General features: G+C 40.9%; 1 protein-coding gene across 3 annotated transcripts; it reads right to left on the bottom strand.

Annotated features, from left to right (window-relative positions):
* Positions 1-17,160: 17,160 nt before the first annotated feature.
* PGM2 (phosphoglucomutase 2) lies at positions 17,161-50,800 on the bottom strand. 3 transcript variants are annotated; one of them, XM_082838728.1, is made up of 16 exons: positions 50,700-50,754; positions 49,835-49,883; positions 46,537-46,704; positions 41,735-41,841; positions 41,335-41,430; positions 37,469-37,553; positions 35,288-35,371; positions 34,974-35,167; positions 32,339-32,528; positions 30,797-30,894; positions 29,162-29,342; positions 28,978-29,071; positions 27,367-27,496; positions 26,230-26,419; positions 22,644-22,777; positions 17,161-19,855 (listed from the first exon to the last, which is right to left on the bottom strand). In XM_082838728.1, exons 3-16 carry the CDS (start codon positions 46,621-46,623, stop codon positions 19,753-19,755), a joined length of 1,773 nt encoding a protein of 590 aa, XP_082694854.1. In that variant the 5' UTR covers positions 46,624-46,704; positions 49,835-49,883; positions 50,700-50,754; the 3' UTR covers positions 17,161-19,752. The 3 variants fall into 3 exon arrangements, with proteins under 3 accessions (XP_082694854.1, XP_082694852.1, XP_082694853.1); XM_082838726.1 differs by lacking the exon at positions 49,835-49,883 and having other exon boundaries at positions 50,700-50,800; XM_082838727.1 differs by lacking the exons at positions 41,335-41,430; positions 49,835-49,883 and having other exon boundaries at positions 50,700-50,800.
* Positions 50,801-72,089: the final 21,289 nt, after the last annotated feature.

Below are 72,089 nucleotides of genomic sequence, written 5' to 3'. Positions count from 1 at the left end.
AAGCCGGGCAATTGTTAGATAGCACGCCACCTTTTGTTATACCTACATTTGTCTAAACTCTCTGAGGATCTCTTTGTAAATTGTCAGAGTTACGGATCTCAGGGATTTTACCCAGACTGGTAAGATGACTGAACTTCCAACACGGCAAGACCCTCACTTTATTTGATCCCAAATGCCATTATGACCTTGCTGGTACTTAATGTGTAATCTCATTTAGAAAATGCAGTAGGCGGCTAACTGGTCTCCCTGCTGCTGCCCTTGCCACCCTACAGTCTATTCTCAATACAGCAGCCAAGTGAATCTGTGAAAATATTAGTTGGGCCATGTCACTGCTCTGCTTAGAATCCTCCCATGGCTTCCCAGATTTCCCAGAGTAAAAACCAAAGCCCTTATGATGGTTTATGGAGTTTATGGGACCTTCCCCTTTCCCCATCCCCACACCACTTCCTCTGACTTTATGGTCTGCTACCAGTCTTGGCTCACTCTGCTCTAGCCATATTGGCTTTGCTGCTGCTACTCAGACCTGTCAGGGACACTCCTGCCACAGGGCCTTTGCACTCACTCTTCCCTCTGCTGGTCATGCTCTCCCCTTAGATATTCACATTGCCCCACCCACCCACCCCACCCCTACTTACTGCACCTTCTTTAGTCTTTGTTTAAATACTACCTTCTCTCTGAGGCCTTCTCTGACCAACCTTTTGAAAATGGAAACACACACACAGACACACACACACACTTAGACTTCTCATCCCCCTTTCCAGTTTTATATTGCTCCAGAGCATTTATCACCCTCTGAGATACTGTATTAGTCACTTGCATTTCTTATTTGTCATCTGTTTCCACCCTGCTCCCCCTCTATGAGGGCAGAAGATTTTTCCTGTTTTATTCACAGCTGTATCTCCAGTGCATAGAGGCCAGCATGTAGTGGGCATTGAATAAATATGTGCAGAACGAATGAAAATAACTTGGAACACATGACATTTGTGAATTCACTGAATGTCTATGTAATACTTCCCCTAGGTTAGAAACATTTTAGGTTTCCCTCTGTTTACCCCTTGCACCCTCATCAAGTTTCTCAACTGTCCTAGGAGATATGTCAGTCCTTCCCCCAAAGTGAGCTATTGTTAAAGCATGTGACTCCTTGTTTATCCATCAACAGAGGATCAGATTTTCCAATATACTGTACAAGGATTGCAAAATCTTGGAACAACTGAGAACTCATCCACGCTCAATGTTTGTCAAAAATTTCCTTAAGGAGAAGATCATTTTGGAAAACTTCCTGAAAGCTATACAGTCCAACTGGCCCTCTAGCATCTGTATCCTCTAAAATCAGTTCCTGTATCAGATCAACCCAAGTGAAGAGCAGTTTGCCTAGACTGTATCCAGAAAAATTTCTTTTATCGAATTGTACTTTGACGTGATCCCATTTGCCAATATTGGGGGGATACATTTTATAAAAAGGCTCTTTTCAGTCTGAGATATTGTTTAATACCTTACACAATGTCCTTTCAAGGAGAATCCAGGAAGTAGTTTCTCACGGTGCTCCACCAGGAATAACTGTTCTTGCCTTGAGCAAATAGTTGTATTTCCATCCCTGGACTGACTAACGGGCTCAAGGGGTTCATTGCTTGGCAAGTATCCAGGTCATTTTTGTATGAAGTCACAAGTACTCGTTCTAAGCCCTTGCCAGCTTGTGCCAATTTTCATCCATCCAAGACAAAATATGAATAACAATGTATAATTTCATAAGACTAAACTGGGCTATCCTGTATTCTGAGATCACATCCTTCCTGCTTTGTAGCTATTAACAAAAGAAAGTCTTTCTTTTATGAAATGATGGTGAGTGTCAATGCGTAGAAGCTTCTGTTCGCTTGTCTTAGTTTTGTTTTTTAGTGTCTTTACCTGGCAAAAGAACATGATAGCATGTTTTGTCAGTTCCCAGTTTGGGGGGAAATTTTACTGGCTTGTAAAATCCAAAGTCTTGGGAGCACTGGTTTTCTACCTTACTCCTAGCTTCATTCAACTTCATCTACATTCTCTTCCTTTAGTCCTATTTTCTTATTTATTTATTGTTAAACTTTTTGTTGCCTCGCACGCATTTAAGCCCCCTGCAATCATTTCTGGGATCTAGCAGACATGAATGAATGTATGAGTGAACGAATGAACAAAAGGCCAGGCAAAGGACATATCAACTTGCTTGGTACAGCCTCCAGCTCCACGCTGTACCAGATGCTCTCATTCAACATCCCCTGCCATGGTATCTGCAAGTGTGCAGTGTGTAGTGCTATGTAATTGACATCTCACGTTACTTAACCTTCTTGGAGGCCCTCAAAGGTAAGTGTTATTTTCCCCCCTTTCCCTCATTACATACATGAAGAGATTTAGGCTTAGAGCATTTGAATTCTCCTAAGGCAGAAAACTTGTGGGGGAGAAATTGGAATTTTAACCTAGATATTCTGCCTCCAAGCCTAATTCTTTTCCTCTATAACATATTCCTGGCTTTTAAAAGAACCGTTTTTCAGGGTGGTAGTGTACAGAGTTGTTGTTGTTTTAAGAAGACATAAAGAGAATCTGGTTATTTCCCTGGCTTGCAGAATAAACTTCCTGTTGCAAGGTGTTCTATGGGAGCTTCTGCTGGGCTCCTCTGACCTCCCCCGCTTTAGCTTGGGGGAATGTCCAGTGAACTGAATCCAGGTTCCCCTTATCAGTGCATACTGAAGAAATGCGCTGCAGGGTAGTCTCCTTTTGATCACTTTTTCTATTGCCTAGTACTTCTTATTGTGCAACAACATTATAGTGGGAGTTTGCTTCACTACTTTAGTCATTTCCTTCAATAGTAAAGCCGAGCTAGAGACATTCGGCCCTCTTCTCATTTTCCTGTTGCTAAATATAAAATGTAAGATGAAGTTCTCCTATTATTCAAAGGAAAGGAAATTGAGTCCTTAAATTTGAAGCTTAGAGAAAAAATTAAGATGGAGTTAGAATTTACCAAGATTCCCAGATTAGCAGGTATGTACCACAGAAGGCTTAGAAGAGTCAACCAGCAGAGAGATTTGTTGATTAGTGATTCTTTGTATGGACTTGGACGAGACACGGAAGTGATGTAAAGAAATGTGAGACATCGTCCCTGTCTTCAGGACTTCAAGCTTTTCTAACTCAGGGTCAACACACTTTTCTTAAAGGCCTATTTAGTAAGGCTTTTAGCCTTTGCAGGCCATTCCGTCTCTGTTCCAACTTTCAGCTTTGCCATTATAGTGCAAAAGTAGCCATAACAAGTAAGCAAATGAATATTGTTGTGTCCTAGTGAATATGGACACTACCATCGAAATTTCATGAATTTTTGCATATCAGGAACTATTAGTCTTAAAAAAATGTTTTTCAATCACTTAAAAATGTAAGAATTACTACATCAAACTAAAAATTTCCTGCACAACAAAGGAAACCATCAACAAATCGAAAAGGCAACCTATGGAATGGGGAAAACATTTGCAAACCACGTATCAGATAAGGGGTCAATATGTGCTTCATTATCAACATATTAAATAACAAAATCTGGCCACGGGTCTAATAACTACCATGATTTTGTGGTGATGAGGATATATGGTAGTCTGAGATACCTGTGGCAGCTGAAATGTGACACGAACATAGGTGATTTCTATTGATGACAAAGTTGCAGGGCCTGATGATACTTCTGTGGTTTGTTGCCTGTATTCATAACTGAAGGAATTTCTAAATGTTGGTTAGAACTGCTAGAAGTAACTTAAAAAGTGTTTTTATTTTCCATCCAAGTTCACTGACTCTTTGCATTCTATGCACAGAATCGTTGGAGAAACTTTGATCTCAGGTTAGGAGCTCCCAGGAAGTCAAGGAGAATGTGGGGAAATTGGGCAGTTAGAAGGTCCTTGTCTTTGAGAGCAACAATTTTAATAGAGCTGAGAAGACAGCGGAACTGAAGGGCATTGATTCGGCATGTTGGTTTGCAAAATGGCTCCCAAACGCAAGGGCAAAAAGAGACTGAAGAAAGAGGCAAGATGGGCTAGTTAAATGGCTGTTGCCTTAAGTCACTCATTTTTGGGGTGTTTTCTTATGCAGCAAAAGCTAACTAATACAGGTGGGTAATGTATTTTCCAATTCTATGTTTCCTGGCAATTTTCCCGTATTCCATGAGTTCTCCAAGATTAACACACTGTGTGTCAGGATAACATCTACAACTATTCTTAGTACCCAGAGAGATTCTTTCGAGTTGTATTTTCTAAGTGTCAGGTTACCCATCCTGGGCTTCAAAAATCCAGTTACATGTGGCATGCTACAAGATCACACTTGGATATCAACATCACCTACCAATTATCACAAGTCATTTCTTCCTATAACCAGTGACAAGACTCCACAAATCTGTGTTAAAAATTTCCCTTTGACATTCCATAACCACAGAAGCTCCTTAGGTTTGAATGCTCTTTTGAAGAAAGACCCCATTCCTGTCACACTGACCAGCCTCAGGTGGCCATGGATCACTGCCTAGGCTTTGTAAACTTAGGCAAATTACTTACCTGACTTCTGTTGGTTCTCAGTGTCTCCAACCATGAGATGGGTATAAAAGTAACCATAATTACCTTACAGTGTTGTCAATAGAATTAATGAGTTAGTAAAGGTAAAATACTTAAAATGTGGCATGTAGTAGAGATGCCGTTATTGCTATATTTCAGTGTTGCAATTTGTCTCCTTTTCCTTCTTCTCTGGATCTTAACAGCTTTCTCCCCTATTCCATCTCTTGGCAGGGAGAACAGGAAACTAACCTAATAGGTTATTTCAAATAACTCCCATCTTTTTGGAAACTAAGACTCCAGGAATTCAGCACTTATGCTTCTTCAGAAGCAGTGTAATGATTGCTGTAAAGAAAAAGTCTGAGACATTTTTCTCTTTTAAATGGTCAAGGCTTTACCAGCAAGGACAGGAAAGCTTCTTCAAAGCCAGTAACATTTTTCAAGTTAAAATTTAACACCTTGGAAGTCTTTCAAAATTCCTTCAAGCCCTGTTCTTCCAAAATGAGATTTTTCTGGGAACTAGTGGGGCGTGCAGGAAAGCAGTCAGCGCTGGGCCAGTTCTGGAAGCATGTAGACTGTGCAGGTGTGGAGGAGGCTTACAATTCCCATGGACATTAGTGCTAGGTAAAACAGAACAAAATGTTTTAAAATGGACAGTTGAACTCCAAAGAAAAGAAAATTTCCTAAGTGTTAAAAAAAAGTTTTCCTCGGTAAATTGAGAAGAGCAGAAAGTAGCTGCTGGAACCCCCATGGCCTCAGGAAGGTATGAGACCAAGTGTGGGTCTCAAGGACTGGGGTTTAACATCTCTCTCTCTCTGTCTCTCTGTCTCTCTCTGTCTCTCTCTCTCTCTCACACTCTCTCTCTCTCTCTCTCACACACACACACACACACACACACACACACACACACACACCATGCGTGGGCACCTGGAAATATGGCCCCAGGCTGACAGGAGGCAGGGAGTTGGAACTGACTCACTTGTCTTTGTTTTTTTATTTTTTCTCCCCTACAATTTCTATCGGATTCTTTTTTCAAGTCTCTTGTTCTTATTTATGGTGTCCTATCTTAATTCCTTAGTGTCCAAGACACCTGAAAAGGACTGTGCCTCTGTGAGAAGGGAACTAGAAAAAAATGTACTTGCTGGTCCAGGATCTGGGAAGCTTGTAGTTTGTTTGAGACACTGGATGGGGATAGGGGGTGGGCTGGGGGTCAGAGGTGGGGAGAGTGAGTTCATGATCAGAAATCAGAACTCCAAACCTGTGTCACATGAGTGTATGAAGTGTGGATTTATGCTTACAAGTTGGTGTAGGATTCAAAGCTAATAAAAGTAACATAAAAATTCATCACCAGAACTTCCCTAGTGGTCCAGTGGCTACGACTCCATACTGCCAATGCAGGAGACCCAGGCTAGATCCCTGGTCAGGGAGCTAGATCCCACATGCTGCAACTAAGAGTTCACATGCAGCAGCTAAGAATTTGTATGCTGCAACTGAAGATCCCACATGCTGCAGTGAAGATTGAAGATCCTGCCTGCATGCTACAACTAAGACCCGACACAGGCAAAACAAAAAGCAAAACAAAAAAAACTCATTACCAACTTTGTTAGAAGAGTTACAAATATCTTCTCCCAGATTGTGGATTGTCTTTTAATTCTATTTATAATGGCTTTTATTATACAAATGTGGTCAACTCTTTTGCTTTATGGTTTGGGCTTTTGGTGTCTCTTTTAAGAAATCCTTCTCTACCATGATATCATAGAGAAAACCTCCTACAATTAATTTCTTCTAAAATTCTTTTTTAAGTCTGCAACAGAAAGTTTTTAAAAGTTGTTTTTTTTGTGTGTGGTATGCGGGCCTCTCACTGTTGTGGCCTCTCCCGTTGCGGAGCACAGGCTCTGGACGCGCAGGCTCAGCGGCCATGGCTCACGGGCCCAGCCGCTCCGCGGCATGTGGGATCTTCCCGGACCGGGGCACGAACCCGTGTCCCCTGCATCGGCAGGTGGACTCTCAACCACTTGCGCCACCAGGGAAGCCCAGTATTTTTTAAATTGAAGTATAGTTGATTTACAATGCTGTGAATTTCTTCTAAAAATTCCAAAGTGCTGTTCACATTTAGCTCTTGAATCCAACTGCAGTTTACTTTTCCGTATGGTTTTGGATATGGTTTGAGGCAGGGATCTAAGTTTAGTTTTTCCATCTAGACAGCTAATTGTTCCAGAATTTTTTACTCAGTAGTTCTTTCCTTACAGACGTATGATGCCATGTTGGCCATATACCAATTTCTTCTATATACATTTGCTTATTTGTTATTTCCTTCCACTGGTTTATTTGTTCATCTCTCTGCCAAATTTATTTACAGTATCTTTATAATGAATCCTAATAAATCCTAATAAGAGCATAATTTCCCTCTTCTTATTGTTATAAACTGTGAAGAGTCTGAGAATTTATCTATTTGCAAGCTAAGAAGTTAGCCTGTCACTGATTCACGGATACAAGTAGAAGACATGAGAGGCTGGTGAGTCAGAGGCAAAGGACTTTATTGCTCACAGCACAGTGCTCACAGCACAGCTGGCAGCATAAGCTTTACGTTCACCTCAGTTGCCCTTGTCGCCAAGTTGCACGTGTGACATGGAAGAGCTGAGATGAAGGCTGCACATGTCACCATGAGGAACCTGAACTTAGGAAATCCCAAACTGTAAAGACAGATGCTAGCAAACCTGCCTGTCCTTTTCCCCAGAGGGAGACACTTCTTAAATATCCTGGACATCAGACAAATCTTCCCCCTGCCCTGGAGGGAGACGCCATCTCTGTCTTCCAAAGCTGTTTGCTGTATAAACATCTTTGAAAACATAGTCCAGAAAAAAATGTCAGTGTGTCTGCTCGGGAGACGTGCAGAAATGCAAGAGACCAATAGAGAGTTGTCTCCCAACATTACTTCTTCGGTATTATTTTGTTTACTGTGGCTCTTTGTAATAGGGAAGAAAAAAATCTGACTTCATATAAGGTCTGTTTCTTTTACTTTAACCTTTGTACTCTACTGCTTTTGCAACAGGTTAAGAATGTTGTCTATAGCCTGAAATATACAGAATAGCCCATTCTCAAGGCTCTGACCTTTAAAAGTATAACACTTTTCCATTCATATAGAGATAAAAAGTTGCAGAACAGAGAATAACTTTTGTCTTGTTGGAGGTTTACAGGAACATCCTGACCTGACCTATCCATGTGGACAGCTGAAAGAACAAAGGATCCCAACACTGAAAAGCTGTGCAACAACCAACCACATCCTTTTAGTAAAAGAAGCCTGAATTCTAACTTGGGTAAGATGGTTCTTTGGGACACTTAGTCCACCATTTCCTTGGTCTGCTGTCTTTCCGAATAAAGTAGCCATTCCTTGCCCCAACAACTCATCTCTTGTTGCCTGTTTTGTGGTGAGCAGTACCAGCTTGTACTCGGTAATACCTTTATTCTTCCATATGAATTTTAAAATTAATTTGTATAGTTGTTTTGGGTAGAACTATATTACTAGATATAAATTTATACAAATCTTTTTGAAATGCATTCTTTACAACCATGTATAAATAGTATATTATAATTAATAACTGTAATTATAGGCATGCAAAGCAATGAACAGTTTAAAGAAAGATTACAAAACAAACAAAAAAATAGTTTAAAAAACCCAATGACAGCAACAGAACAGTGAAACCCCTGGGACCTTGCAGAAGTAAATATAAAACTGCCTTGTAATAACATTTTTACAACACAGGGCACAAGGAACTCTCTCAAATTAAAAGAAACAAAAACAGAGGAAAAAAAAACCCACAAGAAACCTCTGCTGAAAATAAAACAAGCAAATTCACAAACTCTAGGAAACAATCCATTGTGTGGGACAGTCAATACATACAACAAACTGAAGAAATAGCATCTTAAGAACTTTACAGAGCAAGGTGAAAGAGAGACTAAAGCAAGCATACTAAAAATTATTCATAAACAAAAACCAAAAATGGGAACCAAGAAGATGGAATGGGACATTAATAATAAAGAGAAGGAAGATCTGAAAAAGGATCAAATAGAATTTTTAGAAAATTTTTTAAAAGCCACAACGTTGAAATTTGAAATTCCAAAGAAGGATTGAATAGCAGATTAGGAAAAGCTAATGAGACATCAGTGAACTGGAAGACAGTTCCAGATGAGAGGGCAACCCAGAGATAAAGAAGCAGAAAACAATGAATATAGTAACCTAATATGATAATGAAATGGAAAAATATCAAAGAGCAAGAAAAAAAGTCTTAAAAGCATTCAAGTATTGAGCAAAAGATACAACTGTACTTACAAGAAGCTCAGGAACGGGAAAAATGAATCCATGGTATTAGCTGTTAAATAGTGGTTATCTCTGGAGGTTGAGGGAAGGGTTCCAACTGAAAAGGGCATGAGGGTACCCTTTGATACCCTTTGAGATAACGGACATGTTTTATATCTTTACATCCATGGTTTCGTGGATATTTAAAATCTAAAAAGTCACTGAGCTGTACATTTAAGATTTTGTGCACTTTATTGTATGTATTTTACACCTTAATAAAAACATGACTTAAAAAAGCAATCAGAAAGAAGAAGAAGAAGAAAAAAACTATCTACAAAGGGATGACAGCTAGAGTAATAGCACACTTTTGGTCAGAAACAAAAACAGACCAGAATATAATTCAACAGTGACTTCAAAGTGCCAGGGGAAATAAACATCAAATTAGAGCCCTTTACCTGGTAGAACCATTACCAAAGAATGAGGGTGACTAATGAGATTTTCATGCCAAGACTAAAACAACCTCTAAAATATGTGCTTCAGCGAGAAGGGTTAGGATGGTTGAATCAAAATAGCAAAGCGCTGGGTGAATCTACATAAGCATTAACTTTCACAGATAATGATTTTGATGAGATGATGGGTGTTCACTAAACTTGTAATCATTTCATGATGTATGTAAGTCAAACCACCATGCTGTACACCTTAAACCTATACAGTACTGTATGTCAATTATATTTCAATAAAATGGGAAAAATTATTTAAAATAATTCTTAAGGGTTTTATTTTAATTTTTTGGCTGTGCTGTGTGGCATGCAGGATCTTAGTTCCCCGACCAGGGATTGAACCCATGCCCCCTGCAGTGGAAGCAGGGAGTCTTAACCACTGGACCGCCAGGGAATGAAGGGTTTTAAAAATTAGGTGGATTATCTTGCAGACACACGCTCATGGGAAATGATCTGTGACAAGGTTATTCACTGCTGCATTGTTTGAAACAGTATTAATTAGAAACAACCTCAATATCCATTAATAGGGGAACTAATTAAATAGATTGCATTACATCTGTACATTGGACTGTACATTCAGCCACTGAATTATATTTCTGAGTGTGATATAGAGTAAATGTATTTCTCTATGAGTCAGATTTCTCTTCATTAACAACTACAACACGTCAGTGGGTTATAACAATGAACATGAATTTCTCATACGCTCCATCTAAGGAGAAGAAGACAGTGAATAATTGCAAACATTAAAACACTCTTTCACAATTGCTAAGTGAAAAAAGCAGAGTGCAGAACAGTGTGTGCAGTGTCCTACCATTTGGATAAAATAAATCAAAACAAATGAATCCACTACATGATTGTTTTATATACAAGTTCTCTGGAAGAATGCACTTGAAATTGGCAAAGATGATGCATACGAACTGAGTGGCAGTGAATAGTGGTAGACTAGAGACATTTCACTCTTTATATACCTTTGGTACATTTTGAAATTTCCACCATTTGAATGTACTGTCTAAGCAAAAATTAAGTTTTCTGTATTGTTTGGGTGGAGGCTAGAGATATTAACTTTAGACCTGATTTAAAAATACACCTGCAGGACTTCCCTGGTGGTGCAGTGGTTGAAAATCCACCTGCCAATGTAGGAGACACGGGTTCGATCCCTGGTTTGGGAAGATTCCACATTCTGCAGAGGAACTAAGCCCGTGTGCCACAACTACTGAGGCTGCGTGCCACAACTACTGAAGCCCGTGCACCTAGAGCTGGTGTTCCACAGCAAGAGAAGCCACTGCAATAATGAGAAGCCCGCGCACTGCAACGAAGAGTATCCCCCACTTGTCGCAACTAGAGAAAGCCCACCCACAGCAACGAAGACCCAATGTAGCCAAAAATAAGTGAATAAATTAAAGAAAAAAGAAAATACACATGCTAAGATTACTATAACTATAACCACAAAAAAAAGAAATTTAATGTACAACTAAAATAGCACAGGAAGAGGAGTAAAAAAATTATCTTGAGCACTTTAAAAAAACATACTTAAGAACCATTTGTGTTTCCTTTTCTGTGAACTATATTTCCACATCATTTGTTCTATTTCTATTGTGTTGTTGACCTTTTTTTGTTATTGATATCTAGGGGCTCTTTATTAGGAAGATAAGCCCTTTGTGATACAAGTTGCAAATATTTTTGCCCAGTTTGTGACAGAAGATTTTACTAAATTTAGGCAAATTTTCAATCCTTTCTTTGTAACTTGAGTCGTAGTTAGAAAGATTACATTCCAAGGTTACAAAATAATTAATCTATATTTTCTTCAATAGTTCCCATAGGTCCTATGTGAGTCTCATTTCCCCAAACTTTTATCTCCTTATAGGCGGGAACAATAATGGGTATATCTGCATGTCATCCATGGGGCCTAATCCCCCATGTGCATTTTCTCCAATAGGTAATACTTTTCTGCTGATGATGTTAACTTTCTCTCTAATCACTGATTAGTGTCCTCTATGGTCTAAGACAATTGAAATGTCGTTAGCGATTATTTTGCAACAAGTGATTGGATTTCAACCACATTACAAATAAGGAAATTGAGATTTAGAGATTTTAAGAAACTTGTCCAGCATCACATAGTTAAAAAGTAATGAAGTTGGAATTGAAACTCAGATAGCTTGGCTATAGAGCCTATAACTGTAACCCAAATGGGTTGTAGTGGGTACAACCTAGAAATGATATAGATTTTTTTTTTTCTTTTTTAAAATCACTGGTACCATGTGGGAAATGAAGGCAGCAAAATGATACTGGTTTTCTAACACAGAGCTGCAAACACTGAATGGGTGATATGAAAACATAGTTTATAAATCTAATTTGTTCATTTATCCAAGGATAGTAATACTCAAACGACAATTTATGAAGTGTTCTCATCTAGATAATCTCATGACGTTCTTTCAACAAGGAGATATTTTAGTTGTTAAAATATTATCTTATACTAGCATGAGAGGGAAAATTATATATACATATATACACACACACACAGAGTGTTGTTTATAGCTATGTTATATTAGCAAAGAATTGGAAACGACTTAAATGTCCTTCTAACTAGGGGATGAAAAACAGATGCAGAACCAAGGATATAATGTGCAACCATTTGTGAGCAAATATAGACTATTTCAACTTCTTCATCGTTTTGAGTTTTCTACATTCAGAAAATGGCCTACTCAAAGTTTCTTTCATCATTGCGATAGTCAAGATTCTCCCAAATAAAACATATACCTTGGCCACAAACTCGGGGTCTGTTTCATCCACAAGGTCAGTCCATTCAACTGTGACTACATGTTCTCTATTAGTTTAGGTTTCCACTCATCAGCCAGCTTCTGGCTTGTGCTGCTAACCGGTGATTCTCAAAGCAGCAGAACCCTCAAATCTTCTTTTTGTTATTGATGATCGAGATGATACTGATGACAGACAATAAATGACAGAGAACAACACTGACTGAACTCTGGGTGACTTCCCAGGCTTCTTTCAGAATCTTTTTCTTTGTCTCACTTTGTGAAATTGGTTTTTGTTGCTTGCCACAGAAATGCATACGCCAGGGCAAATGTCATGGCATCACGCAATTTAAGTTTCTTGTCCAGCCAAATGGATACTCTCTGAACAAACAGAGGATGTAGATCTCAAATGAGCCCATCTTTCTCAAGCAGCAGCACAAACTCAACCTTATTTAAATCTCTTGAGACCTTATCAGCAAAGATCTTGGTGGGAGAATTCCCTGGCGGTCCAGAGGTTAGGACTCTGCACTTTCCTGCCGAGGCCCCAGGTTTGATCCCTGGTCGGGGAACTAAGATCTCACAAGTCACATGGCATGGCCAAAAAAATTAAAAAATAATTATATTCTTTAACACAAAACAAACAAAGATCTTGGTTCCCATTCTGGGGTTGCACATGCCTTCTAAAGGAAGATGGTCTTATTTCCTCTGCCTGTGGTTACATCCACCACGCAGCTGGTTCACTCAAGCAAATCCTTCAACAGCTCTCTCCGTGGATTCTTGTACTTCGCTCATATTTCTCCCTTTGTTGGTCTTCATAACTCAACACAAAAATGCAATTTTGTTCCAGAACAGGCACATAATTAAAAGGAATCACTGACTTTGTCCCTTCGACATATATACACTACCAAATGTAAAATAGATAGCAAGTGGGAAGCAGCCACATAGCACAGGGAGATCAGCTCGGTGCTTTGCGACCACCTAGAGGGGTGGGATAAGGAGGGTGGGAGGGAGATGCAAGAGGGAGGGGATATGGGGGTATATGTATACCTATAGCTGATTCACTTTGTTATAAAGCAGAAACTAGCACAACATTGTAAAGCAATTATACTCCAATAAAGATGTTAAAAAAAAAAAAGCAATCACTGAGAACGTAAAGGTGTGACAGATCCCTTTCTTTGAACTACTGGAGCCCAAGAGCGCTCTCTGAGAACAAGAAGTACGCTTTCATCAAGGCTGACACATGAACTATGCGTTCTGTCTGAAATAGCTCATCAGGTCCTCTTGCCTCCCTTCTGGGGGAGGCCTGCGCAACAATGGATACATCCATTCATGTCTCTTTTTAATGGAACCCCATTGCCTTTACCTGATTCCCCTTTTATTGTACAGGGCAAAGCAGAAGTGGGCAAACTGACTGGTGATAACCAGCACATGGCACTTGGAAAACAACTAGACGCTCTGGGAGTGCCGCCCCTCCCCCACTCCTATCAAGTATCGCCCAAAAATCAAACCCGAATGAGATCATGCTTCTCCATCTTCCATGTCACTTTACAGGAAACGTAAGGCACAGAAAAACATGTTAAATACATCATGAGGAGGCAATCAGCAAGATTCAAAATGTGGGAAACGCTACAGGGCAAATGATTTGGTCGTTTGGAATAAATTAAAAAGGAAGAAGAAAAGAAAAGAGATGAAGACTTTATAGATTAAAAGAGATTTTAAGAGACCTATCAACCAAATGCAGTAAGTGGATACTATTTGAATCCTGATTCAAGCAAAGAGTAAACAACATGTAGGAGACAAATGGGGAGATTTGCACACTGACTAGATAATTGATGATGTTAAGGAATTGTAAACATTTAAAAATGTGTGACAGTAGTGTGGTTGTGTGTGTGTGTGTGTGCGTGTGAGAGAGAGAGAGAGAGAATATGTCCTTATCTTTTACAGATACATACTGAAATATTTACAGATACAATGACAGGTCTGGGATTTGCTTCAGAATTGTCCTGTAGAAGGATGGGGATTGTGGAAGATTTCGATGTAACGGGATTGGACATGAATGGGGGATTTGCTATAGCTGGGTGATGGGAACTTCGAGGCCCATTGTACAATTCTTTGTATAAGTTTGAAATTTTCCGTAAGTTTAAAAAGGAAAAGGTGCAAGTCAAATATCGAAATCACCGAAGGTTCTGAGCAGGTGTTTTTAAGCGGTGGTGTAGAATAAACTGGAGAAAGGGCAGCTGGGGAACTAACTGAATAAAAAAACTGATTTGGGGCTGGGTTACGCTGAACGCAATTTGAGGACATCTGAGTAGGAAAGTCCAAGGAGTCAGGTGGTAATATAGGGTCGGAACTTGGGAGAGAAGTCTGTAATCCTACACTTAGGACAATTACAGCCTTGAGCATAAAGACACTTTCAGAGGGTAGAGAATCGATGATTCCACCTCGGGGAATGAAACGACTTAGGGTTCAGAAGGAAAATATAAGGAAGCCCGCTGAACCAGCAAAGGAGATAATTAGCTCAAGTCTCCACCTAAAATTTACTTTTTTTTTTAACATCTTTATTGGGGTATAATTGCTTTACAATGGTGTGTTAGTTTCTGCTTTATAACAAAGTGAATCAGTTATACATATACATATGTTCCCATATCTCTTCCCTCTTGCGTCTCCCTCCCTCCCACCCTCCCTATCCCACCCCTCCAGGCGGTCACAAAGCACCGAGCCATATCCCTGTGCCATGCGGCTGCTTCCCACTAGCTATCTACCTTACGTTTGTTAGTGTGTATATGTCCATGCCTCTCTCTCGCCCTGTCACAGCTCACCCTTCCCCCTCCCCATATCCTCAAGTCCATTCTCTAGTAGGTCTGTGTCTTTATTCCTGTCTTACCCCTAGGTTCTTCATGACATTTTTTTTTCTTAGATTCCATATATATGTGTTAGCATACGGTATTTGTCTTTTTCTTTCTGACTTACTTCACTCTGTATGACAGACTCTAGGTCTATCGACCTCATTACAAATAGCTCAGTTTAGTTTCTTTTTATGGCTGAGTAATATTCCATTGTATATATGTGCCACATCTTTATCCATTCATCCGATGATGGGCATAACATTTACTTTTGATTTAGGAACCTTTATCAGATATGGAGCTACATTTCACTGTTGCCACCTAGAGATTTGTAAAAAAAAATAGTTAAGGTGAAATAGTTCAGAACAATGTATTTTAAGAACACAGTTAGGCCTCATCATCTCTGTAAACTGCAACCCTAACTTCCCTTTGGAAGTTGCACAATGCTATTTTGAAATGGTTTCAAATGCTTATTTGACCTGGAGCTGGCTCTTTGGTCTGTGTGCCCAGCTCCATTATGGACTAGGTTTGCACCAAACACCAAAGTGGCTTTTACTGGGCGCGAACGGGAAGTGGCCACTAGCTGTTCCGAAAATTTTAAATTCAGGGACCTACACAAGGAAGCCAAGGCAACAGAAACCAGATTCCCCAACAGTGCTCTCCACCCTGCTCACCCTGCGCTTATGTCCAAGGACCTCATCTCTCCAGGCAGCTGTCTTTCTCCTCCAGTGAGTCGAAGTTACCGCACTGTGCTTACATGGAGAAGTCTATCAAAGTGGCGTTATTTTAAACTTTGCTTCCCATCTGCCCAAGAGTGTGACATCTTGCTTTCAATAGTTGGGTTACTCTACACAAAGTATGTTGGTAGCAAGAACAGGACAGAGGGATGATGCAGGAAAATGGCATTCAAACAGCCTCCCAGAGTCAAACTGTTTTGAACAAAAATGGTAGGAGTTTGAACTTGGTGTTCTTGAAAAAGACAAGTCCAAAAGGGGACATTACAGAGTGGTTTGCCCATATTTCAAATGCTTTACTATTGCAATGCAGCAATCTGATGTGTACATGTGATTTCCTCTGCTAGGCGAAGTTTGAGGTCACAAATCCTGTTTATTATCCGTATCCAGAAAAGTGCCTGACTCATAGCAAAATTCAAGCATGACTCAGTCAGTGGACATATGAACGAATGCACAAATAAGTCTCAGGATGTAGTCTTTTAGGAAGTAGAAATTATAAATATGATTTAGATGCCATTCTTTCAAAATCCCTTAAAAGGAGGGCATATTCACGTTTTCCGTCACTTAAAGCATTTATTTTTAAAACCATGTCTCCAGTGACTTCCCTGGTGGTGCAGTGGTTAAGAATCCGCCTGCCAATGCAGGGGACATGGGTTTGATCCCTGGTCCGAGAAGATCCCACATGCCAAGGAGCAAATGCGCCCGTATGCCACAACTACTGAGCCGGCGCTCTAGAGCCCGCAAGCCACAACTACTGAGCCCACGTGCCACAACTACTGAAGCCCGCGTGCCTAGAGCCCATGCTCCACAACAAGAGAAGCCACCGCAATGAGAAGCCCGCAACGAAGAGTAGCCCCCGCTCGCCACAACTAAGAGAAAGCCCGCGTGCAGCAATGAAGACCCAACGCGGCCAAAAATAAACAAATTAATTAAAAAAATTTAAAACCATGTTTCTAATGTCAAGAAATAACAATACCGTCCCTTAATAGCATGATGATTGAGTTAAACCGATGAGCTAATGACAGCTACTGCCAATGTTTCTTAGAGGAAAGAATAAAGGTGTTTATTTCATAGAGACACCATGAGGAAAAATAAATAAAACAGTTGGCTTGCATTTCCTCCTGCAAGTCAGTCTCTCAGACTTAATTTGGAATTTGTTCTTTCTAGGCACCAAGAGAAAATGGGCTGCCACCTCTACACTCAAACTGGACAGTCTTCCCCAAGCAGTTTAGGTATGAGAAGGCAGAGGGGGCTGCTACACGGCGCTCCGTCCCCACCACTGCCTTCCTCCCCTGCAGAACATTTCCTGGCGTCTGCATGTCACGTGGTTCTGTCTTCCTCATCCCCAATTTCAGCACCCCTCCCTTCAGGCTGCAAGGTAAGGCAGGATAGGAACACACGGCTGCCTGTCTCTTCGGTAAAAAGCGTTTTCCCCCCATCTCAGATGTTAGGTCTTGTAAGAGGGCTAGTTAAGCATTCTGCCAAAGAGAACTGCCAATGATTTATGATTGCTGATGGTGCCCTTAATGGATTTTTATATAATTTAAAGACCTGCAGCATGATATGACTTCAGAGACCATTTAGTAAAGTTTATTTTAAAAATGACAAAATTATCACCCAAAGTCCACAGTTTACATTAGTATTCACTCTTGGTGTTGTGTATTCTATGGATTAGGACAAATGTATAACGACATGTATTCACTATTACAGTATCACGCAGAAAATGTTTTTTACTGCCATAAAAATCCTCTGTGCTCTGCCTATTCATCTCTCCTTCCCCCTTGACCCCTGGCAATTCATTGACCTTTTTCTTGTTTCCACAGTTTGGATGATAATGATGTGCTAACTATAGGTCCACCAATAGTAACAAATGCACCCCTCTGGTGGGGTGTCGATAATGGGGAGGCTGTGCATGGGGTGGGGGCAGGATGGGTACGGGATATCTTTGTACCTTCCTTCAATTTTGCTGTGAACCTAGAACTGCCCTAAAAAAACCCAAAGTCTTAAAAAATAACAAAATGGAGACTTTGACAGGCTAAGTGACCTGACTAAGGTCACAGAGCTGGCTCCCCGTGGACCAAGACTAGAATGCAGGGTCCTCATGGTGCAAGCTTTATGCACCACACGTTGCTACCCTGCATCCCTCAATAACAAGAAATACTTGCTGGAGGATCTCCTCTAGGTCCAACTGAATCACCCACTCACATGAGGGAAGTGGGGCAGGTCCTGAAGTTTACATCTGGGTTCCGTTTTCACCATCTCCCCACCTCCGTCCAGGACCGCACACACACACCCCAGTGCCTCCAGGCTTTTGCTAATGCTGTGCTCTGTGCCTGGAAGACTTCCTCCTCCATCTCCAGCTGCTACTTGCCCCTGAAGGTGAAGCTTCCTCTGGGCAGAATGAATCCCTCTCTCACAATCCTCAACTCTGAGTACTTTGCAGATAACTCAATGATAGAACGTGTTAAGTACTGTAGTTACTCATCAGCCCTCCAATTAGACCCTGAGCTCCATCAAGCAGGACTGGATCTTAATTACATTCGCATTTCCAGAAACAAACTCTGGGATGGGGTACAATTTATGTGCTCACAAAAATGTAGAGAGGACACAAATCTAAAGCTTCTCTTTCCCAGAGTACACTTTAAGGCTAGAAAACAAAAATAAATATAGCTTTTACAATGAAGCAGCTGATAGAATATATTGAATATTGTACATTTAAGAGATCTGGTAGGGGACAAACTATGTATCACTCGGATATACAAATATTCTTTCCTTTACATTAGAAACATGATTGTCAATGGTACTGTCATTTTTCATTGTTCTGAAACTGTTAATAACCATTTAAGTTAGTAAGAGTATAGGCAATCATTTGCTTTAAAAATAAAAAATCACACAAAATAGATAAAGTATATAAAGAACAGTTTGGTCCTCAGTCATGGGTACTCAATGGGAGTCATTTTGGAAGGTTTTAAGGCCATCAATTATGAGGAGGCGCAGATTAAATAATGAACCTGGAGAAGCCTAGTTTTAGATTGTGATCACATTAAGAACAAGGCAAAAAAAATCAAGGTCAGGTAGTCACTGTTTTAGAGTCCTTGCTGCTTTAGGACCAAAACTACATTGAATTGTGTTAAAGCAAAAAACTACAATAATCTACTTTGCAATTTTCAAATAACCAGTTGTTTCATTCAAGATTTAAAGAGATAAAGTGAATGTTAACACAGTGAACAAAGATGGTTAAGCTCTTTTTTCCTAGCACATACACAATGTATAATGGTGCATTATTAGAATTAAAGTTTTAGATCAAAAAACTATCTTTTTAAAGTATCTTTTGCTCTACTTTATAGGTTCCTGTGAATTGTATTTTCCCTAAACACAACATTTGATCTGTTCATCTATTTTACTTTATAAGCAATTGACAGAAATGTAAATATACATATATGTAGAAGTGGCTATCTTTTACATAGGACAGCCCAGAATTTAGTAATACGTATAGGCTTTCTGGCTGTTTTACTTACACATAAAATGAATTTTAGAGAAGAAACATATTTGGTATTTATTCTAATGAAAGCATATTAATTACAATATATTTTTGAAGGTTAGTTATTTTTAAAATCTTCATTTTTTATGGTTTTATTTTTTTTGCGGTACGCGGGCCTCTCGCTGTTGTGGCCTCTCCCGTTGCGGAGCACAGGCTCCAGACACGCAGGCTCAGTGGCCATGGTTCACGGGCCCAGCCGCTCTGTGGCATGTGGGATCCTCCCGGACCGGGGCACGAACCCGTGTCCCCTGCATTGGCAGGCGGACTCTCAACCACTGTGCCACCAGGGAAGCCCCAAAATCTTCATTTTTTAAATTCAGATGATGCTCAACCTTTTAACAGGAATGTTGGTTTGTTAGATTTGACCATCTTTCTTTATTACCCTTAAAGTTCAAACATAAAACAAGGAGGAATGTAGGTCTATTAAAAAATATGAATACTTGTAGCAATAGTTTAAATTAGTTAGCCCACAAAAACATTGCTTAAGAAATCAAGTTCAGCTTAATTGTAGGGAAATGTAATTAGGCCCAAGGCTGGGATAGTTTACTCTCCTTTTGGCTGCAGGTTATACTTTTGTGGCTGGAAAAAATGTTCTTCAATAGCACTGACTAGTTCATTTAGTTCTTTCTTCAGCTGGTCGGGATCACTGCAAAATAAAGGGGAAAAAAATTTCCAGGTCAGTGGATTATTCCAAAGCATATTTTAAAGATTCCTCACATAGATCAATTAACATTGATATTTATCCTTAAGTGGAGGGCTAAATCAGACAAAACAGAACTCCAGTTACTTAAGCATGGGAACACATCTGTGATGTAGACAAAAAACTCATGTGACAATATTCATATTTTCCGCAAAGGCCTTCCTGAGGTCTCTACTATAAACAAAAGCACCCCTTTGCACTTCTCATAAGAATTTTTAAGAAACACAATTTGTAGCCTAGCATCCCTAAAAGTTCTGTCTGTATCTAACAGTGCAGAGAAAACTTTCATGACTTCAGCTGTCATTAAATCCTGCTGAACTTTTACAAATGACATGGCTGGCAAGTCTTTGGTCTCCCAGGATATGAATGTTCTTGATCCTGTTTGTCTTCAAACTATTGGGAGCTCGGCTACAGCCTCCTGTGTCAGGCCTTCCCAGGATGGAAGAGATGGGGAGCCTCCTAGTGGGCCTGCTGGTCACTCACCCGGAACTCAGACCCTGAGACCCCCTGTTTATTATTATTTTTTTAACATCTTTATTGGAGTATAATTGCTTTACAATGGTGTATTAGTTTCTGCTGTATAACAAAGTGAATCAGCTATACACACATACATATATCCCCATATCTCCTCCCTCTGCCGTCTCCCTCCCACCCTCCCTACCCCACCCCTCTAGGTGGACACAAAGCACCGAGCTGATCTCCCTGTGCTACGTGGCTGCTTTTTATTCTACTTTGGGAACAAAAGGGTCACAACTAAAGTATAAACAAAAACCCTGGGAACTAGATCCCTTTAAGGAAACCAAGTTTTCAAGCATGTGGAAAACACTCATTTATGTGCAAACATTTGGAAGGTTGATAACAGATAAAACAGACTTGTAATTAGACAGGTGTCTAATTTATGTGGCAGCCTTACATATCAGGTTACTAGCATGAGGTGAGTTACTATAAGTACTTAAAACCAAAAAGCTCAATAGAAAAACAAAAATCCTTCAATTCAAACTTTTAATACTTCATACTTGACCACCTTTAATATATGCAAACTTAACTTTAACGGAAAGGGCAATCTTTGTAATTAGTTAATATCATTCTTGCATTGTAATAGTTAACCAGTACAACTAAAACAATCCATTTTATTACAGACATTAATTCTGGCTGTACTACTTACTAGCTGTGTGCCCTTGGGCAAGTGAGTCAACCTTTCAAAGGCCCAGATTCCTCATCTGTAAAACTGAGATAAAGACTATTTTCTCAAGAGAGTTGTCGTATAGATTGAGATAAATTATAGAAAGCAATTAGCACAGGACCTGGCCCAAAAACCTCAATAAATGTAGCTATCATTATAATTACTTTTACCCCCCCATTGGTAACATATTTCATAATTATGCTTCATAAATATATACGAATTACACAAGTCTTTGCTTTTCCTTCTCCATAAATGTGCTTTGAAGAAAATAAGAGTTCTCAGGAAGGCACACTGACTAATAATTACTGGGTTTTTTAATATAAATTTCTTCCTTCCTTTCTTTATTTTTGGCTGAGTTGGGTCTTTGTTGCTGCATGCGGGCTTTCTCTAGTTGTGGTGAGTGGGGGCTACTCTTCGTTGCGGTATGCGGGCTTCTCATTGAGGTGGCTTCTCTTGTTGTGGAGCATGGGCTCTAGGCACGCGGGCTTCAGTAGTTGTGGCATGTGGGCTAGTAGTTGTGGCTTGCGGGCTCTAGAGCGCAGGCTCAGTAGTTGTAGCGCACGGGCTTAGTTGCTCCGTAGCATGTGGGATCCTCCCTGACCAGGGCTCGAACTCCTGTCCCCTGCATTGGCAGGAGGATTCTTAACCACTGTGCCACCAGGGAAGTCCCAAATTTCCTGATTTTGAACTGTATTCTGAATAGAGAAATGATAGCTAAGTGACTGTTAAATAGGTGTGTAATATGACATTTACACGTACTAGCTACATGTGCCACGGCTGATAAAGTTCAAAATGTTACAGGTGTTGGAAAGTGACCAACTCAAACCCTTTACCAAGGTCACAAAGCACGACCCTGAAGCTACCAGACCATCGGCTCTTTGGTGGTAAGGACTCTCTGTGTGGCTCTTCATCTGCCCCAAGACCCAGCGTGACTTACACACAATAGGTGCTCAAAGATATTTGTTGAATGGACGTGTAATGCATTTTAATTTACTGTATCAGAGACATGGAGAAAAAGAGAAAAAGTCATCGGTGTCAGCCTCAAATATAAAGTACTAGAAAAAGGAAATTTAGGGGCTTCCCTGGTGGCGCAGTGGTTGAGAGTCCGCCTGCCGATGCAGGGGACACGGGTTCGTGCCCCGGTCCGGGAAGATCCCACATGCCACATAGCGGCTGGGTCCGTGAGCCACGGCCGCTGAGCCTGCGCGTCCGGAGCCTGTGCTCCGCAACGGGAGAGGCCACAGCAGTGAGAGGCCCGCGTACCGCAAAAAAAAAAAAAAAAAGGAAATTTAATTATTATTACTGAAATTAGGAATGAAATTTTCCCATACAGGGAAATTTGGGGTAGAAGGAAATAACCAAGTAGGAAGTAAGCACTCTTGTCCCTAGACGCTTCAAGGGGCTGTTAATGTCACAATAGTGCTGCAGGTTCTGAAACAACATTCCTAATTAAACTACATATTGGAAAGATAAAATATGTTACTTAGCATCTGAATAGAATTTAGGAAGTTTAGGGAATAAAAATCACAGCAGCTGCCATCCATAGCATACCTATTTCCAGGGGGGGCGCACAGTTCCGAATAGTACTTGATTTTGGGCTCTGTCCCACTGGTCCGAATGGTGGCCACACCTCCATTAGCAAAGGTAAAGGTGATCATTTGACTGCTTTTACTAGTAGGGAGAACCTAGGAATTAATTTACACGTTATAAATTTAAGTAGTAACATCAGCTGTTCTTACCTAACTAACATTTTCCCCTGAATAAGCAAGAGAGTAAATGCAAAACAAAGAAGAAAAGAACATTTTTGAGGAAATCAGAAAATGTACTCTGTATAAATGAAATAAATAATAATAATAAGGCAATTTGTGAAAATTAACTTTGTATATTACTTTTTACCTCTATTAAAGCTACTAAAGTTACTATTAAAGCTATTAAAGTTTTACTAAAGTTTTTTACTAAAGTTTACTAAAGTTTTACTAAAATTGAAACACATCATTTTCACAAGAAATTGCTTTAAACCGATTAATAATGCATTACCAAAACCCCACAAAACACTAGGCTTATTGCACTTTCAAGGGCTTCTGATAGATGTATTCTTAGCTGATTGCGCTCCAAACTCCACTAAAATGACTGAAGCATTAAAATCAAAAAACACACAAGGGCAAAGAGGCAGCAGCAGTTGAGGGGGCTGCCAACTAATCGTGGCAGTCAGAAACCAGGTGGATGGCAGAGGTGACCTGATGGAACACAGAAGAATGTCCTCGGAGCCCCTGTAGCAGGCAGATAAGAACCGAGTCAGCATGTTCTGCAGGGCCCTAGTAAAGCTCACTACCTAGGGCACCTGGTACAGCAAAGGGCAGGCGTGAGACAAAGAAGCTATTAGATCCTCCCAAATCCCCACCTTCTGCCCACGTGGTCAACCAACCACCTCATCAGGAGATGGTTTAAATCTCTGGTGTAATTGAACCAGAAGGGCTCAGAAGCTGGGGACGCTGGGCACCATGGAGGGCAGGGCATGGAGAAAACTTAGAGTAAGTCAGAGTCTGCACACTGAATGCTCAAACCCCTCCTCCCAGGTCCGCAGCACCTTTCCACCACTTCTGGGGCCTCAGCATCCCAGTTTATTACCCTCAGGCAGGAGATTAGGGTGAGAGTGAGGCGTCCCCAGGAGACCTTGAGGGAAATAAAGACAATACAGAGGAAACAAGATCTACATTTTAAAAAAGCTATAATTAATATCCTTAAGAGAGGTAAGATATAATACACATGAAACAAGAATAAGATGTTACTTTCAATAAATTAGAGAAAAAGAGCTGAAATGTTCAAAGAAGCATTGAAAGTTAATGTTGAGGTAATCTCCCCAAAAGTAGGAAAGAAGGATATAGATGGACAGTGGGAAAAAAGAAACACGGAAAGTAGAACATCACTCCAGGAGAGTCAGCATCTAAGAACCTGTCAAGAAGGACTTGTCAAGAAGGTGAGAACAGAAAATGAAAGGGAAGAGGTTACTTGAAAAACAACCATCCAGCGTCCTTCTTTGACAAAAATCAAGAGAATTTCTCAGAACTGAAAGAAATGACTCCGTAGATCAACAAAGACCAACCAAGTATCCAGAAAAATGAATGAAAAGAGGCCCATTCTAAAAGCATATCACTGAAATTTTAGAACCCCAAGTTTAGCAGAAAGTTCCTAACGTCTTCCCATGGAGAAAAAAACAAATGGCACGGAAAGGACTGAATGAGTATGGTGTTCTCATCCCTGAATGCAGCACACAGCAGGTCCCAACTATTTCCTGAGTGAATGAATGATGGATGCTCAACGGCTTTACAAATACAGAGCAATGCTTTCCAAACTGTGAGTCAATAAAGCATGAGGGTAGAGTAAGACATTTTCAGAACTAAACACCTCCAAAAATTTACCTGTCATTCATTTCTTCTTAGGAAGCTACTAGAGGATGTGATTTAGGAAGATAAATATAAAAAGAGGAAATCACGGGTCCAGGAGCAAGGGACCCACCCCCAGAGAGTGGTGAAAGGGCATTCCCAGGATGACAGCTGGGCGTTCAACCCAGAGAGCAGAAGGCTCTTCCCAGAGGAAGGGACCAGGAGGGAGGCCATTGGAAACAAGATGGAACCAACAGTCCAGGTCAAAAACCCTACTGAGAGGTATTTGAAGGATGTGGGAAGAACTGGTGAGGGTTACATAGAAATCCATGCAAATGAAAGAACAAAGCAGCTATCAATTAAAGGAAAAGTAATTCTTTATACAAATTAAGGGGAACCTAATCATAGTACACCACTTAACTAAGCAAAAAACAATAGTTACCAGTCATAATAATACAAGCATGGAATCTGATGTCACCAAGAGTTGTGGTATAAATGTACTGTAAGGACAGGGGAGAAGAGTCGTGAATGCTGGAAGTATAAGAACTAAATCCCTATCTCCATAATAGAAAATTAATAAAGTCTAACACTGATAAGTCATAGTATTACCACATGAGCACACTGTTTAGAAATCTGGTGGTAAATACCAGGAGAAACAACTAAGAGGGAAGGTGGTTGTCTTGGCACATGGAAATGAGATGGCAGGAGTTGGAACTGCCATGTTTAATCATAACCCTTTTAATACTATTTGACTTTAAAAACATATTGTGTGCAGATGTAAATTAAAAAATATAACAAGGTGAATATCAAAGCAAATGTCCATGTGATGAACTGGGAGACTGGGATTGAAATATATACACTAATATGTATAAAAGGTATAACTAATAAGAACCTGCTGTATAAAAAAATAAATAAAATTAAAAAATTAAAAAAAAAAAGGCAAATGTCCAATATCTCATAAGGATATTCTTACTGTCCTTCCTCTACCCCCTGCCATAGTTAGCAATACTGTTCTGCCACATTTGAGCCTTCTTTTGACTCCAGTGGGGGAATCTACATGGTAGGAAGAATGCCAACTCATGCTTTACAGCGAACAACTCCTATATATTCAGAGAACAGGGTAAAACTAAGGAGGAAGCAAGCAGTGGTTCTCAAAGTTGGACCAGTAGCATTAGCATCAGCAGGGAACTTATTAGAAAGGCAAATAAGGGGTGGGCTGCAGGACTCAGTGTTTTAACCTGGCCACCAGGTGATTCTGATGCTTTTTCAAGTTCAACTGCTGAAAGAGAGGAAAAGCTGCGTTTGGAATCAGAAGACCCAGATTCTATCCCTAGCATCACCAATTAGCTGTGTGACCACAGGCAGGTCTTACACTTCTGAGTACAGTCGTCCCTCGGTACCCGTGGAGGTTTGGTTCCACGAGCCCCCCACAGATACCAAAATTCATGGATGCTCAAGTCCATTAAATAGTGTAGTACAATCGACCCTCGGTATCCGCGGATGTGAAACCCTCAGATGATGAGGGACGACTGCATCGATTTCCTGCTGTATTAAATGACAGCATTGGCTTAGATGACTAGCGAGAACCCCTTCAGTTTCAGCTCATGATTTTTAACTATCTGTATATTTTGATAGCTTATTTATAATAATGCCTAAAATCAGCTTCAATTAATTATATGATTAAGTTGAGCTATTCAAAGTATAGTCAAAAAGTAAATAAGAGACGAGTTTAATTGATAAAAGACATTACTTACAGCTTTTTTATCAGGTTGGCTATCATCATAGCCAGTTGTAAGGTCCCTAATACCAGAAATTTCAAATTTGCCACAAGTTTTTGGATAATTATTCTTCCCATCGTAGTTTCTAAGGTTTTCAAATAATTTTTTAATAGTGCCTTGATCATGGCAGATAAAATATGAAGCTTTGGTGATATGGTAGCCATACCTATTAATACAAACACAATTACATGCAAAATGAGGAACAAATAATTCTGCACAGTGTACACTGAACAGGTATCAACCAGTATATTCTAAAACAAATAACTGCGACTAATTTCAAAGGAATAATTCAGCATTAAAAAAGAGGTTCAGGGCTTCCCTGGTGGCGCAGTGGTTGAGAGTCCACCTGCCGACGCAGGGGACACGGGTTCGTGCCCCGGTCTGGGAGGATCCCACATGCCGCGGAGCGGCTGGGCCCGTGAGCCATGGCCACTGAGCCTGCGCGTCTGGAGCCTGTGCTCTGCAACGGGAGAGGCCACAACAGTGAGAGGTCCACGTACACCCCGCCAAAAAAAAAGAGGTCCAATTTTATAAAAGAGGTCCAACAATCTACCCCAGGGATCGCTGAACTGCTCTGTGGCCCTCAGCCTGTATTTCTAAGTAAAAGTTTCTCTATTGGAACGTAGCCATGCCATGCCCATTACCTTATGTATTGTGTCTGGCTGCTTTTGCACTACAAAGACACTGGTGAATAATTGCTTTAAAGACTAAACATGTTTTGTGAACACATGTGTCTTTTTTGACATTGGACACTTAAAAATCACATTCTTCCCTTAGCCATTTCTGCAACTAATGTTCTCATTTGTTAAGAATCAATGTCATCATGAAGGGTAACTACTATTAAGTAGTTAAATATCAAAAGGAAAAGGTGATCCCTTATTTAGTTTTTATAGGCAATAGAATTCATAGCCAAAGTAAGGACATCAGAAAGAATATTAGTATCTCATGCATAAGAACGGAGTAAAACATTAAAAAATATTACTACATGTGGGGATAACATGTAAACTGTATTTGTTGCGATCATTTCACAATATAGATATACATTGAATCATTGTGTTGCACAACTGAAATGAAAAAAACATTACTTCAATTTAACAGTCAATAGAAACTTACTCAACATAGATGGCCTTTAGCTGCTGAGACAAAGACAAATTCTTGGTTGCTAGAAAGCTGGCCAACTCTGCACTTATGACGGCGGCACTGACTCCATCTTTGTCCAGAACGAAAGGGCAGCACATATATCCTGCAGAAACACGTGTCATACACACACCCTGAGGAGTAGGTCCCTTTACACACTGTGCGTGCACACATCTATATGCTCCTGGTCTACTGCATAAGAGGTTGTCAGTATGTAAATGCTTCTCATTCATCACCATTACATTTAAGAATCTAGGCCAGCGCCTAGCACATAGCAGGCCTTCAAGAAGTATCTGCTGAGGTACAAACTACTATATATAAAATAACTAAGATACAAGGATGTATTGGACAACACAGGGAGTGTAGCCGATACTTTATAATAACTATAACTGGAGTATAATCTATGGAAACATTGAATCACTATGTTGTACACATGAAATTAATATAATATTGTAATTCAACTATGCTTTAATTTCAAAAAAGAAAAGAAAAAAAGAAAAAGTATTTGTTGAATAACCTGTAAGGAGAGTCTCCCTCCTAGACAAACTGTACTCATTTTCCAGGTGTAGACCAAATCCCTCTGGCTGAAACACAAAACTGCTTCCAATTGTTCTAGTCAATGCTTATTCTGTCTTCTCTGAATCCCCAGTTATATGATTCATCTTGACACCTAGCCTATACTCTTTTGTGTGGTTTCTAACTAGATCTATATAAACTGCTGTAGGCTAAGGTCAGTGTCATCCATTTCTTTCAGAGTCAGTGTGCAAGTGATATGCAATAAATATTTGATAAACAAATATAAGAAAATCTTTTTTTTCTTTTTAATAAAAAGCTATAGTCAGGCCAGGATTGCAGTTCTGAGAGCATAAGAGCAAAAGTTGAGCTCTTACACTTCATTCAATGAATTAGTTCAATGATGAGCCTGTGTCTATGTTGCAGGGAATGTATGAACGAGAAGAGTATGTATTATATAATAAGCATGATGTACAACAACTTTTATTAAACAAAGAGCTAAAACATCCCCAGCCCAAACATTTGCCTTTCACGTTTCTATTGCTAGCTCTCCTCTTTTGCTCATTGATAGTGATCATTTAAGACAAGTGTTTTTCCATCAGCCTGGCTGGTTCTTTCAGGTGACAGTCACTCTGATGAAAGTCCCACAACCATGCCTTCTCCTTTCTTCTGGACAGATCTCTGCAGAGCACTCTATGAGGCGGAGTGAACTATATTTGGCCTGTGTATCAATACCATAGGGAGGAAATATCGTAACTCCCCAAATAGGAGGATTCTGAAGCTACTACAGCCGTGTACAGAACATCACTGTTCACAATTATCTGGGCAAAGGATTCACTTGCTGACATGAATGGCTTGGTTATTTGTGAGATATTCTTTTCAGCTAAAAAAATCTGTGATGCCAACTTTGGGGTAGGACAGTTCAGCATTTGCTGAGCATCACAGAAGAAAAACAAACTGTGTGTTCCTGTTTCACAGTTAATCTTTTGAACCCAAATCCAAATCCACATCTTTGCCCATTTATTTGCATTCTATAAATTAACTGATCCCAGAATCATCATGATCAACTCTTACCAATAGCTTCTTCAAAAGCAAATAAGACATTTTTCCCCTGGTCTATTAGCTGTTTGGCTCGGTTTCCCATCCACTTAAAGCCAGTTAATGTTTCCTAAAAGGATAATCCAAGAGAGAAAGAAATGCCTTAGACCTTCTACAGAGCGAAAGAAAGGGAAAAGAGCAACTGTCACAAACACCTTACCTCGAAGTGAAAGCCCTCCTTTAAGGCAATGGCCTGCAGGATTTTGGAGGAGACGGTGCTGGACAACATATATGTGTCTTTGAGGGCGCTGTGATCTTGGTTCTTTTCTTTCCAAGAAGTAAAGAGCCACCAGCCCAAGAGGGCCCCCAACTCATTGCCTGAAAACACTTTCCATTCACCACTATAAGAAAAAACAACCTATGTACAGCAGTGATCTCAAGAGAGATCACTTAATTGTAAGTAACAATTAAGGACAGAACAATTAAGCCAAACAAGGTTCAAAGTAGCCTCTGCAGGACTGTTCTTATTATTCTTGTTTAAATAATAGGCCAGAAGCGTGACTGCCACTCCACAAACATACGAGCAGCTACCGTGTCTCAGCCTGTTCGCCTAGACAAACATCCTGTCTTTGAGGAGCATACAAAATAAGTACATCAGCGATGACACACAAATGCTTTTATCTCAGTCTTTGGCAAAGGCTTTGGTTTTAAACATAACAGAAACATGCTAGCAAGATGCCCCCTAAGGACTTCCCTGGTGTTGCAGTGGTTAAGAATCCACCTGCCAATGCAGGGGACATAGGTTCGAGCCCTGGTCTGGGAAGATACCACATGCCGCGGAGCAACTAAGCCTGTGCACCACAACTACTGAGCCTGTGCTCCACAACAAGAGAAGCCACTGCAATGAGAAGACCACGCACTGCAACAAAGAGTAGCCCCCGCTCTCAGCAACTAGAGAAAGGCCCATGCGCAGCAACGAAGACCCAATGCAGCCAAAAATAAATAAATACATATATTTTTTTAAAAAAAGATGCCCCCCAAGTATAATAGTTTGCATATCTCAATTTTCCGCTCAGCTTTGCTGATTCTGAGAGAGAGAGACTGCTTAGCATTCCTTAAGATCCGGCGCAGTATTCACACAGTCAGGACACCAGAGAACAGGCTTGCAGCTTATGTTCCTGGCTGTAGGTGGCTACAAGTACACCTCACATTTCAGCATGTAGCACCTTAGCTTACATTTCTAAAACCTGATATAGAATTGAATCTGTTTTGTTATAATCGAAAATCCTAACCCTTTGACAGCACCCCACCGTCTCCCAAACATCACATAGGCTGTCTGACACCCAAAACTGCTTTCACTTTCCCCCCCCTTACCTACCACTGCTCTATGCAAACGCTACAGTCGCACTTGTCTTAAGCATTGTCAGCGCCCCACAGGCATCTTTCCTGGTCTGTTCAACCTGAATTCAACATTGCTTTGAAGGTCCAACTCCTCATCAAACCTTTTACCAAACGCTGAACTGTAAAGCCAGAGATCAAGTACTTTGCCCTCATTAGGCACTGAGTCATTAATTATAATAAAAGCAATGATAAAATGGGGGACGATAACAAATAGTAATTTCAATTCCAAATACATACTGGGCTGGTTTACTCTGCAATGTGCTTGCTGATCGTGTGGCCCCCGAATCAGTACTTGCTCCATGTTAAAGGATCTGACTGAGGTTAAGTGAGATGATCGTTTGCAAAATAAATGGGAAATATTTCCAAATAGGTCTGGTCTCTCCAGAAACATTTTACTGCCAAAGATGTCACCTTTTATATTTTCCATTATGTAGGTAATCACAATTAATTGTACCTGTCTTGCTTTTCTGCCACAGCAAGTCTGTCAGCATCTGGGTCGTTTGCTAAAACAATTTTGGCCGTGGTTTTGTCAGCCAAAGCAAAAGACAAAGTCTGAAAAAGAATAAGAGAAAAGATCATTACAATCAAGAATTGAGCACAGGGCTTCTCTGGTGGTGCAGTGGTTAAGAATCCTCCTGCCAATGCAGGGGACACGGGTTCAAGCCCTGGTCCGGGAAGATCCCATATGCCGCAGAGCAACTAAGCCTGTGTGCCACAACTACTGAGCCTGCGTGACACAACTACTGAGCCCTTGTGCGACAACTACTGAAGCCCACGTGCCTAGAGTCTGTGCTCTGCACCAAGAGAAGCCACCACAATGAGAAGCCCACGTACCACAACCAAGAGCAGCCCCCGCTCACCACAACTAGAGAAAGCCCACGCGCAGCAACGAAGACCCAACACAACCAAATAAATAAATAAATAAATAAATAAAATTTTTAAAAAAATGCTTAAAAAAAAAGAAAAAAGAATTGAGCACATTTCAGTCTTTAAAAATGTTCAGTTCTTTAAGAACTAAAAGAGGTCTTTCCCCAAACCGAGGCTGAATTTTATTTCTGGAGCTGTTCTTGGCTGGTCACATATTACTTTTTGAGTCAAAGGTCAGATAATGAGAGCATCAACACATAACCCACATGCGCCCATGGGATTCGCCCCACATCTGATAGTGTGTGTGGCTGGACTGGTATTTCCAGGCCTGGGCCTGTGGTCAACCTAACAGCAAACCAGAATAAACCGACTCTCTGGATATCACTGTTACCCGAACCTTTAAAAAGACTAAAAGGAACCATAATTTAAATGGCACTTCTTCGTATCAGAAAAATATCAATTGAGGAATAAAAATCATGTGATTCTATTACTGTTTCTTTTTGGCATTAAGAAGAACAGTAAATTAACTTAAAATTAAATTGATTAAATTGAATGTAAAGTATTGTTTTAAGTTTGTAAGCAATTTCAGCTCTCACATCTTGATGCTAAGACATCTGATTTGAAAGTTCCTTTAAGAAATGGATCACTGGGCTTCCCTGGTGGCGCAGTGGTTAAGAATCCACCTGCCAATGCAGGGGACACAGGTTCAAGCCCTGATCTGGGAAGATCACACATGCTGTGGAGCAACTAAGCCCGTGCGCCACAACTACTGAGCCTGTGCTCTAGAGCCCACGAGCCACAACTACTGAGCCCATGTGCCTAGAGCCTGTGCTCTGCAACACGAGAAGCCACCGCAATGAGAAGCCCGTGCACCGCAATGAAGAGTAGCCCCCGCTCGCCGCAACTAGAGAAAGCCCTCGTGCAGCAATGAAAACCCACTGCAGCCAAAAATAAAATTAAAAAAAAAAAAGAATTTAAGAAATGGATGATTAATAAATATAAATATTTCCAATGATGAAATTACTTTTTTGCTCAGCACAATGAAAATGCATAAAAACATTTTACTCAAGAGTAATAGTTTTGAACTATATTCAAGGTAAATTTTATAATTAAAAAAAAATCAGGTTACCAAGACACCTTTACCCTCTTCAGGATTTGGGTATCTCACTGTTGGGAACTCAGGATCGGGATCCTTCTGTTTAGGAACAGCCTCGGGAGGAACAAAGTCAAAAGCCTTGAAAGCCGACTGCACGAAGCTGTGACCCACGCCGTGGACGGAGGTGTGCACAAACTTCACCTTGGTCTCCCTGTTCACAGCCCTGGAATCAGACACATGGAGAATGACAAAATATACAAATATGGCTCTCAAAACTGGAAGGACTGCAAAATATCAAGGAACCAGATTCCTAAGAATGTAAGGTATCAAAGTAAGAAGAATGTATAAGACAACTGAGTATCTTTCTAATTCCATTAAAAAAAGAAAACTTATTCACTTTCTTTCAAACATACACCCTCCCCCAACACATTCAAGTTTTAAATTTTACTCTGTAGTTATTTCCCACAGATCTGCTTACTTTTGGATTTTATTTCATGCTACAGGTTTCACAGCTGGTCCAGTGGCAGTACCCACCCATGGCAGTGCCAGTAAATACTCTTTACTAGCTTCACACGTTTCAAAGTCTCCCTTTTAACACAATGTGATGGAACATCCCATACATGGATGCATAAAAAATAAAACATTTTCTTTGTCAAGTAACAATCCTGTTTGGCAGAGTACCCTGATCTAGAGACTGTAGAATAAAAATGTACATCAAAATTCACAGCAGATTTCTCTCCGGACCCCAAGCTTGGGGAGAATCTTTAAGAAAGCATCTCTTGTGATCCAGGCTGCGTGGAAGTGAACATCTACCACCTTGGGAGGGACACAAAACTCCACCTAGATGTTTCTCCCCCATCACCCCTAAAGGACAAAAGCCTTAATCTGTAGGGGAAAGGGCAGCAACACCATAGCCATAGGAGGTGTTGGACAAGGATGCATGATTTATAACCAATCTGAAGATGAATAAAATATTAACATACCTTAAAAAAAAAGAAAAAAATTAACAGCAGAAGTTATAGAAAGGTAAGCACAAGATGTTAAAAAATTCCAATGATCTGACTGCTAGATTCTTAGGTTACTGTCCACTTCTTTTGGCAATGAATACATGAACAAGGTCTTCCTTAAGACAGTAGTAGTTTAAAACAAACATACCCTTGAAAATAAAATGCATCTAGAAAAATAAATATGCAAGATCAGTAAGAACAAATCTGGAAAAACACTCTTAGATATTAAAGTGAATTACAAAGCTATCACAATTAGAACAGTTTAGGCCCACATATATAAAGGCAGAATAAAGGAACAGAATAGAGTCCAGAAGTTGATCCAATTTGAAACGGGAAATATATATGAGAAGCAGTAAGGCTTAGTGGTTAACATGATTTAGAGACAGACTCTAAATTTAAATCTTGGAGCTCTGCCACTTATAAGCTGTGTGACTATTGGTTATTTTCTTAACCTCTCTGTGTCACAGTTTTCTCATCTATAAGATGGCAATACACCAGAACCTACCGTCAGCATTACCGTGATGATTAAAATGAGGTTAAATTAATTAGTACAAGTGAAGGGACTGTAGCAGTTAACTGATACATAATAAGCGTTCATATATCATGTTAGAAATTGTTAGATTAAAGGTGATATTTCCAATCAGTCAAAGAAAAAGAGATTCTTAGTTTAATATGTTGTTACAATTGCAACTTTTTAGAAAGAACCTAATCTGCTTTCCTACTTTATGCTTCATACAAAATTAAAAGTCACCAACAACTCAAAAGATTTAAACATTGCAAAATGTAAACATGAAAGCCAACGCAAAACAAGAGTTGTGCTTTTTTTAAAAAATAATCTTGGTATAGTGAAATCTATCTATAGTGACACAAAACCCAGGAATCAGAAATTGAAAGTTTCAATGAAAAAGTCCAAAGGTAACAACAGAAGGGAAAACAATATTTGAAATAAATGAAGTCTAGTTTTCTGTACAAGCAACGAGGTTTTACAAATGCAAAAGAGGAACAAATACATAGAAAAATACAGGTTAAATAAATACTAAAAATATTCATAATTAAAGAATGCAAATAAAGTTAGGTATTACTTTCATGCAGCTAATTGGGAAAGAGGAGAAATTTAATACTTGGTATAGGTAAGAATGCGTGGATCATACACTATTATCATATACTGTTGGTGGGAATCTCAGCTAGTGTAACGTTTCTGGAGAGCAATTTGTTAACCGTTATCAACTTTGTAAATGCATATATAATTCTGATGCCTGCAATGTATCTTATGAATACACTTGTGCACACACACACAATACACACACACAAATATATGCATATATATGTATATACACATATATATATATACATGAATCTACAACAGAGGTTAGCAGCCGTGGCCTGTGGGCCAGCCACCTACTTTTGTAAATAACATTTTTTGGAACACAGCTATGTTTGCATGTGTTCATTTCTGTATGATCTATGGCTGCTTTCCTACAACAGCAGAGTTGGGTAGTTGTAACACAGTGGCTCACAAAGCACAAAATGTTCGCTATCTGTCTTTCTAAGAAAAGCTGCCAGCCCCTCATCTATAGCCTCTAAAGTCAGATGCAGCTACAGTATATGTACCAACGGAGAAGAAAATTTAATGAAAACAGAATTTGGCTAAATCCATTTACCTGTGAAAACAGTATTTTTTAAGGTCTTCAAAGTAGTCCTTATTGATGGAAGCACTTGGGTCATGAAAGAGTGGACTGCCATTGATTACAGAATCGTCCCAAGCTTGAGGCCATGGCTCTAGATTTTCTTCAATAGCCTGGGAAATCCCTTTATCATGAGGAGAGATGATCTGAGCCCCGTTATCCCAGTAGACCTGGAGAATGCAGGAACATATCCAGATGGTTTACAGTTCATCCATTCCCCATGCTCCCAAACCATAAAGGCACAGGATTCATATAGAAGGACATAAGTGTGGAGAGAAAAATAAAAATACCTTGTAACCATTATCCTGCTTTGGATTGTGAGAGGCAGTTATCATGATTCCAGCACAAAGTTTCAAATGTGATACTGTGTAGGGCTGTAATACAGTAGGAAAGGAGAACAGTTTTAAATAAAAAATTAGATATACTTAAAAGGTCTATCATATATTGTACCGTGTTCCCTTTTAATAAACATCATATATAAACATCATATTGTGTCATACAATATTTTGTGCCACATCCAAGCAGTACACTCTGACTACCTTTAGAACTAACTCACTGCTCAAAATTCAAATAAGAAAGGTGAGTATTTTCCCAGGTGTCGTCTTATTCTGTCTTCTCCTTGGTAGAGCTAGGAAACTCTCCAAACAATATGATGGTCTGATTCTCCACTGCACATTCTTGTAAGCCTTCTGCTTGGGACAGCAGCTTATGGATTCAGTTTATTCCCTACAACTGCTTCCTCTGCTCTTCTTCCCCTGATTTGCTTTTAAGGAAAAGGTTGAGGAAAATGTGGGAGAAATGGAGAGAGCTCTCACAGCTCGTCATTTATCTCCCACTCCAGGTCTGATTATCCCTCTCTTGCATCTCTACTGAGCTCCCATCTTTACAAGACTACTTCCCCAAATGGGGAGAGGGTAGGCTTATGCGCCCCGTGGCCGCACATGAGATTTACTCTACACAGCATCCTGAGATTCTACCTGCCTGTCCGCTTCCGCCCTCCCACCAAGAATCACTGTGGTCACTTGTCCCCCCTAGGAGTTATCTCACATTCCCCAGGTTTCCTGGAGCAAAGAAAAAGGGAGAATCACTCCACTATGTGGGCAAATGATCATGAGACACTCATTTAATTCATGTCTGATATAAAAGTAATAGCTATCAACACTTATATAGTACAGAAGACCAATGATCCTTGAACACATTGCAATTTTTCCATCAAACAATAAAACTTGAACCACATCTGGATGTGACATTGAGTGCCTACTGGGATATTTACAATCTAGGAGGTGCTGCACCTCCCTGTCAGTGCACTAGAGACAGTAAACACAAAGCTAGCGGAGCTTACTTTTTTATTTACACACTCTCATTTCTACTTGATGGAACTAATTGCATTCAAACCATGGTTTTGGTTTAGTATCTAAAAACATTTATGCTTAGCATCTGGCTCCACTCTTTTTTTTTTTTTTTTTTTTTTGCGGTACGCGGGCCTCTCACTGTTGTGGCCTCTCCCGTTGCGGAGCACAGGCTCCGGACGCGCAGGCTCAGCGGCCATGGCCCACGGGCCCAGCCGCTCCGCGGCATGTGGGATCTTCCCGGACCGGGGCACGAACCTGTGTCCCCTGCATCGGCAGGCAGACTCTCAACCACTGCGCCACCAGGGAAGCCCCTGGCTCCACTCTTAACAGTTCTATCTACTTAAAAGCAACAGCTGTCACAGTCCCTATTGTCCTTTTCTTTAGATTCTGCTACAATAAGAATTTGATAAAAATCTTACTAAAACATGCCAAGTATGCTTCTTATACTGGCCATGAATAGGATTTAGAATGAAACATTTATATAAAAAGTTGGCGCACCAACTTGTCAAAAATTTTCATGATAAGACATGGTTTGAGTTGAATTCAGATTTAGACCCAAGAAGTTTCCTAACTGTGATAGCTGGGAAAAAAGAATACAAACCAAATTAAAAAGCAAACAGACAAACAAACAAAAGACATTTTGCTAACTAGCTAAAATATCCTCCGAATGCAAGTAAAAGAAAAATTGCATTAAAAAAATCAATTTGGGGCTTCCCTGGTGGCGCAGTGGTTGAGAGTCCACCTGCCGATGCAGGGGACACAGGTCCCGGTGCGGGAGGATCCTACATGCCGCGGAGCGGCTGGGCCCGTGAGCCATGGCCGCTGGGCCTGTGCATCCGGAGCCTGTGCTCCGCAACAGGAGAGGCCACAACAGCGAGAGGCCTGCGTACCGCAAGAAAAAAAAAATCAATTTGGATGAATCAAAAGTTGAATACCAGAGAATATTACGAGGATGTGGGAGGAACAGTCCTGGAGAGGAGGGAGAATTCCTGATAAAAGGCAAGGAGCCCTTCTATCTTTCAAACACCTGAATCCCAAGAGCACTGAAGACTGTAAAACTCGGCCATGTCCCATCTCTGATTCCATGACAGGAAATTACAAGAGGAAAGAGTTACTTACCACAAAGGGGGTTGGGGTTATATCAGAAAAGAGGTACACAGGAATCCCCTGGCTGATAAACGTAGTGGCAGCAAGTCGGGCGAATCTGGAAATGCAGAGTGATGGGGGAGAAAAGGAAAGCAGAGCCATCAGGACTGTGGGTGACAATAAAGAAGGAAATGAAGGCCCAACCATTTCTTTAGGCTGAGAACGGCAGCCAGGTCGAAGAAAACGTTTATTTTACTTCTGCTGGCAGAGAACATTAAGGCTGGAGGAACCTTAGGAGTCATCTCACTCCACCCCTTTGTTTTACAGAAATGGGACTAAAGCCAAGAAAGGACATATGACTTGTCTCATGTCCACGAGCCACTCAGCGGCTGACCCAGGCCTGCACCCGAGTCTCTCAGCTCTCTTCCCTCTCAGGGGGTCTCAGCGGAGGCCGATGCTGCCCCCACGGGACATTTGAATCGTCTGGAGACATTTTTGGTTGTCATCAGGTTGTCATCCACTCCATCCCATTCTATCAAACTCTGAGACTTGAACCATAAACAAATAGAATCAGTAACATCGGTCACTTTAAGGAACTGATATGGCCCCAAGGCCAGAGCAAGAAACAGCTGCACCTTAATTGACAATGTTAACATATATGAAAGATGTGTCAACCTGAAGCTAGTGGCAGCTAGTGGACGGAGGCCAGGGATGCTGTAAATCATCCCACAATGCACAGGGCAGTGCCCACAACAGAGAGTTATCTGGCCCAGTACCAAGTCACTTGGCAAGAGAAACCTGAGTCTAAAGCTGTCACTATCCAGTATATGCCATGAAGACTCGTATTTGATTCGATGTTGTCCTCTACAAAACATACGGCACATTGGCATGTGTGTGTATGTGATATATGTGTAACACATATATGCATCTGACATGTAGATGACATATATACATCTTGGCTCCATTCAGCCCTTGGAAGAAGACTTAAATCTTTGACACTTTGACATATTTCTCAACTTCCACAGTACCTGACTTAGGGCAGGACATAGAACATGGCACTGGGTCTTTCTTCATGCATGGACTAAAGTACTTCATCACAACAATTGAGCAATTTACTACCAAAGAACAACACCACACTATTACAGGATTAAACAAACAAAATATTTGATCATTCTCCCAAACAGTTCTTGAGCACTAACTTCATGGAACACTATTTCGGGAGCTGGCTGGGGCAAAAAGAGCTATTTAACAACTCAAGCGTCAAAATTCCTAGGATCAAGAGTAATACGAAAATGATTTTGACAATTAAAAAAAATACCTCTACATAGGGGAAAGTCATAAAAATAACAAAATTTAGCAAAAACAACTTAACTAAGAATCTGAATTAAATCCACATTGTATTCACTGGAAGGTACTGAGTCACTTTTACCCTCATGAAATGTGTAGCATGCGTTCAGGCTGACTTTAAAGGCGCTTTCTTAAAGCTGGCAAAGGAGACACTCAACATACCTACAATATATACATGATATATATGAATTAAGTTACAAATGTGCACGAAAAAAGATTCAGTGTGTTCTTTGCATATACTTAACAGTTATTGCTTATGTTTCCCACCAGATATTTAAAACTGTAAGATTAAAGAACTAATCAACATTTCCTTAGGTAAAATTCTGAGACTGCAATAGTTTCCGACTCTTTAAGAAAATGTCGGGCTTCCCTGGTGGCGCAGTGGTTAAGAATCTGCCTGTCAATGCAGGGGACACGGGTTCGAGCCCTGGTCCGGGAAGATCCCACAAGGCCACAGAGCAACTAAGCCCGTGCGCCACAACTACTGAGCCTGTGCTCTGGGGCCCACGAGCCACACAACTACTGAGCCTGTGCTCTAGAGTCCGTGAGCCACAACTACGGAAGCCCATGTGCCTAGAGCCCATGCTGCGCAACAAGAGAAGCCACCGCAACGAGAAGCCCACACACCGCAACGAAGAGTAGCCCCCGCTCGCCACAACTAGAGAAAGTCTGTGCACAGCAACGAAGACCCACTGCAGCCAAAAATAAATAAAATAAATAAGTAAATTAAAAAAATAAAAAGAAAATGTCCATTTCCTCATCATGAGTGTTTTACTATATACTGGTTAGTAATTGTTACAACCTGTAAATATCTTGCTTGCTGTAGGTGACAGACAGCGACCCTGAGCTCCACTCCATCCCATTCTATCAAACTCTGAGACTTGAACCATAAACAAATAGAACCAGTAACATCGGTCACTTTAAGGAACTGATATGGCCCCAAGGCCAGAGCAAGAAACAGCTGCACCTTAATTGACAATGTTAACATATATGAAAGATATGTCAACCTGAAGCAGGGTAGTCAGCCTAAGGAGAAGAAATCTGAGAAGCTAAACAGGCAGTTAGCCACATATACGCACTGTGCATGCTTTGACCGGAGGGTCTGACCTGCTGGTAAAGCATGCTTATGATGTAATTCTCACTGTAAATTCACTAACTGAAATTGACAAACTGATATTCTGAGGTTTATTCTACACTACTGTCTTGTGAATATAGTTCATAAGCATCAGTCCTTGAAAGATACAGCTTCTCTCTTGCTTTATTGACAAAAATCACATTTTTGAGCCTGCAGCTGAAGACCCAATATTTTATATCACCCTGAGTTCAACCTAGGAGCTGATGTCATCTGGTATTTTGCCCTGGCCATGCTCCCTTCCTCACAGCCACACATTTGTTCCCATTAATGTTTCTCTCTTAGACTAGAAGCTACTGAGAAGCAAAGATTAGGACTCTATGAATTCATCCAGCACTGTAAAGTTATGAGACTTTTCATTAATATTAAACATTGGTATGTTCTTCCAATCTAAGAAACTACTAATACTTATATTCTGGAAATATTAAAAAAATTCAACATAATAGAGGAAGTGTTCAAGTAAAAAAGAGGGTCATATAATGTGATTAAGAGCAGTGATTGGCAAACTCCAGCCCATTTTGTAAATAAAGTTCTACTGGAACACTGCCATGCCCATTCAGTCATGAATTGTTCATGGCTGTTTTTATGCTACATGGCAGAGTTGAATGGTTGTGACAGACTGTGCAGCCCACAGTGTATAAGATATTTACTATTTGCCCTTTAGAGAAACAGTTTGCTAACCCCTGGTGTCAGCCTCTTGATGTTTAAATTGTGTTGCCTTCTCTCACTTTATGATATTAGAGCAAAGAGATAAAAGTACATACTTTACAGGTTTGGTGAGGGCTAAATGAGTGAATACCTAGGTGCCTAACTCACATTCAGCACTCAAATGATTCTATCACCATCACCACCTCCACCACCACCAGCACCGCCATCACCATCACCACCAGCTCCTCCACCACCACTATCACCACCACCTCCTCCACCACCACCACCACCACCTCCTCCACCACGACCACCACCACGACGACCACCACCACCTCCCAACCACCACCTCCTCCACCACCACCATCACCACCACCACCTCTTCCACCACCACCTCCTCCACCACCACCACCACCACCTCCTCCACCACCACAACCATCACCACCACCTCCTCCCCCACCATCACCATCACCTCCTCCACCACCACCACCACCACCACCTCCCCCACCACCACCACAACCACCACCACCACCACCGCCACCACCACCTCCTCCACCACCACCTCCTCCACCACCACCTCCCCCACCACAACCATCACCACCATCGCCACCACCACCTCCTCCATCACCACCACCTCCTCCACCACCACCTCCCCCCCACCACAACCATCACCACCACCACCACCATCACCACCACATCACAACCACCTCCTCCACCACATCACCACCACCTCCTCCACCACCACCACCACCATCCCCACCATCACCATCATCACCTGCCTACAGCTACATAAGACAGTCTCATTGGTTTGGGCATGTTAAAAGAATGCAGCTTGCAGTGGGCATTTAGGAATGGGAAGGAGCTCATGAGGCTTATAAATAGCGGAAGAAAAACATTTACATAAAAGGAAGAAAGTGAGCGGGAGAAATAACATTGCCAGTTAAAACAATTACCTTAGACAGGTAGTAAGTTCTACATTGTCTAAATAATTTTATCTTCTTAACCCAAACATAAAGCCAGAATTCTTAAAAGTTACAAAAGAATCTACCCATCAGTTTCATAGTTAAGCAATGCAGCTGAAAAACATATTTAAAGTCAACATATTGAAATGGTGATTACACCTAAAACTACAAAATACACTACAAAAAAATAGTTTCCGAAATATCTTTACATACCTTCTGCTGCTGCCTCCACTTGCCGGATGGGCTCGAGCATCATAGCTGATCACAACACCTCTTTGCTTAAGGTCACTGAATTGTTTTTCCAGGTATCTACAAAATCCCTAAAAAATACCCCATGGATTCAAAGAGTACACTGTATGTTTTAACACACACACTATATATATATTATATATATACTGAACAATAGGAAAATAACAGCTGTATTTATTTTCTATCTGTATGTATCAGGTAATGTGTTGGACACTTAGTATTTATTATCACTAATCCCAGATCAGCTTGGCCAAGAAACCTCATTTTACAGATGGAAAAGCTAGAACTCAGAGAGGCTCGGTGACTTGCCCAGTTTCAGACACACGAATAGCAGAGCCTAGATTTGTGCCTGGGTCTGGTTAGAGGTGGTTCAGTGCTGGGTTAAAAGCACACAGACTCTGTGGGCTTGTACTCTACTCCCACCTACAAGCAAATGACAAGTTCCTTAATTTCTCAGTGCCTCAGTTTCCTCTTCTGTAAAATGGGAATAACAATAGTACCTACTTCAAAGGGCTGTATGAGGGCTAAGTGAGTTAAAACATGCCAAGTGCTGAGAATCCGACACCAAGGAAGCACTGTGTGTTTGCTGTGACGAGCATCATTTTTACTGTCATTTTTCTTCAAAGCCTGTATTCATTTTACACTAGCCTAAAATGTCTGAGGACCATGGATACCATGGTCCCATGGTGATGTCTGAGGACCATGGATACCATGATCCCATGGTATCCATAAACCAGAACAGGATTCCCAGGCTCACTTTATTCTAGGCCTTCCCTCCAAAAAGCTCTAGGGAGCCCTACTGCTTAACAGTAGTGTGTTCCCATGGCAACTCTATACCCTTATGCAGACATTTCCACCTGCCCCGTACATCAGTAGGTTAAAGAAATTCGACAGTTAAGATTTCGACAGTTAAGATTTCGACAGTTAACTGATCTAAACTTGTTCTGCTTGTGATATTGTTTTCAAGCAGGTAGGTCTTAAGGAGGCTCTATCAGTCCACCATTATACAAATTAAAATTGTGCAGAGTTTGGGCTATTCCCACCTGCCTAGAAATGGTGGAACACACAATTCCTGCATCTTAGTGGGTGCAATAACATCACATCAGTCTGAAATACAGAAGATTAGAAAACAGTGAACTTTGAATTCAAGAGGTTTAGATTACTCGACAAAATAGGCTTTATTACCGAACAAAAAGAACTCTGGTTGATTGGGTTATAATGATGGTTCATACTACTGATTTCACTTTGATTGAAGGAAGTCTTATAAAAAGTAATTGTAACTCTTATTTTTGGTAGGGCAATACTTCACAGCTTTGTTGCCAGAGTGATGCCAATTTAGAAATCCTTCAGTTTTTCTTGTGCAAAAATATTGCATTGGGCATATCTTCTGAGGTTGAGGGATATGAGGTAATAAGAACACGTGTACTGGTTTTGTGGGGTCCCCTGAGGGTACACAGATGCTCACACTCTAAGGCTTACAACAGTCACAGTGCTCTCTCCCTGGCCCAGGTTGACCCCTGTGTGTGGCCCTAGTGTTCAAGGGGGGCATAAAAACTTTCAGCCTTGGTCTAAAATCCCTATCGTCTCCAAATTGCTCTAAAAAACTCCGGGGCCTGCTGAGGCTGAGGACCTGAGAGCATGGCTAAGGGAAGGGGGCATGCTTTTTCCTGAGAAGAGACTCACTGAGGGATGGAAATATTATCATAGAGCGTAAGAAACAAACTTTATATACCTTCAAAAGGTCAACCTGTGACCAATATGTAAAAGCTACAGAAAGATTTGGCTCAAAATAAAGAAACCATTCTTTAATGAGAACGATCCAAAGACAGAATGGCTGATTCAGAAGACGATGAGTTCTCTATCACTGATGTGTAATGGCTCAGTTAAGTAACCTAAACGGAAACTATAACCTCTGTCAACGAGGCAAACAATACAAAAATTTCCCTCTAGTCTCTATCCTGCTTCCTAGTGGGCTGTTCTTGACTCACATGCACCTACTTCTTAAATACAACCAGGTGAATCTGGGGGCACCAATAGGAGAGTTCGCACCAGAAACCAGCAAGCACGGAGTTTTCAGATGACTCCAGGCTCCAAGCTGGCCCACGTGATGCCAAATGCAGCAGAGATGAGCTGTCCCCACTGAGCTCCACCCACATTACAGATCTGTGAGCAAAATAAATGTTGTTGTTTAAGACTACTATGTTTTACGTGATTTGTTGTATGCCCTAGTGACCAGAGCAGAGGGCAGCCTTATCCATCATCGTGATCCCATGGTATCCATAAACCAGAACAGGATTCCCAGGCTCACTTTATTCTAAGCCTTCCCTCCAAAAAGATCTAGGGAGTCCTACTGCTTAACAGTAGTGTGTTCCCATGGCAACTCTGTACCCTTATGCAAGAGTTCCTTCTTAGGGTTTTGCCAGAACATGCCCAACTATGCCTTTACGTTGGGAGGTACACGTAAAGTACACGTAATCACCAGTAGTCAATTTTCCCAACGTCTTCTCTCCTGGAACTAAAGTGACCTTCAGTTTTAACAAGTCTAAGCAGTTGAAGAAACAGAACAATCTGTTCCACTTCATTTCCCTCATAAACAGAACTCTCGACACTCGGCATCAGCTGTTTTATCAAAGGCTTCATCTTTATTCCTAAAAGTTGGGTCTGGACTCTAAGTGTAAAATTCACAAATGAAGGCAAGGGAACTCGGCAATAATTTCCACCTATGCTGTAAATTAAAACTAAATAGAACTAATAACTCTTGGTTATTCTGGCAGTTAGAAAAGCTTTTCAATGCTTGCATCTGTACAACCATAACAAACATTACAAGAACACAGGAGTCGGTCAGCTTAGTTGGTGGATTGGCACTGGAATGAAAGCTCCATGAGGAAATCTGTCTCTTTCAGTCGTTATTATATCCCTGATGCCTGGCACCCAATAAAGCTCTGTTGAATGAATAAATGAACGAATGAATGAACTGCTGCATGAGTTTGAAAAGGTACTGCTTCAGCTGACTGTGCAAGCCTAACTTTATGGAGTAAACGTGTGATTCCCTGTGCCTGGGCAAACCCACAAGACTCATCCATAATTAAAACAAATTAGGTCTGTCAAATACAAAAGGAGCCTGGAGTCAAATTAATTAAACAAGGAGGCCAGTGGACTGAGATGGCTTTAATGCCTTAGCAGCCTACTAAGCAAGCCAAAACCTAAGCCTGTAAAAACCTCAAGGTTAAGAAATCGCAACTTAAGGACAGCCAATCACAGACAGCCAGCAAGGCTTTCCCAAATACGGCACCCACTTGAGCTGTAGCCAATCTATTACTTTCCTTGCTTTGCTTCTGCCTCTTCTCTATAAGTCTTTCCCCTAGTTCTTGTTAGTGGAGCGCTCTGAGGGGGAGCAGAATATGTGACCCCAAAACATGTCACTCTGGCATGTGGATCATTTTGAAATGAGGCCAATCAAGACCCAACAGATTGAAGAAAAACTTTCACCTCTTCCTTAACTACCTAGAAGAATTTAGATATGGAGCCTGACCCAGAAAGGGAACTTTTTTTTTTTAAGTTAATTTTTATTTTTGGCTGTGTTGGGTCTTCGTTGCTGCACATGGGCTTTCTCTAGTTGTGGCGAGCAGGGGCTACTCTTTGCTGCGGTGCGCGGGCTTCTCATCGTGGTGGCTCCTCTTGTTGCAGAGCACAGGCTCTAGGAACGTGGGCTTCAGTAGTTGCAGCACGCAGGCTCAGTAGTTGTGGCACACGGTTCCTAGAGCACACAAGCCTCAGTAGTTGCAGCACAAGGGCTCAGTAGTTGAGGCGTGCAGGCTCTAGGGCATGCGGGCTTCAGTAGTTGTGGCATGAAGGCTCCATAGTTGTGGCTCACAGGCTCTAGAGTACAGGCTCAGTAGTTGCAGTGCACGGGCTTGGTTGCTCTGCGACATGTGGGATCTTCCCGGGCCAGGGATTGAACCCATGTCCCCTGCATTGGCAGGCTGATTCTTAACCACTGCGCCACCAGGGAAGTCCAAAAGGTAACTATTATCAGAGATAACTTTTAATCTGAAAGAGCTATCTGTATGGCAGGTAAACATTAACTAGCAAACATCTGCTCTTCTACTGCCCTGTGAAAAATATAGCTATAAAAACATATATAGGCCTTCCCTGGTGGCGCAGTGGTTGAGAGTCCACCTGCCGATGCAGGGGACGCGGGTTCGCGCCCCGGTCCGGGGGGATCCCACATGCCGCGGAGCGGCTAGGCCTGTGGGCCATGGCCGCTGAGCCTGCGCATCCGGAGCCTGTGCTCCGCAACAGGAGAGGCCACAACGGTGAGAGGCCCGTGTACCGCAAAAAAAAGAAAGAAAACAAAAAAACAAAAAAATCCCACATATATACACACACATATATGCATATATGTCTGTATATATAAATATACATATATATTTGAAAAGTCCTTCTATTGTCATTCTCCACTTTGAAGCCTCAACTGCTAAATCTGCCCTTGTGTCTCATTGTCTTTATGAGGCTCCCATATGTATGTCATTAAATTTGTTGTCTCCTGTTAATCTGTCTTATGCCACTTTAATTAATACCAGCCAAAGAATCTGTAAGCGTAAAGGAAAAATATTTTCTCCCCAGCAGCTCCTAACCAGTTTGGAATTGCCTGATTCAAATAGGTTTTTGCTCAAATAAACTCTTAAACTTTTTAATACGCTTCAGTTTATCTTTTAGCACTGGGACTATGTTAAGAATAACTAAGAAATATAAAAATGTGGCACCTGTGTAGTCTGGATGATGGTCAAGTCATTCATACAAGAAATTCCTGCTCCCATAGCACCTCGGAGGCCAGCTGTCCCAAACTCCATTCGAGCCCCAAAACATTTTTGCAGTTCTTCTTTATTACCTTCTGCAATTAGTTGTTTCACTGACTCCAAAGTTAAGGGATTCTGCAAAACAGAAATGTACATACCAGGTGAATAAAGTAATGAAAAATCAGAAATATAAGAAAAACCTCACAATAACTCTAACCTATAGGAGAAAAAATATATATATATTATAATATATGTATATGTATGTATTTGAAAAGCATATATACATGCGTACATATACACGTAGAGGCTTTTCAATTTTCTGATGCTTTTAAAATCTGAAATATGAAGTTGGTCCTTTAAAAATTATAATGCATGACATTGTGATATAACGTTTTTATTTAGTTTTTGTTCCTAGTTCCTGGCAAAGAGGTCATAAAACCCTTGAAATTTCCTGAATGATTAGGATGAAAGGAGCATCTTTTGTTATTCATAACAAACCCGTTTCATCCATACCTGAGTTTATTCTACTGATGTGACTCTTGGGAACCAACCAAGTGATTAGATGGTTGGAACTTTCAGCCCCACCCCCTGACTTCCAAGAAGGGGAGGTGCTGGAGATTAAGTTCAATCACTGATCATTTAATCAATCATGCCTATGTAGGGGCACTGAAGCTCTGCACTCCTTCCCACCATACTTTGCCCTATGGATCTCTTCCAACTGGCTGTTCTTGAGTTGTGTCCTTCATAATAAAATTGGTAATAGTAAGTAAAGTGCCTTCCTGAGTTCTGTGAGCTGTCCTCCAATTACCAAACCCAAGAAGGGGGTCACGAGACCCCTGGTTTATCACTGGTTGGTCAGAAGGAGAGGTGACAACCTGGGACTTTTGCAGGTATCTGAAGTGGGGACAATATTGTGGGACTAAGCCCTGAAGCTGGAGGGTCTGTGCTAACTCTGTACTGAGTTAAATTGTTGGACACCCAGTTGGCATCCACAGAGAAATGGAAACTAGCACAGTGTGAAAAACTCACACATTTGGTATCAGAAGTATTGTGAGTAAAAGGAAATAGTTTTTCCTTTATAATGTAAGTATTATTTTCTTTCCTACAAAGGTAAGCACTTTTGGAGAAATGGAATGAACATACAGGTTCTGGGATCTAACACTCAGAATGGAATCCCAGCAACACCACCACTCACCAACTCTATACTGTTGGGCAGATTATTTAGCTTCTTGAATTCTCAGTTTCCTCATCTCCAAAATGGGAACAATCTATAACCTTCCTTACAAGGTGGTTTACATTAAATTCATGTAAAACACCCTTTTCTATCTGGCACCTAGTAATAATCAAATGTTCATTTTCTTCCCTAATGTCTTCAAATTTTCCCAGAGTGATAGCGTATATAATTTAAATCAACACCTTACTTTGGTAGTGTTTTATAAGTTGTTTTGTTTTTTTTTTTTTTTGCGCTACGCGGGCCTCTCACTGTTGTGGCCTCTCCCGTTGCGGAGCAACAGGCTCCGGACGCGCAGGCTCAGCGGCCATGGCCCACGGGCCCAGCCGCTCCGCGGCATGTGGGATCTTCCCAGACCGGGTCACGAACCCGTGTCCCCTGCATTGGCAGGCGGACTCTCAACCACTGCGCCACCAGGGAAGCCCTATAAGTTGTACAATACTTTCACATACCTGGTCAAATTTGAATCTTGCAATGACTATAAGAGGCAGGCAAATAACAAAAACCCCATTTCATAGACGGGGAAGCCTCAGAGATTAAGTGTCCTGCTTAAACTGTATATGTAAGCATTAACTTAGTACCTTTCATATTACATTAACTGCTTCAAACAGACACTCACATGAATCATTTAAGTTCATTTTAAATTGCCCTTTTTTTGTGCAATAGTTGCATAAAATGTTAAGCATGGAGAAAAACGACAATTACATTAATTCCATATCAAACTTTTAAATTAAGGATTCAGGGTAACAAAGAGTAAGTACTTTATATTCCATCTTACAGTAATCACCTCAGTGGATGACCATGCAGGCAAAACATGGCCACATAATTAAACTTTGAAATGCTACTGCAATAAAATGCTGCCTTTTGGAATTAAGCCCACATTTTCAGATTGTTCCAGATTCAAAAGGAAACAAGTAAAAGCCCACTTTTTTGGTTAAAAGCAATAGCCACTGACCACAGAGCACAATCTGACCTATCAGATTGTTAGGTGCCTGCAAGTTAGGGCTCAGATCTGCAATGTAAAAGAGGTTCAATAAATACTTGCTGAGTGAATGAGAAAACAGAGACTTCAAGGTCACACCCAATATCCAGTGATTCTTTCATTCAGTGTAGATTTGGAAAATCCTAACCGGCCTTTGATATCTATAAAAGACCTAATTAGCTTGAGAGAAACCAAAGGAGGCAGAAAGGTAAGCATAAAAAAATCAAGAGGTCAGCAGCGATCAGAGTCATACGTGGCAGTGACACATTTGTCAGCACCCAGAGGAACAGGCATGGAGGTACAGTGGAAATGCTCAGAGGGTACCTGCTGGTGCCCCGCCACCCTTGGGGCAATCAGACTACAGGGCTGCAATGCTTTTAGCTGGCAGGAAGTTCCCTCTGGGTGCCTGTTTCAAGCCAAAGGAAAAATTGAGAGAGGAAAGAACAAGAGGAGTGGTAGCAAAAAGATGAAGAGGACAACACCCCCTCACCTCTATCCAGTGAGGTACTCTCTCTGTATACAAAGATACAACATTTTGTGGAAACTGGGTTTTTATTTCTTCAAAGGGTAAGTTTTATGAAACTAATTCATTACCAACTATGGCTTCAAAAGATTTCTACTCACTGCCAGGTAGTGAGTTATCAGAAATGGAGACCTTTTCCTCCGCTAAAGAATTCACAAGAATTACAAAGAAAAACCACCCAAGGAGTTGCCAGTAGCATCAGAAACACGATGTGCTGGCATTTCATGTGAAGTGGGGGGCCCGAGGGTGAAGAGGAAGGCCTGGCCCCTGCAGAAAGGGCTTGTAGTCTTCCTCGCTGACTCAAATATTTCAGGTCTCTACTATTTCAGTGCACAGTAATGCACTGTGCAGGACTATGGACCATGGAATTTCGTGAATGAGTGCGCAGCACCGGCTATATGATTTGCTGGGGCCCAGTACAAATAAACCCACAAGCAAGTGTTTTTGTTTTTGTTTTTGGCCAATCGCTAAGGGCTATGAGGAAAAAGAACAGTCTGTTTAGGGAGAGTATTAGAGAGAAATAATTTACCCTTGGAAGCCAGGGAAGCCCTCTGCATAAGCCACATTTAAGTTCAGACCTGAAACATAAGTAACGACATGAGAAACAAGTTCCGCAGAAGAGAGCTGAGAGGAATTTTCCGGGAATACAAACAGCGTGCACGACGTAACAAGTAGGAAACGAGAGACTCAGGTTAGAAAGCAGACAGGGAGTGATGTCCGGAGCTCGGTCCCTGCTTCTCTGTTTGCTCCAACACCTAAGAGAGTGAAAAGCTAGGGTGCTGTGTCCAAGGGGTTCCCCCTTCTTCTTCTCAGCAAAGTCTGAGACCTGAGAAAAACGCCTGAAGCCAAGCGGGTCCAACCGAAAGGATCCACGTTTGCAACCCAGCGCCTGGGAATGCTGCTCTGCCAAGTACCCGGGAGTTTGAGGAACAGGCGGGGACAAATAGGGGTCGGTGGCGGACGCACTGCTGACTGCAGCGGACGAGCCCGCGGTCTGAGTGGCAGGAACGCGCGCTCGCCGCAATTAGACAAGACCCCTGAGCCCCGCCGCATTCAGACCAACCCCGCTCGCTGCCCCGCTCCCGAACTTGCAGTCCCCGCCCGCCATGGGGACTGGATGGCTGATTTTGTCCCGGGACAACCTTTCCTGGACAAACTTCAAATGTGCCACAAACCAGCCACACCGACGAGGCCTTGCCGCCGCCACGTCCTCCTCCTCGGTCTTCCGGCGGGACCAGCGCGGCCCCGCGGGGCGGAAGGGAGGGAAGGAAGGAAGCGAAGGAAGGAAGCGCCCGCACCGGCACTCGCCGCAGGAAAGGCGGCGCGGCGCCCGGGGAGCGGGCAGGGGGTCCTACACCTCCTCCGGGCGCTCCCGGCCCCCCGGCGCCCTTCACCTTGTCCCATCGCAGCCACCGGGCCGTCTCCTGGTCCAGCCGGGCGTCCATGCCGGGGCCGCCGCGTCCCGGAGCCCCCGTCCCCGCCGCCATCCCTGCGCTGCCACCACCAAGTTCAAGAGGTGGCAAGATCGTCCTTCCGGCGGGGCGGGGCGGGGAGGGGCGGGGCGCGGGCGGGGCGGAGAGAACCGGCTCGGGATCCACCCGTGTCGGGAGGAAAATGACGTGCTCCGCCGGGGAGCAGCCTCCTTGCAGTGTACAGTTGCGCCTCTGGGGGCAGCGGGATAGAAGCGTGGGGTGGAAGTGGGCGTGCTGAAAGATCCCGAGGTCAGCCCCATTCATACAACAGCTATTCATTCAGTTCCTACTGTGCGCCACGCACCGGGTCAGGAGCTGGGATCCAAGCACGGGTAAGCCCAGAAAGGAGCCTAAAAGTTATGTAGAAATTCTGAGAGTCAAGAATAACCGAGAAAAATCTTGAAAAAGAAGAAAAAGTGGGAGGATTAAGACAAATAGATGATAAAACAGAATGGAGAGTCCAGAAACAAATCTACACGTATATGGACAGTTCATTTATTTCAATGGTGGCGCCGCAGAGCGAGTGGAAAGGACACTTTCAATTAATGGTGCTAGGTCAACTGGATATCTATGTAAGAAGAAGAAAAAAGAAACTTGAGCCCCTACCTCACATCATACCTCATATAAATATGCATTCCAGGCTAATTGTAGATAAGTGTGAAAGGTGCAATGAAACTTCTAGAAACTAAGGAGTTCATCTTCATGACCTTAGGATCACTAAGCCATAAAGGAGATGCATGCAGTGAGCATGAAAATGTATGCGTAAGAATGTCTCTAGCAGCATTATTTGTTATAGCCCCAAACTGGAAACAACCCAAATGTACATCAACAATACAGTGGACAAATACATTATATTATATTCATACAATGATGTAGAAAAATTGTGGTGTATTCATACAGCTGTGAAAATGAACTATTGTACACATCATAGATGAGCCTCACAAACATTATGTTGAATGAGCGACATATTGGCTCATTCCATATATGTGAAATTCTAGAATAGGTAAAAATATAAGGAAAGAAAGCAGATCAATGGTTTCTAAGAACTGTGGGTGGGGACAAGGGTTGCCTGCAAAGGGCACAAGGGAATTTGGGGAAAGATGGAACTGTTCTGTGTCTTGGCTGAGGTTATGATAAACACAATACACATTTATCAAGCCTCATAGAACCGTACATGCTAAAGGGTAAATTTAAAATTATTTTTGAAGTCTTAAGAGTTAAAACTTTTAAAGGAGGCAAAACTAATCTATGGGCATCAGGAGAATGGTTACTTTGGGCAGGAAGAGGTGCCTCCTGGGATGCTGGGCCCATCCTTTTTCTTGACCTGGGCAGTAGTTGCTCAGGTGTGTTCACTTTGTAATAATTCACTGGGCTGCACCTATGAACTGTGCATTTTCTTTGTATTCTATTTCTTTCTTTTTCATATTCATTTATTTATTCTCTTTCAGTTTTAAAAAGAAACCAATATGTATCCAGGATCTATGAGAGCTAAGTCTAATGAGAGGCATATCATACAATATGATCATATAATCACACGAGTTAATATGTAATCATTTCAGTTAATATGTAATTACAAACTGATAAGAATGCTGGAAGGAAAGCAAGGAGACTCCATGAGGGTGCATGTTAGTGGGCTGTCCTGGTGGGGGAAGCTTCCCTCAGCACTTGAAGCTTGTGAGGAGACAGGATGGAAGGATGCAGTTAATGTTGGGGGGAGGCAGCCTGGAAAATGCTTTCCAGATAGAGACCCTCTAAATGTGGTGCTTCCCCCAAATGAAAGCTACAAGAAACCAGAGCACAGGGAAGTAGAAGAGAAGAAGGATAGGCAGCCTCAGTCTCCCCATCTCTCAGCTTGTTGTAGGTCTGCCACACTTGGGCTGTCTCCTTTCTCTGCACCAGACCAACCTTCTTTTCAACATCCTAGGACAGAAGTTGTGGACACAAAGAGTCTGAGACCAGACAGGTGTCGACTGAAGAAAAACGCACAACCTAAAGTTGTGAGTTAAGTTTTATTCAGGGACCTTACTGAGGACTGTAGCCCGGAGACAGACTCTGAGAGAGCTCTGAGGAACTGCTCCGACTAGACGATGGGGGGGGAACCATGATATGTAGGAGTTTGCTGGAAAAAAAACATGTAGTTGAACGTCAAAAGATTACCGCTAATCACAAAAAACAGACATCTCAAGGTAATGATTTTAACGCTTGTGTGGGAAGATGCAAAAGTCTGAGCTCATTGAAATTATCCCTTAGATATGCATCTTAACTATCTAGGGCCAGTATTCAAAGCACAGAGGGTTTCCAGGTTTTCTCCATTCTGCATGCCCCTCAGGGTGCACTTTCGGGGGGGATTGGGGGGAGACAACGGCTAACGGCTCGATGGTGGGCAACATTTGTTGTTTACTGGAATGGCAGGCAACATTCCCTTTCCACACAGGTCTCACTTGCACTTGCTTCCCTCCCAAATACCAGAGCTCTCCCAGGTGGGGCTGTGCAGCTTCCAGCCTTCTGCCACGGTAGGGCGGGGTGGGGGAGGGAGGGAGGGGGGTCCTCGGCCTCAGAGCTCCAATCACACCCTCCACCATGGGGGTGGTTGCAGCTGAGTCTCTGCTGCAGTTCCAAAGGTGTGGGGAATGGGGAGGCCAGAGGATCTTCTGACACTTTTCATTACATTCCTCAGCACAGAGATTATGGGCCCATGGAGACATCCTGTCAGAACTATTTAACTTCCTTTTGGGACACCAAGGGGCAGGTTTCTCAGTGCTCAATATTCAAGGAAAGAAAGCAGGTAGGATTTTTTTTTTTGGCTGCATTGGGTCTTCATTGCTGCACGCGGGCTTTCTCTAGTTGCGGCGAGCGGGGGCTACTCTTCATTGTGGTGTGCAGGCTTCTCATTGCGGTGGCTTCTCTTGTTGCAGAGCACGGGCTCTAGGCTCATGGCTGCAGTAGTTGTGGCACGTGGGCTCTAGAGCGCAGGCTCAGCAGTTGTGGCACACGGGCTTAGTTGCTCCGTGGCATGTGGGATCTTCCTGGACCCGGGCTCGAACCCTTGTCCCCTGCATTGGCAGGCGGATTCTTAACCACTGCGCCACCAGGGAAGCCCAGCAGGTAGGATTTTTCAAGCCTAGAAGAACTTTTCACAAGGAAGTTGAGAAGTTGTAAGTAAATCCTCCTCCCTTAACTTACGAAGGTCGCCAAGAGCTCAGGTAGTGTGCTAAAAACAATGCACAATGGCCTTACTCTGTTACTCCCTTCTGCTTCCCATGGGAAGCAGAAAAAGTCCTCTGAGGTTGTGTCACGGGGTCTCTATGTCCAGGAGACTTTCCCAGGGTCTCTTGTAACTAAGATGACTGAACTGGAGGTCTTTTCGGTTCTGACAATGATGCTACAGTGACCTGAATCAGTTGATTCTCACACATGATCCCCAAATTAACATTTCATGTCTGAAGAAGCCCATGTAGAATAATAGAATGTTGGAGCAGAAAGAGTTCTTGGGGAACAATTTGGACCTCGTTTTATAGATGAGGGAACAGAGGCAGAAAATTTCCAAGCCCCTCTTCAAGACACACAGCTGGTCACGGGCAAAGCCAGGATTCTTTGTGCCTGCTCTCCTGATTTTCTAATCCAGTGTTCAATCCCCAGCTCCACTCAGCCCATTTCTACACATTTCTATAGAAGGAAGTTCCATGAACTCTGGGAATGTGTTTCCATTTGATAGCGGCTGGGTCTTGATGAAAAACAAATATGAACCATTTCTGGCATTGATGACATTAGGTGATGCTTAAAATAATTTAATTTGTTTGTGCATGCTCTCCTGCTGCCTGAGAACTGTTTCACACATGGATGCCTCATTTTTCCTTGGAAACCTTCCCAACTTCCCCAGACACCTTGTCAGCAATTCTACCAGTTCTCTTATATCCAGCCCAGGATAAAAGAAAGTTCTAAAACTTTTTACTTTGGGAAGCTTTAAATATTTACTAAAATTGATCCCCATGTAAATATCACCCAGGTCAACTATGATCATTGTTTCGTGTACCCACTTCTCTCTCCTGTATATTTTGAGGAAGATTCCAGACATCATATAATTTCAACTATAAATCTTTTAGTGTATGTCTCTAGAAGATCAGGACACATTAAAAATAACCACAAAATCATTATCTCACCTAAAAATTTTAAACTTAAAGTTAAAAATTCCTTAATACAACTAAATATCCATTGAGTGTTCAAATTTTCAACCATCTAGTGTCTTAATTTTTTTTAATAGCTTGCTTGAATCAGTAGCCAAATAATCTTGCTATTGGTTAATAAGCCTTGTAGATCTCCTTTAATCTATAGGTTCTGACTAAATTTCCTTGTAATTCATTTGTTGAAGAAACTGGATTGTTTGTCCCATAGGGTTTCCCAACAGTCTGGGTTTTGCCGATTGTGTTTCTGTGGTGTCTGTTAACACGTTCCTCTGTCTCTTGTATTGCTTGTAAATTCATCACATTATAATTTTCTCTTCATAGTCTCTCCCTCACTAGTCTCCTTGAGGACAGGAATGGTGTTTTGTTTATCTTTGCCTGCCCAGAGCCTAGCACTGTAAGTGCCCAGTAAATGCGTGAAGAAATGACTGAAGTCAGGAGGCTGTTTATTCCTCCCTCATGAAGGAAAAGGGGAGGCTCTAGAGTCAGGACTGGATCTTGGCTCTACCCTTTGTTCTCTGGGGGCCCTGGGCAAGTCACTTAACCTCTCTTGGCCTCAGTCTCCTTATTTCTAAAATGGACGCAATCGTAGTGTCCAGCTCATAGGGGTGATGTGGGGCTTACATGAGGAACTAAAATGCTTAGCCTAGTGTCTGGCATGAAGTAAGCACTCAATAAACGTTAGCTGTTATCATGAAAATTTTACTAGCTTGACAATCTACATCAGTCAGGATAGCCTAGGCTAAACAGAAGTAATAAATGAATCCCTAAATCTCAGGACTTAGTGAAACAAAGCTTTTTGTTTCTTGGTCATGCTCATGTTCAGGGTGAGTCAGGGGACGCTATACCCCACATAGTCACTCAGGGATCAGAATGTTTCCATCCTGTGGCTCCTCCATCCCAAGATGTGGCCTCCACAGTCACCATGGACTAGTGTGGGAATCACTCGTGGCTCTGAAACGCTTCTGCCTGGGAGTGGTACGTATCACTCCTACTCATACTTTATTAGCTAGAACTCATATGTACCCACTGAAGTGCCGGAGTACTGGGAAGCGTAGACTATCTACGTGCCCAGAAAGGAGGAGAAAGTTGGATAGGCAGGAACGCTCATGGGCACTACCACACACTCAGTGTTACCTGTGATTAAGTGTTAGGACGGTTGCAAATATCAATGATTCTGATGTATTTCTAACAAGCAAGGAGTGATTCTTAGCTATTACTCAGTTGAAATTTAGAACCACCACCTGCTAAAACAGTCTGTTCTCCTCCATACAGTAGAGTGAGTTTTCTTTGTAATAGTAATCAGATGACATCCCTCTCCTGTTTTCAATCCTCCCATAGCTTCATAATGTACTTAGAATTAAAACTGTATCTTTTACCAGGGGCTTCCAAGCTCTACGTAATCTATCCCCCTGCCTTGATCTCCTGCCACTTTTCTCACTCACTTCTATCAGCCATGCCGTTCTCTGTGCTGATCTTGAAAACGTGTCAAACAAGAGCTGACCTGGAGCCTATGCCTGCACTGCTTTCCCCCAGATTCCGCAATGACAAATATCCACATTTCATTCAGGTTTCTGCTCAATTATCACCTCACTAGAAACTCTCTTCTGTAAAGTGCTGGTAAATGTTTAACAACTAGCTTTCCGGGATAAAAAACCCTGGTTTGTAGTATTTGCCAATTTCTGTGGTGTAATTATGCTCACCATGGCCGTTTCCAAGCTACCAACATGATGTCACTGAACAAAGATTTGAGAGGAGATGCGGAGTTGCACATCATTATGTAATGTTTCCAATGCACAGATAGAATAGGCGTAAATAACTTAAAGAGCATAGATAGTAGTAACAAGTAGTAAAATAAATAGAAAATGGTGAGTTTTGAGTATTTATTACGTTCTTTTAATTATAATGTATTTACCTGGAAGTGTATAAAATTTAAATTTTAACAATGGCTGTGTTTAACATCTGGCTAGCAAAATTCCTAAAAATTTGCTAGTCAGCTCTCATGAACCAGTATAAGCTGTCAAAGACATACCTTTCTTCTCCTAAAATGGGATCTGCACCCCTCTCTCATCTTACTTTATTATTCTTCAAAGTGTTTATCACTACCTGCCATGATATTATAAATTTGATTTTTAACAGTGTCTGTCGACCGTGTTATAATGTAAATTCTTTTTTTCCGACTGAGTCTCCAGCACCTAGAACGTCATAAGAGATGTTCAGTGTTTGTTGAAGAATAAATCACTGGGTCTCCCTACACTTATGAAGAAAAAGGAAAGATGGGTATAGTCATATTATAAGATACAGATACAGCACCTACACAAACTTTTTCTCTAAAACAAACTAACGTTTCTGAATTTAACCAAGAAAAGTGAACTGCTTGCCACTGTTCTCTAGCACCCCGATTTCAAGGCTGATGAGAAAAGCAGGCATGTGCCAATAGACTTTATCAGTATACTCATTACTAGCCATAAACCCAAAGTACACCAACAGCAAACATTTCTGCAGACCAGATGGAGTTTGTCTTTCTCAGTGAAAAAATGAGAATATCTCTTATTTATGCCTATTTTCATTAAATAAATTCCTCCCATAACTCTTTTTTTTTTTTTCCTTTTTTGCAGTACGCGGGCCTCTCACTGTTGTGGCCTCTTGCGTTGCGGAGCACAGGCTCCGGACACGCAGGCTCAGCGGCCATGGCTCACGGGCCCAGCCGCTCCGCGGCACGTGGGATCTTCCCAGACCGGGGCACGAACCCGTGTCCCCTGCGTCGGCAGGCGGACTCTCAACCACTGCGCCACCAGGGAAGCCCCCATAACTCATTTTAATAATTCTTTGCACTTGAACTCCCACTAGGCCTCTGATCATTAAACATTTAACGCCAGGGCTGGTTAGTGTTCCCTAAGAGAGGAAGCCCAGCGTCCTCTTTCCACTTCTCTTTTTCCTCTTCATGGTGCCCAGTTGTCTAGCACATCTTGCACACCCCTGACTTGTCACAACCAGATCTCCGGGGACGAGTCATTATTTTCATTAGATGCTTGGTGACTAGTTCAGCATCATTGTTTCCTTCTGCCTCAGGTGTTTGGATGTTTGACCAGGCACTAATGAGCTGGTGAACTTAGGAAAGCACCGTCATTGAAGTGCTATGTGCCTTGGTTTCTGCCTCAGTCAGAGAAAGAGACACCTGACCACATCATCAGAGTGTGTGAGGATAAATCCTCCTAAGAGATTCTTGTTTGAAAACTTCATTGTCCTCTAAACTGTTAGTTTACTCATTCCACTTAGGACCAAGCCTTATACTAAAAACTGCATCTCTTGGAAGCGTTGAATTTAAGAGACTCAGGAGGAAGAGGTTGTTTTTTCTCCCGAGCATCCTGTAATTCCTGATGTTTCTGAAACACCACCACTTTGGCAACTGAATTATTCAGCCTTTTTAAGTCAGAACCCAGAGAAGCCACAGTTTCTGTTTGGGTAGCCACTAGGTAAGTTACTGTGCTCCAAAGGAAGCTGCAGATACACTGCATTTTTCTTTTTCATCAAGATTATTTTTATCTACTGCCTTCTCACCTCAGTCATTTCTAATTCTCCCTGAATTAATATGGAATTTAGTTTGTACTTCTTGAAGCAAACAATATTAGAAAGGAGACCAAGAGTATATTGCTAAAAGAAGTACTTTTCTGGGGCTTCCCTGGTGGCGCAGTAGTTAAGAATCCGCCTGCCAATGCCGGGGACAGGGGTTCGAGCCCTGGTCTGGGAAGATCCCACATGCCGCGGAGCAACTAAGCCGGTGCACCACAACTACTGAGCCTGCGCTCTAGAGCCTGCGTGCCACAGCTACAGAGCCCATGTGCCACAACTACTGCAGCCGTGAGCCTAGAGCCTGTGCTCTGCAACAAGAGAAGCCACCGCAATGAGAAGCCTGCTCACCACAACGAAGAGTAGCCCCCGCTCACCTTTCTCTGCAACTAGAGAAAGCCCCCGCACAGCAACGAAGACCCAACACAGCCAAAAATAAATAAAATAAAATTAATTAATTAAAAAAAAAGTACTTGCCCCCAGTAAAATTATATTGCAGAGATAACACACAAATCATAGTTTAAGGTGGGCAATCCAGCCTTAAATTCCTTAAAGTACCATTGTGTTTAACTCCAGAACAAAAAAGATTTTAAATTTGTAAACTTACCCATTCTAATCACTGCTCAGTTTTGATCTAATCCCATTTTCTTTCTTCAATGACTTTAGCCCCCCTCCTTTTCTACCTGTAGAGATTAGATTATCATTTTCGATGACTCATGCCTCCCCTTCCTTATAGGAAGATCATACATCCACCCTTTACTTTGCAACCTGCAGGGACTTCCTGTTTGAGGAGTAACTTCCCCTCCCCATCAATGTGGGGCGTGGCCGTGTGACCTGCTTTGTGAGGAGATGAGACATAGGTCGAATCTGAACAAAAATTTGAATAGGCACCGTATTTTTCAGACAGTTCTCTTTCCCTCTGCCACTGAACAGATGTCCCAAGTGGTGCTGCTCTGTTGGTTTGCATCTGGGGATGAGAAGCCACAAGCAGCAAGTTGCAGCACCTGTCCCATCACCTGACACGTGATGTGGTCAAGACAGAAATATTTGCAAACCACTGGGATTTGCGGGGTCATTTGCTACTGCAGCAAAGCTGACTAATCCACCCTGGAGTGGATTTACCTGCTTTGAGGATGGTTGGAATAAAAGAATGTTTGGATTTTAAAAGTTAGCCCTTCTAATTTTTCCCATACCATATGATGATAAAAGTATTCAGAGAAAGTTCCCTAATCAATTTGACATTTCTCCCAAGTCACCAGCTTGATGAGGGACAGTCAGGGTTTTTAGCCTCCTCTTACTGGTAAACAAAACAAAACAAAACAAAACCACAATGTTTCTCAACAAACTCCAGGCACTATGTACCCTGAATAATTGAAACATTTTGACTATTAAATTTTTCATGTTTTGCTTTTCAAATGCCTTCAGACTAGCAGAAAGATAAAAATACTTCTGCAAAAAGTACAAAGGAAAAAATTTCCACAGTTCTTGAATACTGGTAATTATCACATTCTGAAAAACATTGTGTCATAGTCTGACTTGATGAAATCATTAAAATGTGGTTTGACAACTATAATTTGCTCTAGACAGGCTCCTTTTCAAATTAAAGGCTAGATAATTATATAGCTGGACATCTAAATAATTAAAGGTTTTCAGTGAATGTTATCATTTCTGTATATCAAATGTCCCATTGCTTGGTTTTATGTCTTAATGTTCATTTACATCTCTGTGTATGTATTTTACTTTAGTAATGGAGAAAAAAATTTTCACAAGTGCTAAAGAAGTGAAAATTGATGAAATATGTCTAATACACGGAAGGCTAAATGCTGGGGATGTTATAATGAAAAATAAAAGTAAAATAAAGAAGGCTCAGAAAGGTAACTAAACAACTTCAGATCACAGACTCAATCTGACAGATAAACATTAAAACATTAGTTTGTTAATGGTAAGACCTAGATTGAGGCTTTGCACCAAGAATAGCAGGTTGGCCACATACTTTTCTTTCACCCCTTCTAAAACCACACTAAGGTAGAAATAAAGGGACACTTTAGGAGGATATAAATCTACCAGGACAAAGAGAATCAAGAGGGGTGGGAAACAGCAACACATGTTGGATGCTGGAAAGCAGGTAGAAGAATATGGCTGATGTAGCAGCCTGGAGGGACAGGAGTCCTAAACTAGTGTAGAAAGCCAGGAATAATCCAGTTCATATGCAGAACCCTAAAGACTTGGGAATTGGTAGACCCAGACAATTCTATAGGTAAAAATAAACATGGGGCTAAAACCAGAGAAGACTGGCTGAAAATCTGTTTAAGAAGCAGTTAGATCTCTACACTTCTTGCCCTCCATGCCAATGACAGTTGCCCCTTTGCCACATATACTAGCAGAGGGCTGAAGGTTTATTTTCTGGTGTTTAAAGTCTCTTGACTGAGGAACCCAGATACGGGTTAAGATCAGGATACCAATGTGAAGGTAGGCCGAATAGTAAAAAGTTACTTACTGGACAGCCTCATGTAAATCAATGAAATTAGAACATTCCCTCATACCATATACAAAAATAAACTCAAAATGGTTTAAAGACATAAACATAAGACATGACACCATAAAACTCCTAGAAGAGAACATAGGCAAAACATCCTCTGACATAAATTGTAGCAATAGTTTCTTAGATCAGTCTCCCAAGGAAAAAGAAGTAAAAGCAAAACTAAACAAATGGAACCTAGTCAAACTTAAAAGCTTTTGCACAGCAAAGGAAACCAGCAACAAGATGACAAGACAACCTACAGACTGGGAGAAAATATTTGCAAACAATGAGACCGACAAGGGGTTAATTTCCAAAATATACAAACAGCTCATGTAACTCAGTGTCAAAAAACAAAAAACCCAATCAATAAATAGGCAGAAGACCTAAATAGACATTGCTCCAAAGAAGATTTACAGATGGCCAACAGGCACATGACAAGCTCGACATTACTAATTATTAGAGAAATGCAAATCAAAACTACAATGAGGTATCACCTCACACTGGTCAGAATGGCCATCATCAAAAAGTCTACAAATTATAAATGCTGGAGAGGGTGTAGAGAAAAGTGAACCCTCCTACACTGTTGGTGGGAGTGTAAATTGGGGCAGCCACTATGCAAAACAGTATGGAGTTTCCTTAAACAACTAAAAATAGAGCTACCATATGACCCAGCAATCCCACTCCTGGCCCTATATCTGGAAAAGACTAAAACACTAATTCTGTTACCAAAAGTTGGGGTCTGGCTGCTCACCACTCGAAAGCCAATAAAGAGGCAAGGTTGGTGGAAAGGAAAGTTTGCTTTACTTCAGAGGCCGGCAATCGTGGGGGAGGGTGGACTCATGTCCAAAGGCCAGCTCCCCACCACTGACAGTCAGTGGGCAAGAGCTTTTATAGGCAGAGGGAGGGGGCTACATGCAGAAACAGCATAGTCAGCTCTGACAGTCATCCTGAGATTGGTCATGCAGTGGTCTGATCAGCACTGTCTTGGTTGTTTTAAGTACAGTTACAGTTAGTCTTCAGTTCCGGAGCAGTTTGTTCCCATTTCTTTGAGGTGAGTTCTTGGAATTGTGGCAGCTTATGTTGTGGCTACAGTCTGGTCATCATGTAGTTAACTTCTTCCACCTGGTGGCGGTTTCAGTGCCTACAAGACAGCTCACAGGATACGGCTCAGAATATTATCTATAGCCCTTGAGGAGGAACTAAAGGTCCTTGACTTTGCTTAATGACTAAACTATTATTATTTGGTCTTGTTTGACAGTTTTCCTTTGCTTCTGCATTTTCTCACTTCTCTGATTCCACTTACTTTGGTTAAAGTTTTTCCACAGACAAAAGGCAGGTGGAGGACCTGGGGGGAAGGACCTTAGGGTCCTGCTCCATCTCAATTCAAAAAGATATGTGCACCCCAATGTTCATAGCAGCACTATTTACAATAGCCAAGACATGGAAACAAACTAAGTGTCCATCAACAGATGAGTGGATAAAAGAAGATGTGGTATACACACACACACACACACACACACACACACACACACACACACACACAATGGACTATTACCCGGCCATAAAAAAGGATGAATTATTGCCATTTGCAGCAACATGGATGGACCTAGACAATATCATGCTAAATGAAGTCAGACAGAGAAAGACAGATATATATTATATGATATCACCTATATGTGGAATCTAAAAAAATTATACAAATGAATTTATTTACAAAACAGAAACAGACTCACAGCCATAGAAAACAAACTTATGGTTACCAAAGTGAAAAGAGGAGGGGGAGGAATAAATTAGGAGTATGGGATTAACAAATGCACACTACTATATATAAAATAGATAAACAACAAGAATTTACTGTGTAGCACAGGGAACTATATTCAGTATCTTGTAATAACCTATACTGGAAAAGAATTCTGAGAAAATATATATAACTGAATCACTTTGCTGTACATGTGAAAGTAACACACTGTTGTAAATCAACTATACCTCAACTTAAAAATTTATTTACTGAATATTGATATTGACCCAGGCATCTTGCCAATCTGTCTTTCCAGAATGGTGAGAGTCTTACTGGAGAATACAACCAGCCCAAGAAGAAAGAATAAGAGCTAGTGATATTGAGAGATTCCCCCAGTGAAATCGGTAGCTAAGTGGCATTATGATGAAGCTCATGCAGCACATAGAACGTCCAGCTAGTTATTCGTGCCCTACTCTTAAATATAAGAAGTCAGCCCAGAATCACCAGATTTTGAGCCATCCTCCAATATGAAAGACAGAGGCCAAAATAAACAAGAAAAAGTAAAAAACAAACCAAAAAGACTATACAAAACAGAGATTAATATCTTGATAAAAATAAGGAAAAATGCATTTATGGAGTAATAACAGGATTATTAAGAAAAAGAGATTTATAGACCAGAAAATATGGAAATTAAAAACACAATAGGAGAAAAAATATCCTAAAGTATGGTTGGAAGAAAAACTTAAGGAAATCTCCCCAAAAGTAGAAAAAAAACAAAGAGGAGGAAAAAACATTAAGTGAGAAATTAAAGAGTATTTTAGGGATTCCAGGAAAGGACAGAAAAGAAAATGGAGGGAAAGAAATCATTGAAGAAATAATTTAAGACAATTTTCCAGACATGAGTTTCCAGATTGAAAGGGCCCACTGAGTTCCTAATAAAATACATCTAAAAAGACCCACATTTCACATCATAGTGAAATTTCAGCATGTTCTCTCCAAATGAGGGAGTGAATCCATTTAGAAGAAGACATGGGACCCAAGAAGCAGGTGACCCATAAGAGAAAGATGCAAGTTATCTCTAGGATGACACCGAGGGAGCCATCCGAATGCCCTCTGTGCAGCTGGCCCAGGTATTAATCCATCCAGACCAGAGCAGGTCAGAAGGCACCAGGAGAGACGGCTTCAAAAAGTTGAAAGTGATAAAATTCCTGATGTATTGTACTGAAAGGAGACTTACTCAACTGGAGGAAAAGTTGGGAATAAATTAGTGACAAATTCTTAGGAATGTAAGCAAATTTAAAGAAAGGTAATTATAAGCTCTAGGGAAATAAATTGTACAGGAAAAAAAATTAATACAACATAAATTGGCTGTCAACAGAGTTTACGTTCTACATGGCCATAAATGGAAACTCTAAATATTGATCTCACCAAACTTACAACATATTGGGAGGGTGGGATATTGAGAGGAATGTGTATGTGTGTGTGTGTGTGTGTGTCTGTGTCTGTCTGTCTGTCTGCCTGTGGGTTAAAAAAATGTAAACCATCATCTTCTGTGGTGAGAAATCAATAACTTATGTTTAAAAGTAAAAAAAAAAATCAAGGTGTATCTATATAAGCATGTTATTTGGAACTATAGAGGGAAAGACAAAACCAGTTAAAAGAGTTAAATGAAGTTGCATTACTGTGAAACGGCGGTTACAGAGGCTGCTGTTTTTCATAACGAGCTTTGTAGAATTATATAACTCTTTAAAACTATAAACATGTATAACTTTGATAGATATAAAATAAATTAAACAAAAAAAATCTGTATGGAAAAAGAGGCTTTGAGGTGAAGCCAAACAGCTGAGCATAAATTGGGCTGACCTGGTTTCTTTTCAAGGACTGAGCTCTGGGGCACCCAAATCTTCAGGGACACCTGAGAAGGCACAGCCAGAACTGTTGCAGGAGACCCAGGGCATGGGAGGTCCTGGAGGCCAGTGAGGCAAGTGTTTCAAGGAGGAATGGTCAGCTTTCTCAAATGCTGCTGAGAAGAAAACTCAGAAATGATCACTGGAATAAAGATTACACAAATGCCAGGTATTTGCTTGAGATTTCCAGCCTTCAGAAAGAAGCCATTAGCCTCCTAGTTTAGTGATTCCCAAATCAAAATTACCTGAAGCCCTTAAAACAAAGCTCTCTCATTCACATACATATACCTTCACACACATGCACACACACACACCGGCTCAAAACTGAGCTAGAGTTAGATCATTGGGTTTTATGGGGCGGGACCTGAAATTTGCATCTCAGGACATTGCAGTTCTGATTCTGATGGTCAGCAAGAGTTGGGGAATGCTAGGCTGGCTAGACTTTATCCAAAACAGGAGCTGATAGCTGGGCATTGTCCACGCCTACGATTCCTGCCCCTTCTCAAACGTCACATATTTTGTCCTCAACAATAATTCACATATTGAAGCTTGCGTTCATACTGGCTTCATATCTAGCAAGGCTTTGAGCATTCTGTTTTAATATATTCATTTTGCCTTAAAGAAAGTAAATGGACTGTGCCTCGATTGTGATTTTTCTTCTAGAGTTTCATATTATAACAAGTAATGTCTATTCTTATGCGTTATCCCACTTGTCATTCAGACATTGAAGACTGTTTCTTCTTCATAACAGCATTAGATGGGTATTGAGACAAGCAAGCAAAACTTCTCTTTCAATGGCTTTTGAAAAGAACAACTTAGCAAACAGTAAAATTTCTGATTCAGTTATTAATCCTGCAGCCATCTTTTAATCCATAATGACTTCCTGAAACAGTAAAAATAAGTAATAATTTTTCTTGTATTAATGGTTATTTATTTCTATTAGGCAACCTGGTAATACTATTCTCTTCTCTGAAAGTAAAAATAACTATTTAAAAACAGCTTCTTTTTAAAAATATATACAACATTATTTGCCACCTTAATCATTTTCAAGTGCACAGTTATGTGGTGTTAAGTACATTCACATTGTTGGGCTACCAGTACACCATCTCCAGAACTAAAACAGCTCTTTTTTAAATGTCTGAAGATAGTTTTGCATGCTTAATATCTACTAAAAAATTAAGTGTTGGCCAAGCTAATAAAATTAATATAAATATTAAGAGTGTTAATAAAATAACTTATGAGTATCTTGAAATATCACATTTTCTTCTTTTTTCTACTGTATTCGTTTTCTATTGCTGGATAACGAATTACCTGAGTTGAGCAGCTAAAAACAACACACATTTTACATTCTTTTTATCATAATAAGTCTTTGAAATCTGATGGGTCTAGTACACTGACATTACATTTCAATTCGGACTAGCCTCATTCCAAGTGCTCAGCAACCACCTGTTAACATCCTTGCTACATGAAGACACACCTCAGAAGCAGAAGGCTGCAGGATTAAACCCAGGAGCATGTGGCAGTTATGTCAATTGCATGCAGTTCACATTGTCCCATCCTGGCTTTGTAGGAGGCCCATGAATGGTCTTAACTAGATGAACTCCCTCTAGGTGGAGGAGATGGGAACTCCAGGGCATGGTCTTGGTCATGGTCCTCCCACCATGGGAGGATGTGGTCTAGACTTATTTTAGAAAATATCAATGGTCCAAGACCTTGTCTACCGACAAGCTTAAACCTGGGGAAGGTTATATAAGGTACAGACGAAATTAGTATTATTGGCTTATCACAATTGTAGCAAAAGTGTTGCAAATTACCACCACAACTCGCATGTACCCACAAAGGTAGATTTTGCAGTTCTGTAGCACGTCTATTTCTCTTGTCTCCACCATGAGGACTTTGAGAATGCTCACACACTGGTGATGGGAGTGTGTATGGGTAGAGCCACCTTGGAAAACAAGTGAAATAGTAAATGTACACACTCTAAGCTTCAGCATTTCCCTCTCAGGTATATAAGATTGAGCTGTAAAATTTTTCTGTAAAGGGCCAGATAGTAAATACTTGGGGTTTTGTGGGCCAGAAGATCTTTGGCACAGCTCCTCAGCTTTGCTGCTGTGCTTGGAAAGCAGGCATAGGCAACATGGAACTGAACGGGTGTGTTTATGTTCCAATAACACTTTATTTGTAGACACTGAAATTTGAATTTCATATAATATTCTCATGTGACAGATATTCTGTTTCTTTTCTTCAACCATTTCAGATATACAAATCATTCCCAGTTAGTGGGCCATACAAAAACAAGCAGCAGATTGTCCTAGAGGAACTGTTGCACACCAGCAGTGTAACTCTTAATTGCAACAAAATAGAAAGTCTACTGCCAAAGCATAGACAGTGAGTAATAGTTTGTGATATACTCATAGGGTGGAACACTGCACAGCACAGAAAATGCATGAGCTACAGTTACATGTATCAGTGTGAATGGATTCCAAACACTTAATATTGATCAAAAAAGCAAGTCACAGAATTCATACAGTATGAATTCATAACAGTTATAATAAAGGTAAAAAAAAAGCAGAATTAAACAGTACAGAGGTGATAAAACTATAAAGAAAGGCAAGGAAATTATAAACACATAATCCAAGAAAATGTTTCCCTTAGGAATGAGAAGAGATGGAGATACATTGGGAGAAGCATAACGGGGCTTCCAAGTTACTGGAATTTTCCCATTTCCTAGATTACCATGCTGGGCATGTAGGAGTGCCTTTTCCTAAGGTGTATATACAAATAATATACACTTATAAATGTATATTTTACTAATTTTTAAAAAGGATCGCTACTGAAAATTTGAAGTTGGTATAGTGCTTTATTTCACAGATTTGTTTACATATTAGGGATTTAGCAAATGAATCTTAGTTTTATAGGAAAGGGCGCCCTCTTCAGGCAATATGTCCAAAGTTGTTAAAGATTTTAAATAGAAAATATGGGCTTATAAAAAATTTATACCAGGGCTTCCCTGGTGGCGCAGTGGTTGAGAGTCCGCCTGCCGATGCAGGGGACACGAGTTCGTGCCCCGGTCTGGGAAGGTCCCACATGCCGCGGAGCGGCTGGGCCCGTGAGCCATGGCCGCTGAGCCTGCGCGTCCGGAGCCTCTGCTCTGTCCGCAACGGGAGAGGCCACAACAGTGAGGGGCCCGTGTACCGCAAAACAAAACAAAACAAAACAAAAAACACCTCATAGAATCACAGGACCAAGAGGCACTTTGCGAGGTGTTTTATGTCTAACGTTAACCAGTACAAAGTATTTTATTTTTGGAAGTCTCCAGGGAAGCATTTTTGCTATTTTAATTGAATAATATGACTTATCTTAGTTAAAAAAAAAATCCCTGTTTCTTTCCTAATTTCTATTTATTACCAATATATAAAATCCCTTTGACTCCTTCCTTGGAAGGTTTAAGGTACAATTACAGAAATGCTTATCGTGGGATGCCTCCCTGTGTTAACACCTATAGGTGGGAAAGGCTTAGTTTCTTGTTATTGGCAATAACTTACATATTCTTGCAAGTATTTCAGAATTCTATTTCTATTCAAAGAGAAAAACTCTATCCAGATCTAAGACCTTGTGGTTTACCCAAATGTTCAACATAAGCCTTCATTTAATGTGTATATTATAGTACAGTCTATGAAAATGATTTATATAAAAATTACCATTTACTCAGCAATTGGTAAAAATATAGTGGAATTAATAAATCTGTTCTTTTGGTCCAGGCATTGCAATGTAGTTAAATAAAATTTGTTCCTTTGTTAACTCACTAAACAGGTACTTATTAAATATTATTATTATTGTAACATTAAACATAGTATTTATTCTCCCAGATCATCTTATACCATCATTGTATTAAAAATAAAGTTTCAAAAGAATTCCTTTTTTTAGTTGTTAGTTTTTAAAACATTACAAAATATTTGTTAATTTTTTATTTTCCTTTTCTTTCATGGTTATCAAAACTTAATTTCTATTAAAGGCTTTATTGGCCCTAAAACTGTTTTAGAGAAAAACATGTTAATTGAGTAAAAAATGGGTTGTACTTCTTTAAAAAAAATTGTATCATTTTAATTTCTATGGAAGAATGAAAAGTGGACAGCAGAAATTAGAATTCTAGAATTTTAAAACTGGAAAAGATTTTAGAGATCATCTTGTCTGTTGCTGTCCACTGAGGGCTGAGTAAACTGAGTTCTAAAGTGGTCACTTGATTTTTCCCAAATCATACAATTTTAGTAATTGAAACAACTCTTTTAATCAGTTGCAAATGAACTTAAGTAAAAGGTTGTTTTTTTTTTTTAGTTTTTAAAATTTATTTTTATTGAAGTATAGTTGATTTACAATGTTGTGTTACTTTCTGCTGTACAGCAAAGTGATTCAGTTATGCACATATATACATTCTTTTCTAAACTCTTTGCCATTATGGCTTATCCCAGGATATTGAATATAGTTCCCTGCGCTATACAGTAGGACCTTGTTGCTTAGTCATTCTATATGTAATCGTTTGCATCTACTAACCCCAAACTCCCAGTCCATCCCTCCCCCAACCCCGCTCCCCCTTGGCAACCACAAGTCTGGTCTCTATGTCTGTCTGTTTCTGTTTCATAGATAGGTTCATTTGTGCCATATTTTAGATTCCACATATAAGTGATATCATATGGAATTTGTCTTTCTCTTTCTGATTTACTTCACTTAGTATGATAATCTCTAGTTGCATCTGTGTTGCTGCAAATGGCATTATTTCATTCTTTTTTATGGCTGAGTAGTACTCCATTGTATATGTGTACCATATTTTCTTTTTCTTTTTTTTTGGCTTAAACAACAGATATTTATTTTCAATTCTGGAAGCTCAACATCCAAGATCAAGGTGTCTGCAGAGTTGATTTCTTCTGAGGCCTCTCTCTTTGGTTTGTAGGTGACTGTTTTTTCTGTGGCTTTGTATGGTCCCTCTGTGTCTGTGTCCTAATCTCTTCTTTTTTTTTTTTTTTATACATCTTTATTAGAGTATAACTGCTTTACAATGTTGTTAGTTTCTGCTGTACAACAAAGTGAATCAGCTATATGTATACATATATCCCCCATCTCCTCCCACTTGAGCCTCCCTCCCACCCCAGTAAAAGGTTTTTATCTTAATGCAATAGTTTCTTTAGTGGTCATTTGATATGCCTAGTCTTCTCTCTCTGGGTAGTTGGGAGGCAGTGTTGTGTAGGGGGAAAAAAGCTTTCAAGTCAGAGAGAGAGCTGGGAGCTGGCTCTCCCCACTTGGTGGCAGACTTTGGGGAAATTACTAGGTATCTAAATGGGAATAATAATACATACCCTATAGGGTTGTCATGGGGCTTAAAAGAGATGCACAGTGCTTGGAACACAACAGATCATCAATTAATAGTAGCTGTCATTATTATTAGTTGTATATTTTTATTAGCTGTATATTTATTATTTCCTTACCTGTGTATTTTTGTATATTATTAGCTGTATATTTGTATTAATGCTATTATTTAATGCTTATATGCATTTTCATCTGAAATTCATCTCTGAATTTCTAGTTACATGCCTTAATTTTCTACATTTTCCCACAGTCCTTAGCAGAGCCCCTTGTATCATATTTAACTCATTGGTGTCTCTGTTTCCTCATTTGTATTAGGAGGAAGGGGTTGGACAAAATAGTTTTAAAATTCCTCATAGCCCTAAGTTTCCATGTGCTCCTCAGGTGGTTTTTTGAAGCCAAAAATCCCAGCTTCTCAGAGGGGAGTTTTCAGGTCTGAATTATCTACACTAGCTTCTTAAAATAAGTCACTACTCTACACAATGAAAAATATTGGATTGAAAGTCATTGTCAGGAGTTTAAAAAATGCTGATGGTGGGGGTGAGGTATAAATCAGCATTTAATGAATATTATCAGGCAAACAGAACAATAGGGAGAAAAATTAGCTTGTATCTGTACTTCATATTATATACCACAGTAAACTTCAGATGGGTCAAAGAATTAAATATTAAAACCAATCTATTAAATAAAAAAAATCCTTGGAAAAATGAAATGCCAAATTTAATCCAGCTGTGGAGGAGAAACACATTTTTGAATCTTGAGTAGTGTAGGCTATGACCAGAGGTGCAATGTGTATGATCAAATCTGTGAGGTCAAACTAAAATTTGTGTACACACAATGTATCAAAATAAATATTGAAAGAAACTAGTAGAATAGAGGAAACAAATGTAACGATGACATCTGGTAAAAGCTTTACTATTCAAATATAGCAAGCATATGACTATAATTAAAAGTCAACAGGTAGAATTCCTTTAGTAGCCATTAAAGATCATCCAGTACAAGAGATAGTGCACTGTCTCATGGAAAGAGACTACGGATCAACAGAAAGAAGGAATATAAAATAAGGTAGCAAAAATTATTAAAAATTATAATGACCAATGGAGTCAGGGTTGCATGGTCATCATGGGAAAACAGAATGTGCTTTCTCACTGCAGAAGGGACATCTTTCTGGAGAATAATTTTCCAATATATAGCAAGCTCTTTAAAAACTTCATACCCTTGGGCTTCCCTGGTGGCGCAGTGGTGGAGAGTCCGCCTGCCGATGCAGAGGACTGGGGTTCGTGCCCCGGTCCGCGAGGATCCCACATGCCGCGGAGCGGCTGGGCCCGTGAGCCGTGGCCGCTGAGCCTGCGCGTCCGGAGCCTGTGCTCCGCGGCGGGAGAGGCCACAGCGGTGAGAGGCCCGAGTACCGCAAAAAAAAAACCAACAAAACTTCATACCCTTTAACCCACTAATTCTATTTTGGAAGTATACCCTAAGGAAATAAGCGAAAAGGAAACAACGTCAGTTGTAGAAGCACAAATATAGCTGCTTCATTTATACTACAAAATAAAAAAAATAGAAAGGGAAAGAGTTTATTCCAACAAAAAGAAAAAAAATATTGATACATACACACATATACATACATGTGTGCATGTATATATGTGTATGTGTGTGTGTGTATATAAACACACATAATACACACACATTGACATATTCTCTGGGCAGAAAAAAGTTTATGTGGTCTGTGGAAATACTTGGAAGTTTTTTGAAAATAATCTTAAGGTGAAAAAGAGAAGCACAAGATAGTAATTATGTACTGATTGCAGCTGTAACCATTTATGAAATGATTGTTTGTTCAGCTGAGTTTACATCTCATGGCCTCTCTTTCCTCTGTGCAGCAGATGACTGAATTGTTTGTTGAAAGTACTTGGGAATGAGGAGGGCAAGAGATGATGGAGGGCAAGCTTGGGAAGAATCTCTAAGAACTGAAGTAGCTGCTTTGGGGAGTGAGATCAGGAGCCAAGTATTCTTAGAAGGACTATGGCTGAGGTTACA

The sequence above is a fragment of the Leucopleurus acutus genome (assembly GCF_964270905.1).
Source record: "Leucopleurus acutus genome assembly, chromosome: 4".
NCBI classification, from domain to species: domain Eukaryota; kingdom Metazoa; phylum Chordata; class Mammalia; order Artiodactyla; family Delphinidae; genus Leucopleurus; species Leucopleurus acutus.
The sequence above is the reverse complement of the archived record's forward strand: the minus strand, read 5'-3'. Positions and strand labels throughout refer to the sequence as shown.

Bases quoted from the DNA above. Each gene is read 5' to 3' on its own strand.
- PGM2 (XM_082838726.1), bottom strand. From the start codon at position 50,792: ATGGCGGCGGGGACGGGGGCTCCGGGACGCGGCGGCCCCGGCATGGAC. The intron at 46,705-50,699 runs GTGAAGGGCGCC...TCTGTTTTGCAG, and splicing joins GGTGGCTGCGATGGGACAAG to AATCCCTTAACTTTGGAGTC. The intron at 37,554-41,334 runs GTGATGATGGTG...CTGCATTTCCAG, and splicing joins TCTTATGTAGCTGTAGGCAG to ATTCGCCCGACTTGCTGCCA.